Here is a 72,089-nt window from a genome sequence, read left to right on the forward strand (position 1 = left end):
TTGCTCCACTGCAATTTTCAGACTCTGAAGCCAGGAAGTGAAACCTCTACATATTCATGAGAAAGATCTGCTAAGCCAGTAACATTGCAAGAAAGCATTTATTAGTTTCCTTAATGATATTTTTCACCAATTACTTTTTTTTGTTTTTCCTTCCTGCAATTACTGCTGCCACCTTGCCCATATCACACACAACTATTTAGATATCCGAACATACCTCTGGATTTTTGCTTTTGTTATTCTGCCAAATTTAGACTATTCTAGAGTCTTGAGTTCCAGGGCTATGGATCTCATGGGGATGGCAGAGACATGGTGGGACAGCTCACCACCACAGAGCGCTGCCATGGATGGATACCAGTTCTTTAGTAAGGATGGGCTGAGAGAGAGAAGACGGAGACTTGCCCTGAGCATCGAAGAGCAGCAGAGAAAGCCACAACCTCTGCCTAGGGACAGATGATGAGGCAGCCTTGGCTGCAAAAAAAGACTTGGGGGTCCTTGTAGACAGCAAGTTTAACATGAGCCAGCAACATGCCCCTGTGACAAAGCAAGCCAGCAGAATCCTGCATCCAGGGATGCACTAGGCAAAGCATCAGGGGTGGAGGGGGGGTGAACTTTCCCCACTGCTCAGCCCTGCTGGGTCCAGTTCTGGGCTCCCCCGTGCAACACAAAGACATACCAGAGCATGCACTGCGAAGAGCCAGAAAGTTAAGCAACTGAAGTAGCTCTCATATGAGGAGACACTGAGACTGTTCAGCCTGGGGAAGAGAAAGCTCAGGAAGCATCACACCAACATGTATAAATGCCTGTTAGGGTGTGGTAAAGGAGAAAGAGCCAGATTCTTCCCAGCGGTTCCCAAAGACAGGACAAGAGGCAATGGGCACAAACTGGAATTCAGGAAATTCCATTTAAACATTAGAAGGAAAAAAAAAAAAAAAAATCGCTGTGAGGGTAATAAAACACTGGCACAGGTTGCCAATAGAAGTTGTAGAGTCTCCATCCTTGGAGATATTCAAAAGCTAGCAGGGCATAGCCCTGAACAAACTGCTTTGGGCACAGGGATTGAACAAGATTGTTTCCAGACATCCCTTCCTAACTCAACTGTTTTGAGATTCTGTGATAGTTCAGGCAGATAACCACAGAATAAAACTTGAATACTACTACTGTAAACAATCTGAGACCTAAGTAGGTATCAAATTCACCTATTTCCATGTTGCACTGCATTGTCTGCACTCATTTTGAGTGGATGTCAAACAGGAAGATAATGTCAGTGCTCTTTGAACAGTGTATGCAAGCAGCCCAGTCCTAAACATTATGTCAAGGACTTGTTACAAAATGAAAGAACATGCTGTTACTGTGCTTTTTAACATCACAGAACAGCTATTGTTCAGGAAATGGCATGGAACCTGAATGGCAGCTGCCTCCTTCTCAGTCAGCTTTCGTGAAAATTTGTTTTTAATCTCCTATTAGGTAAAAGGATTTTTAAGTTTAAATGAACATGCTTTTAAGGTCTCCTGTTTCTGATTTTTTTTTTTTGATTGCTCCAGTCTCGAGCAAGTGAAGCTCTTATAGTTGCAAACAAAACCAAAAGAGCTTAAGGAGTCTTTAGATTCAGATGCAATTGTGCCTTGATAGGGATAAACACAGGTAAATCACTGTTCTGTATCACCTGCTATTTCCCCTCCTCTTTCTTGCTACACTTTTGTTTCTATCAGACTCATATAGACATTTATTTTCAACCACATTTTTCTATAAGATGCAATATAACAGCTATACATAGCTATCTAATTTTATCTGTGATAGACGTAAATCATAGAATCATTTAGGTTGGAAAAGACCTTTACGATCATTGAGTCCAACCATAAACCTAACACTGCCAAGTCCACCACTAAACCATGTCCCTAAGCACCATGTCTACACATCTTTTAAATACCTCCAGGGATGGTGGTTGTCTCAGTTTCAATCTGTACAGGTCAGCCTTGCACCACTAATCATCTTAAAGTCAGATTACCTGTAGCAATTAGCCAGTCTTTCATCATAGTTGGAGAGAAGGGCAGTTTCATATGAAGATTTATTCCTATCCTAAAACTAGTGTCCAGAATAAGTAAAATTAATTACTTTTCAGAATGCTTTCATAAGCAATTGAGAAAAGCACATCTCAAACTAGTTTCCACATTCACCACTTCACTTTCTAGCCAGTATCAGTCAGATAAGGTGAATCCTGTCTTCACTCTCCAGTGCAAATACTTTTTAAAAGAATATCTAGATTAGAGCATTTAAAAAACAACTCAACATTTCAAATTAAATATTACTCATTATTTCAAATTTTAACCTTTCAGGTTAATCTATGCAGAAATATGAAAAGGTATATTTCAGAAATGTTGAGGTCTGCAAGTGTTAGACTATATCTGACAACCCACAGAAGTCTGGAAAACAACTTTTGGCAAAAATTTAGTGAATACAAACGCCTGGGAACAAGTGTCAGCTGAATGAGCTGCATAGGCATTTTCTCAAAGTAGTGACGACGTGGATCTTAAGCACAACATTTGATGCTCTTGAAATGGGGAGAGAAAAAAAAAAAAACAACTTGGAAAACTGAGTTAACAGAAAGGACTCAGTTCCAGCTTTATATCACATTTCCATCAGATACCATCAGGCCAACTCTCAGATAACCAGTAACTTGGAAAAGATAAGACAGTTAAAAAGGCTAGATCCTATGAAAAATCAGAATAAAGGACTGCAAAGTAGATGAGTAGAAATAGACTAAATGCATTCAAAGTGGAAAAATTTTAGTCATCTCTGTGAAAATATCTTCTAGCTATTCTTGCAAAGGACTAAAGCAAAATTGCCAGGTCAGCCAGATGAAATACTCAAGAAAGGTCCAGCAGTGAGTTATGGATAGTAATACAGATACCAAAGGAAATAACAAGATTTATATTCATTTTATGCCAATGAGCCTTAAAAGTAAGTGTTTAATTTAAATAACAAAAGACATTTCATACATTCACTTCAGTATAAGCCTGGTTTAGCTGAATGAGATCCTCAGTACTGGAGGGTAACTTTTATTATTTTGCAGAATGGCTAAATCAGAAGCGAAAAGGTTTATGAACTTTCAAGGCATTGATGCCAATTACTGCAGTACTGATAATTTATTCTGTCTCTTATATTTAATATTTATGGAATGAGTGCATGTACTTGGGCACTGCTGAAAACTGAAGCATCTTTAATGAAAGCAAACTGCATAATATCTTAATCAAGAACACTAGCCATGGAAAGATACATAAATATACAACTGTAAGTTTTCTTACTACAGGACGGTTTTATCTACAAACACTAGGTACACAAACATTCATTTAAAAACGCTACAAAACATCAGAGATATGAAGCAATATGCAGTATCTAAGAAAAAGGAGAGGATGAGTCTCAGGGCTTACCTGACTCAGGATCCCTGGACCAAACTGCAAGGAACCTGCTGCAGTAAGGAACAGAACTGAAATCTAGTAGATTCACAGGACAAATTGACAAATTTACCCATGAACATAGGTAAAGAAGCATCTAAAGGCAGACGTTTTTTCGAGTTTTGTTTTATTATAAGTTACCTATTCCCTCTTTTCTTTTTCTACAATTTTCTAAGAATAATTATTCCAGTCATTCATTCAATAGCTTTTCAAGCTGCAAAAGTTTAAACTACTAAAGGACACATAAGCACCAGCGGAGAATACCCTTTTTGGAATCCCACTGTTAATTTGTACTTGTAACTCAGCTGCTTTTTAAAATTTTCTTTTAGCAATCTACATTTTTAGCATCCTACAGGTTTTATTAGTGAAACAATTGCATATAATTTGAGAGAGAAAGAAAGCGGTTATTATATCAATTATTAGATTTTAACTCTCCTAAACATGAGGTCTTCTTTTTGGAGACAGGTTGGCTTTCATTGTTTGCTAGTGTTTTCCTTTAAAATACCTCAGCCTCACAAAGCCTGCAACATAGATCTAACCACCTTCCCTGGCTAATACAGAAAACATTAATATGGAGTTATACTAAGTCTATGGGTTAACACCGGCAGAGAAGCTAACAAAATAGGCTTATGTGACAGGATGTTAGTGATTTCATAGTATTTTGAGTCAGGATGAGCTGATTCTACTTATTATGTGCTCACATTTTATGAATTGTTGGTTGAGTACCAAATACAGCACAGATAGAAATTCATAGTCAGGCAAAATACTTGTCTCTGTCTTGCTTGTGGAGGATAACTCACCTTTAAATGTTTGTTTTCTTATCTTCTGCGAACTAAGGCAAAAAAATTTCAATCCAAGTAGACGGATTATTCAGGGTTTTAGACATGCTCTTTTAAAAAAAATCCAGTAGTCATGTCAGTAACATGCTGAAAATACACCACTTGACAGTCTTTTTTTTCCTCTTTTATTTATTCTAGATCAAACCATTTGTGATACATTCTTATCTCGTCTGCCCCTTAATGCATAGTGGTTTATTTTCTATAGAACACGGAAGTACAGTGCATTGGTGAGAATTAAGAGAGCACATTGTCATAGTTCAAATATCTGCAATGCTTGCAGACATGAAAGTTTCTTCATGTAGCCATAGAACTTCAGGATATTCCCAGAATTTAAAAAATAAATAATAACAATAAAAATATATTGTTATATATGTATATAATTATTTCTGAGCTTTTCAATGTGTTTCAATTACTTCTAAGGGGAATACGAAATTATTTTCTAAATTTATCTTGGCAAGCTAAATAAGAAAAATTGTGTAAATATTTGTCAACCCTACACAGGCGTATCCATTTATTCTAGTCTCTGTGCAGCTGGAACAGTTAAATAGATTACATATATCACCATGACAAAGATCACATATAGTAACCTGAAAATAACATCAGCTTGCATTAATCAGTCACAAGAAGGATGTTCCCACATGACTGAGTTCCCTGTGAAGCCATTAAGTTCTGTTGAAAAAAGTCAGTTCATAGAACTGGTAATTCTGAGCTAATTTACAAAAAAGTATAAAAACCAACAAACAGAAAAAACCCCAACCACCCACAAACAGAACAAGGAAGCTCATCAGTGAAGATTTCAAAAATCTTGACATTCACCAAAAAAAAAAAAAGTCAGGGCACTGCATAATACCAAGGTGTATTCACTGGCATCCTTTTGTGAATATTTTCCATAAACAGTGTAGACATCTACATTTGAACTTTTTGCATAAAGTAAAATGATTTTTCTGACATAGGTAAACATTTCTTATGAAATCTATTCAGTGAAATATAATATTTCTAGACTATGTCAAAATTCAAACAAGGGGTTCTAGTATGATTTATTACTAAACTGTGGTGTCAAAACAAGAATTTTAATATACCTTAGGAAAGTTATTTCTTTTCATGGCATAGTAGATCGATGTTTGTTATAGGAGCTATTATATTTTGTGGAGGGGATTGTAACTCATGAAAAACAAATTATACTGCCTAGAGAATAAAGCAAGCTGCATATTTTTTTTTTTTTTTTTTCACTAGAAGGACCTTCTACAGCAACTGAAGAGATTTTTGAGGCAAAACCATGAAAGTTAGTACACTTTCTCATGCAAAATCTTAATGAGTAGTAAAAATATTAAGTAATTGGAACCACTTCAATTTTTTCTGGCAATGCTTTCAGAAATTTACCTTGTCCATTAAAAGTTTTTCTACATTTCCCTTTGCGTGCCTGAATCTTAGAACCAGGCCAGCCTAAGGACCCATTCTGGAACACTGTAAGAAGCTGTTTGACATTCAGTTTCAAGTAGGCTGCCAGCAATGAACTGACACAGTAAGTCTAAGCCTTGACAACTAAACATAGAAAAGTAACACTTATGAAATATTTAATATTATCACACACCAAGTAACTGCAAGACTATATTGTCTCTCCAAAAGATGCAACATTCAGGAAAGATATTTTACAAAAAATGTGACCAACAAAACCTTTTACTTTTAAGACTAAGAAAAAAGAATTAAGTTAAAGACTTTTTCCTTGCTACCCAGAAGATAAACAAGGTGTAAAAATTATGAAAATAATATAAACTAACCCATAAATATCTGAGATCATGTTTGAATAGGCTACATGTCCAAAGTTCTTTCACAATTTCAAATATAACATGAATTCAAGTAATTGATCATTTTTCAGGGGCCTTTTCATAATCTATTTCTAAAACAGCAAACTGTATGTCTCCAGTGTAAAATATCAAGTAGTTACTTGGCTGATAAGTAGTAGTCAATTAGCAAATAGCACAGCCTACCACCTTCAGATTTCCTCCAGAAAAGACAGTCCCCTCAGAAGTTCAGATTCATACTTTGCTAAAAGATTTGAAAGAAACCATTCTGGGTTGAAATAAAAATTCCTTAGAACCAGATCTAGTAAAAAAACCACAGAGATTCCTTGCATTTGGGTCAAAGCATCCAAGCAAATGTTGCATTTCTGAACTTGCCTGTGTGACTTCCTCTTGAAACACACTAAAGAGCTGATACAATTCTTTAAGTGTTGAATGCACAAGTCTCAGAAGTTTTCATTTCCAACTGGTTTGTACACATGCATACACACCACCTACCTTCTTAATAACAAAAATCCAAATATTTGGATATTTGACAGGGAATGCTGCTTCCCTCGCAGACGGAACATTTAATAATTTCCTTCATTACCTATGAATTTTTAATGTTCTCTATGTTTGATAACAATTAGCATTATGACCTAAAGTGCACAATTAGATGTCCATCTAGTTAACTACTGTTGGCTAAACAATACACTCAAAGTAATTTCCATCCTTATGCTGATGTTTGAGGCTGAAAAATACCACTGCTATCTTCAGTTCTAATCTTATTGTACTGGGACCAAACACGTTTTTCTTATTTCTGCAACAGGTGAAGTTAGGTATGCTTCTTTTCCAGCTCCTACAGCTAGCAAGGTTTAGCTAATTCAGTACATCTAAGAGCCTACTAGACAACAAAGGGGAAATAACCTGCACTTTATCATCCTTATCTATTCCCACCCCACTCCCAATTTCTTTGCACCCTCTACTCAGCACTAACGCCCCTCAACCCAACTTCCTCAGGTGCCCTTTTCTTCACCCCATGTTCAAACATCCACTCCTTTTCCCAGTTTCACGTCCGACCTCATCCCACAGACCCAGTAAAAATTTTTCCAAAGTTTATGACTGGCCTTGCAGGCACTTGGAGCCCACCACACTACTCCAGCCCTGTGATCCATTGCTCTGAGACTTGCTGCTGATTGTCAATCCAACGCTGTCCATCACAAGAACACGAGTGTGCCTGCCAGGCCGCTCATTTGAACACCCTGCCAAGCAGGAACTGTACGTAGTTTCATACACCCGTCTATCCCACGCTGTGCAAAACCGCAGTGACATTGGCAGAGGAATTTCATGATATACGTGGTTCGAAAGCACTGCTGAACAGTTTGAATATCATTAGCAGTTTCAAGAAAAGTAATCAGTGATTTAAAGAGCAGTAAACATTCTTAATAGCCCTGTTCTGTCTCCCACCGCAATCAATGTCAACGCTTCCAGAACAAAGAGATCTGTTAAAATCATTTAAAAATACCACTGTGTCTGGGCCAACCCTGCTTCTCTTTGTGACTGCCTGGGTTGTTTGGGTTTGGGTTTTTGGGTTTTGCTGATTTTACTTTTTTTTTTTTTCCTTTTTCATTCAAAGATTTATTTTTTTTTTTTAAGAAATAAGAAAGGGAAACTGTTTTAAAAATAATTCCTTTTAGGAAAAAATCTTCCACAAAATCATAATGAAAATAATTATGCAGTTTTTGTAAGATTTTATCAGTGGCAATAAGAAACTATACTAAATCTTGTATATATAAGGTGTCACACTAACATCTTGTATGATATGACATTATCTCCTTCTCCTGGCCCATCCTTTTCTTTATTATGATGTTATAACTCTTAACACACTATAAGCCTGTTTTCCTCCTTTGTAAAAACAAACAAAAAAACCAACAGAAACCCACCAAGCACCAAAAAAACCCAAAAGAAAACTAACTTGTTTTTACCTGTGTATTTTAACATTAGAAAGGTGAGACAACAAAAGCTGCCGTAAATTAGACTAAAAGTCCAGTTAGTTCGGTATTTTCCCTCTGACAGCCTCCAAAAAGTAGATGTTTATGGTGACGAATGGGATAATGGTACTTTGAATACTCTCTCATCCTTCATCTATTTCTGAAACAAACATGATTTGTATGTGTAGTGTTCTCAGTGAATGCATTTTCCTAGCAATTATCCAGCCTCCTCTTGAAGCTCCTGCAAACTTCCCATCCACGATAAACTTTGACAAGGAATTCCACAATTGTGATCTCTTGCACAAAAAATGGCTTCATTACTTCTTTTGAGCCTATCTCCTATTACCTTAATTTGATTCCTCAAGATCTTTTTTGTACAGAAGATGATGAATAGTTTTTCCCTACCCTTTCTCTCCAGCTTAATTTTGTGTTTCTTTTCACCTTTAGTTTATTCTCCCCTCATCTAATTCTGAAAGTTATTCTTTCCACAGAGGTTGTTCCAAGGCCTTTTGTTCATCCTTGTTGTGCTTCTCTGAACCTTTTTTCCATTCCACTACATCCATTTTGAGGTGAGGGGTGGAAACAGCATTGAGGTCAAAGTAACCAAATTCTTCTCTTCCTGTTTTTTTCCTCTAACAACTCCTGCTTTCAACTCTGTTCCCCAATAACTACTGAGTTTTATGTTTATTTGTAAATGAAACTATATCACCATCCCGAGAACTTTATCTTGAGTGGTAATGGTATGCTGTGTACCCATGGATAGACATATTTTCTAAGATTTTTGTTGTTGTTGTTTGCTTTTAAATCAGTGCTGTTTTAATACACAGTCCCCACATTTCCTAAGCTTTTTTGGGTCATCTTGATTTTCTCTCATCTTTGCTACTCGTATATTTTCTTGCCTTTTCTTAGAGTGAGCTGAAAGAATATCAGTCAAGTACCATTTGGCATATAAAAGTAACATAATTAAATTATTTACTCTGTTTCTACCAAAACACTACAGACACATAAATCCAAGTTTTTACCTTTTACTATCCTCCATAAGATAAGTATCTCCTGATTTTCAATGCATCTGGAAAAAAGTACTAAGAGGTTTTTGGATGAACTGCCTGGGTTTGTGCAAGTGGCATAGTAACAAACTAAATATACATCACCCACTTGTGAAAGCAAGTTAAGAGCTCATGACGGCAGCCAGAAGCAGCAATAAAAGAATGAAATCCCATGGATAAGGAGAACTATTTCTATTTTGATGCACAAAAAGAAGTCATTCATTTGACAATTGAGTATGCTCCCATGGGCAGCAAAATACTGCAAGTGCCTCTATGACTCTGTGGGAGAGATGTAAATGCACATTGGCAAATCTGCTGAACAAGGAACACATTTCAAGTAAGACTATGCAGCATTCAATGTGCTGAAGAGAACTTCATGTGTGAAAGAGTCTGAATGAGTGGTCAAAAACCTCATCCCATCAACAGAACTGAGCCAACAAGACCAGTAGAGTAGTTCAAATTTGGTTTCTTAGACATCTTGTTGCAAAGAGACATTATCTTTGGAAATTGTTTTTGTAGACTTTTTATGCAAAACACATCAGTTCTGTCAGTGTTCAGCCAGCAGCTAGATGACCACAAGCCTTTCAAACTTCTGGCATAAATACATGTTTTCATGCAAATACAAGCTATAACTGTCAGTAACACATCCTCATGTAAGAAAAAAGTACAAGAGCTCAGCACTGTTTTCTATTCCTGTCTAGGAGTCAGAAAAATGAGAAATTGTGGCTAAAACCATTATGATGTCAAAAAGTACATGAAAATCATCACACTCTACTTGTGGAAAAAAACTGAAACCTGATAGGAGGTCTGTACTGGTTTTGGCTGGACTAGGGTTATTTTCTTCATAGTAGCTGGTATGGTGCTATGTTTTGGATTTGTGACCAAAACAGTGTTGATAACACAGGGACGTTTTGGAAAAGGCCCTTTTTATGGCAACATTTATAATAAAAAACAAGCCAAGTGCTACTAAGTGGTTTTAGCTGTCTCACTTTATATATAAATCGCTGTACTGGTTTTGGCTAGGGTAGAGTTAGTTTTCTTTGTAGTAGCTGGTATGGGGCTATGTTTTGGATTTGTGACCAAACCAGCAGGGATGTTTTAGCTGTTGCTGAGCAGTGCTTACACAGAGCCAAGGCCTTTTCTGTTTCTCATGTTGCTCTGCCAGCGAGTAGGCTGGGGGTGCACAGGAAGCTAGGAGGAGACATGGCCTGAACAGCTGACCCCAACTGACCAACGGGATGTCCCATACCATATGACATCATGCTCAGCAATAAAAGCTGAGGGAAGGAGGAGGAAGAAGGGACATTTGCAGTGATGGTGTTTGTCTTCCCAAGTCACCGTTAGGCGTGATGGAGCCCTACTTTCCTGGAGACGGCTGAACACCTGCCTGCTGATGGGAAGTGGTGAATGAATTCCTTGTTTTGCTTTGCTTGCACACAGCTTTTGGTTTACTTACTAAACTGTCTTTATGTCAACCTATGAGTTTTCTCACTTTTACCTTTCTGATTCTCTCCCCCATCCCACTGTGGAGGGAGTAAGCAAGAAGCTGTGTGGGGCTGAGCTGCCTGCTGGGGTTAAACCATGACAGAAGTCTCAAAATTTTTTCATTTACTTACATTATCTGGCATTTTAAAGTCATGGAAATATATAAATCAGCTAAGAACTCCATTTTTAAGACTCCATATAAGATTATAAATACTTTATAATATCTGTAATAAAATAGAGAATAAAACAAGTTAAAATGAAAATGAGTAAAAGCTGGAAGTGTACGAGCTCAAATTAAAATCAAACTAAAAGATTATTTTCATACCCAGTTTCAGGAAGATAGAAAACTTTCCAAAATGCTTGGATGTTTTAATTTAATGCATTTTTATCAAAACCTCCAGACTCCTATAGTTTTGCTTTGATTAAAAAAAAAAATAAAAAAAAGATACCCACACCAAGTGTTTGTAGAGTAATTTAAGTTACCATACTCATCACACTAAGTAGTTCTGGGAAAGCATCTGATTCCCTCTACACACTAGATCTCCTCATGGACTGACAGAAACAACATGCATACTGAAAGTATATCTGTCAGCAAGATAATCTTCAATACCTGTTGAGCTATGTTGGCCCTCTTCTATAACTCTTCTTTTCCGGCTAACCTCTATTATTAAACACACGTTGTAGTTGAAACAGACGAGGACAAATTCACTGTCAAGGACCCTTCAGAGCCTAGACTTATTTTCAGAAATAGAGAGTACAATTTAAACTTTTTTTTTTAAATACTTGCAACAACTACATTTCCATAATACTGAAGATATATAACCTGGATATGATTTCTAATATAACGAATATATTAAAATCATGGGGTTTTTCCCCCCCCAGATATTTTACATAAAGTGCATGTTATTGCAATATTAAAGCATCACAGTATTAAATGTCACAAACCATTATAAAGATTGGACACAATTTCAAAGTTCCCCTAGTGACTCAAATTTTTCTGCGTGCATTTTTGAGAATCATTGTGCTGTAAATATTAACAGGAAGCACCAACCCTCAAAAGCATCAAGTCTGAACAAAACCCCAGACTACTGTCCAGAAATGGTCTACACCACCAGCAGCAGCAAATTAAGGCTGACATTGTTTGTTAGCTTAGGAAAGCAGAGCAAACTCCAATTGCCATTATGCCACAATCCTCGCTCAAAAGAAATTCAGGGCAAGAACGAGATGAAAAGGAGAGGAGGGCGTACTGACCAAGATTAAATTTAGGTTCCTATGTCTCAGTTAACTCCTCTTGTTTTTTAATCATCTCTTCTGCCTTGAAGAAAGTACACACTGTTCCTTTCCACTGAGGTCAACAGTAGTTTTACATATATAGCATTTGGCCCCCAGAGATCATTACTTAATTAAGGTACAAAATAAAAGTGCTGTGATGGTGTTCGTTAATCTAAGGGATAAGAGTAGGTCAGTGTTTAAACTAACACAGCAATAACAATAGATTTTGTATTCATGTCAGTGCTGCATATTTAAACCTTAGGGAAGAACTGTCATGGTCTACTTGTCCAACTGCGAAAGTTGGCCTCCTCGAGCTATGTTTTGAATAACTGTCACAGAAGAGCAAAAGCTGCTTCTTCAGAGCCTCAAGGTCCCAGACTGTTTAGTCTATCATGATGGTAAAAACTCTGAGGAGATATTTGATGTGAAATGCATTTTTAAAGTTATGCCTACCTGATTTTGCATAAATATAATTCCATTTTTATCTTTGTGTCAGCAAAAACCATTGCTGAATCACACATTTCAAACAAAACTTCAACTATTCGGGGTGGGGGGAATCATAAAGGTATGACCCACAAAAAAAGCAATGAAGTCTTATGTTTTACATTAAAAATTAATGAGATATATAATTTAAGTTACTAAACATAACTTTATTTAAATATAATTTACCAATTTGAAAATAGTCCTTTCATATCAAGCCATTTCTAAAACATTTATCTCCTGTGATGAAAAAAAATGTTGGAAAGACCCCATTAGCTAACAAGATTTGGATCAAATACTTATTTCAAGGCCAGTGTTTTGGTCCATAGGGTAATTTGAAACATATACATATTTTATGATAAAGAGCAAAATTCACTACTCTAGACACAAAAGCCCAAGGAATTGGATTCTTTCTAGAAATACAATAAGATCTTAGACAATGAAACCCAGAAGCAAGACCTGAAGCTGTTGCTTCACGTCTTGGTGGTTTGTCTTGCAACCAGCATCAGAACTGCCTTCTGATGCATGAAGCCAGTGGTTCCTCCTTCTAGCCTACCCATGTTTCTCTTTAGACAACAAGCGGGCAGAGATGGAAGGACAACTGGTTCAAATTAAATACTTGGTGTTCATTCTAGGGCAAACCCCAAATTTGGTGGCTTTTGAAAGCTGAGAATTGAGATCAACCAGTGGCAAATACTAAAACCAGAGCATATTATACTATGAATCAATCCCTTTCTGCTTCTCAAACAGCATTTGAGTCCTCTTTCTCTTAATAAGCTGTTGACATGTACTAATAACGTTCAGGCTGTGATTCTCTCAAACATATTGGTTTTTAAGGGTCCCGCTTAGCTGTTCTGGAAGAAGTACACTCCATTCACTCCATTTCTTATTTATAAGAGAATATGCATTTACATCAAAGTCTTTTATGCTCATTACAATGTCTCTTTGGTCAGGGCAATATAGCATCACTGAAATTTTTAAAAACGTATGAGTTCAAGTGAGATATGCAGTAAAGTGAGGGAAGACAGCACCCACTTTTGCAGAAACTTTGCCCACTTGTGAGGAAACCTCACAAAGATTCATCTTTTCACATATCACATTTGCATAGAGATATCTAGAGTGCTTTCCCCTTGATCACATTTGCATAGAGATATCTGGAGTGCTTTCCCCTTGGAAACATTAATTGCTGTCACCTGGAACATTTTTGCTACTGCTTGAAACGGTGTTCTGCAAAACAAATGTATTTTTCTGTCCCAAAATATTCCATCAGTGCTGTACAATTTCTATTTAGCTTAAAGTGTCATCTTAAGTTTATAACTTGGATATTTTAAAAGAAAGTTATTTGCCTTTGTCATGAGAACTCGCATAACAGGGGTATCTATATATAATTTTGGAAAAGGTTTTTGAAATTAACATTTCTGTTATTTCCAACATAAAAACATTTAAAACATGACTGTTCACAAAAAAGTTCATTTAAAGAACAGATTAAGCTATTGGCTTAATCTGTTCGGCTAGCTATTTTTTCTCTGCTGTGGCTAATGATTAATAACCACCAATTTATTCCCTGCAGTAAAACTGTTTTCTTATTACCTGAGTATTTTCTGCTCATCTGAGTTATTCCAGTCCCTGATTGCAAGCCTGTCAAAGTAGTAATGCATGGAATAGCCTGGCTGAGATTATGTCACCTGAGAGTGGCCCTGCTGCATCCACCGATTTTAGTTTCTCTTTTCTTTGGTGACTCTGTTTCCAATAGCATCTGCTGACATTTTGCCTGTAAATGTCTTCAGGCCTGGAACTATCCAGCAACATGCTGTCATATCTAAGCCTAAGTATGCACGTAACCATAGACTATCTCAAGTTGGAAGGGACCCATAAGGATCATTGAGTCCAACTCCCTGCTCCTTGCAGAACTACCTAGAACTAAACCATATGACTAAGATCATCGCCCAGATACTCCCTGAACTCTGACAGGGTTGGTGCTGTGACCACTTCCCTGGGGAGCCTGCACCAGTGACTGACCACCCTCTCAGTGACAAACCTTTTCCTAATGTCCAATCTGAATTTCCCCTGACCAGCTTGCTTTTATTTAAAAACAAACAAAACAACAAAAAAACCTCCACAAACCAAAACCAAACAAAAAAAACCCAACAAAAAAAACCCCAAACCCCAAACTATTTCACTTATATTTGGCTACTACAAATAAGATGCACACAGAGATAGACCTAGACATACACACATAAGTTGACGAATAATGACTGACACTATACATACCACACATACACACATGCTCAGTTACAAATTCTGTTTAGTTATACACACTTTCCAGAATATAAAGATCCTTTACCAACATATTACAACAAATTGTTTGCAAACTGACTTTTCCCTCCTAAAGCTGCCTCAACATTTAAGCTTTTGTAAGTATGGAGGCCTGCTTTGCCTAAACCAAGTAGTACAAAAAGCTATTATTATACTCAACATACAGGAGACCAAAACCTCTTGGTCCACATGCCCTCCTGGTTTTCAAAGGGCCAATTGCCTGCCACTGCTAAGCGTGCTTGAAGACATATCTTACTCAGACATAGGACCGATGGTCTAAAATGGTAGAGCCCTGGTAAAATACTGTGCTTCATTTTCCAAAAATATAGCTAGATGCTGTGCTCTAATCTCAACAGGGTACTACTCATTTACACAGTGAAATGCCTAGAAGCTGACTAATCATGTTACAAATTCTGATCCCATCAGGATGTATATATAAACACACATTTCTTTCAAGGCAACAGTGCCATGTCATGTGGAAGCCACTGCAATCACCTGCAGCACACGATTACAACTAAAACCAGATTTGCTGGAAGCTGTGAGCAGCCACAGCTGGAAGCAATTGTGAGCAACTTCTCACAGTTAGAACTTGCCTTCCTTCCCACTCCTTGTTCAAGGATAGCCATATAAAACAAAACAAGGTAGAAGGAAAAACAAACATTTTACTTCTAGCACCATGCTGATCATTACCATACATCTCAGTGGAAAAACAGTAATATTCTGAGCAAAGCCTTCAACATTTAAATAAACAAACAAAATTACCAAGCATATAACCTTCAGTACTCTGGTTTCTCTAGACAGCTATTGAGATATTTTCATAGACACAGTCATTGACCAAGGTGTGAAGCCCACCTGTTCCAACAGTACTGGAAATGGCTAGGGCAAGTTAGGAAGGGCTGTGCTAGCCTGAGCAGTAACTGGCCTGCCAATGTGTACGACTTCACTGTATAACCAGGTAAAGCTTGAAAGTATACCAGGTGTAAATAACATGGCTCAGAAGGTAGGATAAACACATGAACAAAAATATAACTAAAAAATAAACAAACTCTGGAAAAAAAATCATGAAGCAATGAGCTACCAAGCAAACAAAACAAAGGAAACTGTCAAAGACTGGTGGACCACCCAAAATCATTATTTGCCATTTGCAAATCTGAATTGAGTCTGTCCTTAATCAATAAATCACTGAGCAAGTAGAAAGCCTAGAGAAATGAAAGTGGCAGATTCTGGGGCAGAGAATAGCTCAATAGCTAGGAAAAGCCAGAAATGAGAGATAAAAAGAGTTAAAACAGAAAAAGCAGCAAACTTGCTGCACTTAACTACAGATCTTTTACTGTGGGAAGAGCTTTGGAACTTACTACTTGCATCTGTATGCTGGTTTTGGCTGGGACAGAGTTAATTTTCTTCATAGCAGCTACTACAGGGCTATGTTCTGGATTTGTGCTGAAAACAGTGTTGATAACACAGGGATGTTTTCGTTACTGCTGAGCAGTGCTTACACAGAGCCAAGGCCTTTTCTGCTTCTCACCCCACCCCACCAGCGAGGAGGCTGGGGGTGCACAAGAAGTTGGGAGGGGACACAGCTGGAACAGCTGACCCCAACCAACCCAAGTGATATCCCAGACCATATGACATCGTGCTCAGCATATAAGGTTGGGGGAAGAAGAAGGAAGGGGGGACGTTCGGGGTGATGGCCTTTGTCTTCCCAAGTCACCGTTACGTGTAATGGAGCCCTGCTTTTCTGGAGATGGCTGAACACCTGCCTGCCCATGGGAAGTGGTGAATGTATTCCTTGTTTTGCTTTGCTTGCGTGCACGGCTTTTGCTTTCCCTATTAAACTGTCTTTTTCTCAGCTCCCGAGTTTTCTCACTTTTACCCTTCTGATTCTCTCCCCCATCCCGCCATGAGGGAGGTGAGTGAGCGGCTGTGTGGGGCTTAGTTGCCAGCTGGGGTTAAACCACAACAATCTACAACATAGCAAAAGACAGAAAAGCCAGCAGACATGAAGCTTCTGTTAGCCCAAACCTAGACTCTGTAGACTATTTCACTGGTATTTAACTGATTCCTTTCACTGGGTGATCTGAAAATATAAGATATGAAAGATTGCAGGTAAAATGGACAACTCTTTCAGAGCACTTACAGAATCATTCAGGAAACAAACTGAAACAATCTCAAGAAGTTTATAACTTGGAACTCATTTTGCATTAAGAAAAAAACCACTTTTGAAGCAGTTTTCTTTTGGATACTTCTCCAAGTCTTTATAAACTATTTTTCATTCAATAAAAAAAAAAATCCCCAAAACAAAACTTAATATGATTATTTGTGGACCACCTTTAGTCTGAGCTTTTTGCAGTACGCACTACATAAAGTAGAACCAGCTACAAGAATCTTGCTATCTATATTAGGCAACATACCTGGACACAAAATACAATTTTTTTTTGAGGAATATGAAAAAGTAGTATATTGTTTATATAATATATACTAAAAAATCTGATACTGATTTAGGCAAGGATCCTTTTAAACAAAACTGATCTTGAACAGCTGATTTGATAATGCTAATGGTGTATGGCACCCCCCCCCCCCCCCCCCCCTTTTGGAGATAAAAAAAAGTCTAGAATGGCAAAGAAGAAAAAGCCTAAATGACTTTTTTTTAATATACAATTCTTTCAGTCTCAAATATCTTTTTACTTCAAATTTCTTTCCATAGTGTAACAATTTAACATGAAACTGAAACAGCTGCTGAATACAAGAAGAATATCTTCTCTCAAAACCAGGAGAATCCTTGTTTCAGAACTCAAATTTTGACATCAGAAAGGCAGAGAAAATGACTACGAAACTTCATTCAGCCAGTACCATCGTATCCTGGATGTTAAATTAAGTTCTGTGCAACAGATTTCCAGTTTTTATAAAAATGAATACATGTAGGTACTTCTGTGCCTTTCCCCATGCCTGGCTGGATGTGAGCAGCTTCTAGATGGAAGGTACTCAATTGCATTGGCGTGGTACCAAGGCACCAAGTTTCCTTTCCCGATGGGCAGAATACATCACCACATTCAATATCTCACTAATGTCATTATGTGACTTCAAACTGGCTTGTGTGTAATTGGCTTGGAGCATCTGCAAAGCACATTAACACTTCTTTTCAACCTACTGAATAATAGGGTGGGAGAAGTTTTGGGGGGTTTTTTTGTGGGGTTGTTTTTTTTTTTTGGTTTTGTGGGGTTTTTTTAAGTGTTTGTACTGTTCTTCATACTTCTTGCACATACCCTTAGAGTGCTCATGAGTCAGATTTTCATCAAGAGCAAAATTTACTTTCCTCCTGTTTGAGTGGGGGCTCACAGTGGTATAACTAGTTGTTAAGACTGACACTGTATGCATAACAACATGATTTCCCCCCCAGCTCCCCAAGCGTAGTTTCAAAATCAAAACCTTCCATCCCCTGCCCCCTTCCTCGCCTCCCCCAAAAGTTATCCTTATTGGAAAACAGCTATATTCCCCATCCCCATTGTCATTATTTTCTATGTCAACATCTATCAACACCTACCAATATCTCTTTCCTAGCCTGAAGAGGTTAAATAAATGTGTCTTAGCATCTTCTTAATCCACTGTTTGTTCATGTCTCAGAAATGAATACTAAATTTTATTTTATTATTTGAAAGCAATATAAATTTAAGTGATATAATGTAAATGGACAGTTTGGTGCAAAAGAATATTCCTTTAAAAAAAAAGCAGCAGTGCAATGTGTGGCCTACAGGCAGTTAATATCCACTTACAGGAGTGAGAGACCAACAAAAAGGATTTCACCCTTTGTTGTAAGTTTCCACTTATTGTTAGTGAAAATACATTCTTTCATTATGAAGTCTGATGCTATAAATATAGGGAAAAGTAAAAACACTTTAGAAACCAATAAAATAAAGTCAGATTATTGACAAAAGGAGAGTAGTAGGGTTAGATGGAATTTATTAAGCTTTAATAGACTTCTGTATAGGTTTCACAAGGCTACAATATTCACTGAGACTCAAGGAAAATAAATTATTTCTATATAGCTACAAAAAATATTATTCACTACAAAAATAGAAAAGAGTGGAAAAAATTATTAGGAATTTGGTTTCTTACCAACACTCACTAACAGCAAGTACACAAAGAAACATCAGTATGAAAGATCATGATTGAAGAAATGTAATCATACCTTGCTGAGCTATTTAAGAATGATATGTCAAGCCATCAGTTCCGACAACTAAGCCTGAAAAACAGCAAAAAACCCCAATACAAAACCAACAACAGATACAACCTGTTGCTCTACAATCCTCTTGGTCTGGAAGGATGACAGCCAAAAAAACCCCAAAAATGTTCAACTGTCAAAGCATGAAAATACAGATGAATACATCGAAGGCTCAACAGTATATGAAAATTAGAAGTCTGTTTACTCCAACAAATGGATCACTTCAGGTGAAGCCAGGAAATTCTAAAGCACTTTTTTTTTTTTTTCTCCTCTCTCCATATGTTGCTCCTATAGAAGGGAACAAGTATCTCATCTAACCACTTTGTAAGCAGCCAGAAAGAAAAAACAAACAAACCCAAACCAAACCAAAAATCAGGCTCCAGAAAGTAGACAATTTATCAAATTTCTTAGAATTATTATGTTACTATTACCAAAATGAAACAAACAAAAAAATCTACACCTGAAGAGTAGAGGCTATTTTTCTCTGTTATCACTAATACTTAAGTCCATTCGAATGCAATTTAATCACACTCTGCAAGGTTTTGCTCAGTGTTTATTACAGTATTATAATAGTCTTATAAGTACTACCCACATGCATAGCTGTTCTTTAGACTGCATATAATGTTTAAACACAGTGTATGTTTAAACAGAGCCAACATCTTTGAATTTGTATAGATTGATAAATGAATTAGTAGAATGGCAATGAGTAGTAGGACTATTTCCAGAACTCTATTCTGGAAGCCAAATTTTTAATTTTTTTCTCCTAAAACTTTTATTCTTTCTCTCCTAAAACTGCCGTCACTCACCAAAAAGTCTCTGATCTACCTCATCATTGTGAGGACATGTCATAGTTTAACCCCAGCCAGCAATTAAGCACCACACAGTTGCTCACTTACTGCCCCCACCCCCTGTGGGATGAGGGAGAGAATCAGGGAAAAAAAAAAACCTCATGGGTTAGAGATAAAGACAGTTTCATAGGACAGAAAAGGAAGTGAAAATAATAATAGAATATACAAAACAAGTGATGCACAATACAATTGCTCAACCACCTGCTGACCAATGCCCACCCAATCCCCAAGCCATGCTGTCCCCTGGCCAACTCCCCCCAGTTTATATACTGGGCATGACATCATATAGTATGAAATGCCCCTTTGGCTCATTTGGGTCAGCTGTCCTGGCTGTGTCCCCTCCAAACTTCTTGCGCACTCCCAGGCTCCACTGGCAGGGCAGTATAAGAAGCTGAAAAGTCCTTGACTTACAAACACTACCTAGCAATAACTAAAACATCAGTGTGTTATCAACATTATTCTCATCCTAAATCCAAACCAGCACTATACCAGCTACTAAGAAAATTAACTTTATTCCAGCTGAAACCAGGACAACATGATGGAAGGAAACAAATAATAAAAACTTCAGAAAACTCATTTTTTGCAAGAACCTATTAGCTATATTTGCTACAAGGAAAGATAGCTCAGCATGGATTTCTTTATTACTTAAGTGCTAGGATACTAATTACCCAAGATTCAGTCTCTAATAAAATATTCATGCTGTTTTGCATGGGTGGGAAAATATGCACAATAGGTACAACAGAAAGTTGTCTGTGAACATTATTCAAACTCAGTTTAGTGCAGAAGTGGTCTTCAAAAGATTCATTGATCCTGAAAATTAGTGAACAGTGGAGGATGTGAAATATTAACAAATAAAAAAAAGCTTTTTCTATAATGTTGAAGAAACATGGATCTCGATAAATATTTATGATGTATATGCAAATTTTCTAAACAGAAAAGTTCAGATAGTTTGCAGCTGAGTGAAACAGGAATTATTTTAATTTAGATAATCTCAATGTTGTTTATATAATCTAGTGTCTAAGTCATGGACAGTTTCATTTAAGTGCAATTATGTCAATAATTTAAAATTAAGACCTAGCAAGTACAACGGAGATTACAAGAAAACACGAGGACATCTCTCTAGCATACGCTTATTCCCATAGTACTTCTCTATGACATTGACTGTTAGGAGATCAAATTGTGATCTCAATTTTGCATTAAAAAGTGCCTTATTTTCTCCAAGTTTAGAACATAAACATGATTTATTTTATTTTAGCCTCTACTTTACAATCTTCTAACCAGGAAAGAAGACAAAACCAACATGGCTACATCCAGAATAATTTTTTGGAAGTACACGGTTTAAATCAAAGTATAGTCTGGAGAAGATGACAACAAGGCAGAAGTGGTGTTGGAGTGAGACTTAAGCAGTGGGCTGGCACAGGTCTGGGTTATAGCCCAAAAAAGATTCAAGGTATGTCTTGTTCTCACACACGTAGGCCTGGGAACTTAGGTGCCCTGTTGTGTCACCTGATTTAGAAAGTTCACGTTACTTACATTACAGGTTGCACCATAAATAGTGCAAACAGATAAACTAGTGATGAGCGTGCAATCAGTCATTTGCCAAGCCTACAAGATGAATAATACCTTTGCCATTGCACAGAACCCACAACTACCAGGGCTTAGCACCATGACTATACCTGGCAAAGGATAGTTTACTCTTGATCTTTTTCATACGTTTCCAACTAATGCTGTTGGAGGAATAAAATTGAACAGTCACAAAAAATAATTGCTGACATTAAGCTGCCTAAGTCAGGAGTATCAACTAATGGACCCCATGGTGAATACCCATGGTTTTTACTACACTGAATGGTACAGAGGCCATATGGTCCCTTTGGACATACTTGCAGCCAAAACCAGGTTGGTGCCCAAAAAAGAAAAAAGTAACATGAAAGGTCGTATTGAATAAAAACACATTTGTGTCATATACTGTCAAAATCATAGCCCAGACGCAGGAAATGTCAAGTCAAATCAAGTCACAAGATGCCTCTATTGCAAGGTCCTGTGTCCAATTGTACTTCATGTCAGACATTTCAGAAGATTTTCAAGTAGTTGTCTACAAAGACTTGCATAATATTATATACTCTCTACAAGGGACACAAAACTATCTTGGCACCACTAGCTGCTTTCTATGTCCTATACTCAACATGAGACTTCCAAGCTTATTACAAAATCAACAGTTGATAATAGCACAGCTTAAAGTTTTTTTTCTGAAGACCAGGAATCTCTGTTCTTTCTAAACTTTCCCTTTCTCCTGAATTGCTTTCAACTATGCTCTTCTGTGCTGGAAGACACCTATTTCAATTGAATCCCCTTAACTGAGCAGAAAATCATGTTAAGTGTCTGCTGTTACTGAACTTTATGTACTGGATCCATCTCATCCAAATTTAATTATTTAAAAATGGAGTGCCCACTTGTAAGTTAGTCAAATAGTGGAAAAAGACTGGAATTTCTCAGTTCCTTGATTTTTCACAGCCTGATGTTCTTTATGGTAAATTAACCTTATGAAAGTGCTTCTCCCTTCCACAACCACAGTTTAAACCACAAGATCTGATAAAATGCTTAACTTTTTTTGATGGTTGATGTCAGTGAGGATAATTTTTATGCACGCTACTTATAGCAACTCTTCACACCAATATTTTATTCAGAGTGAAAAAGTGAAATTTTGAAGATGACATCGATGTTTGGAGCAACAACAGATGTGTGGAAATAATTCTAAGAAAATAAGTGTAATTAAGTGTAGTAATTTTCCTAGTAAATCACTTAAAATGAGGATTTTTGTTCAGCAGAGAAAAATCTAAGTAAGCATGCAATGGAAAAAATCTCTTAAATGAATTTATTTACCCATTTAGATTTGGTGTTTGCCACTAGCACATGATGGTTTATTAAGAAACATCATCTTTTTACTAAGCTTATTTTAGTGTTGAATACTGGATGTACAGCACGTACATAATGTCCAGCAATCTTGTTTTAAAAGGTGATTATAGGAAACTGGCCCCAAGATAGACTACTTACAGATGAGAACACCACAGGCACTCCTGGACAGTCTATACTTATTGTCAAGGTCACACTGACCTCACTGCCTCAGAGCAATACCTTTCCATATAGTTTTGTGATGGGTTACCACCGTGTTGCTCTATAAGGGCATGAAACTGGAGAAAAGCAGTGGTGACTGCAGCTTTAGTGACTATACCTACAGATTTCAGGGATACCTCTCTATTTCTTTTCTAACAATAATCTGTCTTTTAGTTACGCTTATCTTTTACACCTAAGATGAAGGGATGCTTTCTAAATAAGTAAAGGCTGTTGCCTGTACAGTGAAGTGAGGTTATACATTTCTGGCATGGCACATAACAAATGATTGGGAAAACAGAGTCACTCCTAGAAACATATTTAAAGTTAACAGTGCAGCTTGTCTTGGTATTCTGTTTGCCATTAAAAGATGCAGCCTCCCTTTCTACAGGAGATGTGTAAGGCTTCATCATTAATACTGGACTTGTCATTTCAATGTTAAGCATAGAATACTTCAGAGTAGTTGCTTGTTAGGTGGACAGACCTAACTCATACTCACCACTGCTAATAAGTCTGTGTGGGATGAGGTCACGGTCTCTGCATATCTGACACGACATGAAAACATTTTTGTTCCCCTGTGCAGTCAAAAGACACAGCATCTATTCTCATCCTACGATAACCTAGCAACAGCAGTGTGTGCCTGCACGACCAAAACGTGCAATTAGTTCCCACTTCACAAGGTTTGCAGCTCAGCAGCTCCACTACCTGCAGCTTATTTCAAATGCCACAGCATGCTTTCCAAGCTATTTGAGCAATTGATTTGCTATGCAGACCTACGCGCTTTTTTTTTAAATATAAAGCGCTTCAATAAGGTTAATCAGCTATCACTGTATGAATAGTTATTATAGGTAAATTAGATACCTTTTTTAATAGATAGGCTGAGTATTTTTTTTTTTTTTAAGAGTCTTCACTGTCTCAGGTTGTTAGGTATTTTTAGGTCCTAATTTAAGTGCACAATCACGCCTACCCTCAAAGGTAAAATTGCTGATCATCCATACTGTTTGCAAGTTTGCACAACTATCAGGACATGATAGGGCAAAGGGCAAACAAGCCACTGAGTGGCAAAACAAACTGGCCAAACTTATCTTCCAGAAAGTATAAAACCAGCCTTTTTACATCACCAGCCATCCATAGCCGGGATGCTCCCCAGATTCTATCTGCCAAATGTAGCCCTATACATCCTTGAGGTGAGCCAGTCTTCAGCTGTATCTCCAGTTTCACACTATTCCTGGCCAGATTACTCATGTGCCCTAATAGAGGGCAAAGACAACTGTTGAACTCCTCATGACCCACAGGAAACCAGGAAGGACTTTTAGCATGATAAATGGGCCCCAGCAGAAGACGACTATGCAAAGATGAAGTGTTTCTCAATTTTGAGCACAAGAGGAAAGCTAAAGATTCAGGATAGGTTCAACTCTGAGAGGAAGAAGGCTATACTAAGGTATTGAGAACAACTAACAGCAAAGACAGAAACAAAAAAACATTGTGTCCTTTATCTCTACTTATTCTAATGCAACAAGATAAATGGGTAAACATTTTTCTGTACTCAAGAAGGTACTTATATGTTCCAATAGAGTTTTTGAAACAATAAAATTCATGTGCAGAGTAAAGAAACACAATACCAGATTGTGAACAATTAGTCATGAGCAAGAGAGACAAACGTTTTTACATTCAAATTATTATTTAGAAATAGCAAACCATTTTAACTGGCATAGCCTATTACATTATGCAGATGTTTTCAAGCTGTGTTAAAACAAAGATATGGATGACAAGCCAGTGATTCCTATAGTAAGTGAAGTGAAGGCCACTTGACCTATGTCTGGAGTCCAAAGGAAATATACAATATCAACATGTGGAATTTAACTATACAGGAAGCCACACAGATTTGATTTGATCTTGAAATGGCCCAGACACTGTTTGGGTTTGCTGCTTCATCTATGAAAATGCTGAAATGTTCTTATTTTGCTGTGTTTGCACACAAGGCTACTTTACAATTAACACAAGATTTATGTAAAAGCTGTATCCTGTTATTGATTTTAATGAGTCATATCTGCAAAAACAATATAGACAGCTTTCTGCATTTTAAGACCACATACAGATTATTGCTTTGTTTGTGGTTTGGGGGATGTTGGTTTTATTTGGTTTTGTTCTTTACAGAAGTGTCCATACCAGAATTCCTTATGCTTTCTTGTACTTTATCCACAGAAAGAAAACAAACATATCTAAAACAGACAAGGGAAATATTCCCAGAGTTTTTTCTTCAGTCATCCATCTATGGTTCCAGAGGAAATACTGACTGATCTTCATACTCTAGAAAACTGCAGTGCTGGCTAAGGAGCTGTGCGTTCCACAAGCCTCTCCAGATGATTTTAACATAGCTGTGTTGTCTTCACTGCATGCAAGTCCCTCCATGATGATGTCCATCTGGGGACAGTTGCCATTTTATATTTTATTAAAGCCTAAAAAGTCACCTTTATTCATTTTTAATTACTATCATCATTTTGATGTGGCTACTCTGGTGCAGTAGTAACTTTCATGGAACTACTCTTTTTCCTTATCTCTTTGCATAAGTTGTCAGAACAGCGACAGAATCGTCCTCTTCTCTTGTGCTGGGACTAATCAGGAATAAGTAGCTGTAACCACTAGTCCACAAAACCTGTTGTCAACACGTGCCCCTTAAATCACAGCCCATCCACCACTACCAAGTCCACAAAGCTGGCTGCTTGCAGAAATGAGCAGGTGCTCAAGTCTCCTGACTGACACTGGTATGATTGGGCTCATAGCCACCTATGGCTGCCAATATTTGCCTACAACTTTTTCCCAAATAAAATAAAAGTAGCAAGTCTTCTTAAAAGTTCTTCAAATGCTTGCTTTTATACTTGAACTAAGAGTTTTCAAGATTTTTTTTTTTCCAAAGTCTTTGGAAAAAAGGTCCTTTACAGGACCCCACCTACAAAAGAGGAAAAAAAAAAAAAATCAGCAAGACATCCATTTTGAAAACTTTCTGCAGGTGCAAAAGATTTTTTTGAACAACACTATATGACCCCCTACATCAAAAAAAACACCAGACTGGTGACTATAGTACTGGCCTGGCACAAGGAGATTGGGATCCGGATTCTGGCCCGGCATAAGCAGGGCAGAACTTGTGTGAGCTCTGTTACATCTCCAACAAGCACCCTGATTTTCAGGCTGCTGTCTGCTCTGATGTGGTTATCTAGCCCATTTATATAAATCAACTTCTCACCGGTTTGGTAGGAAACAGCTTCAGGCATAGCTGGTTTTCATCCCTTTGCCAGATAAAATAAGTTCTAAAGTGCAAAAAGCCTTTGCAGGAAGAAAAAATTTCCAAGTTTTAAACTGCAAAGTAAACTGTCACCTTAAGTTTATGAAAATTACATTATATTCTAATTATGATCCCTTTTAGATTTATAACATTCTAAACAATTACTGGATATTAGTATTTCCAACCACAACTGCCAAATTTCAGAAGTAGGGAGCTATAACCTCATATCAGCAGTGTTTAACCTCTCTTCTCTGTTGTATTTTTTCCAAATGCAGCTCCTTTTATTCTCAAAGAAGCATAAAAAGTGATTTTCTCTTTGCTCATTCTCACCTTTCGCCCTTCACACCTCTTGCACCATACTATTATTATTTTTTTTCCCTATAAGAAAGTTTGGCCCCAAAAAAACCCAAGGCATACCAAAGGAAAGCTTAATCTTGAGGCCTGTTTATAGACCATAGAGGGAGAAAATGAGAAACAGTGCAACTAAATCAGACTACTTTGAAAGACAGAAGCATCATTTACATACACAGTGAGGAAAAGGAAAGTGAGGTTACAGGTAATAAATATCCCAGTTTCACTCTCTTGGTTCAGACAGCTGTGTTTTTCTCAGAAATACAGAATTTTAAAAGGCAGTTAGCCTTCTTTAGATGTTATGGGTTGGGTTTTTTCCCCTCATTTTTATTTCTCTTCTCTCTTTAGAGTAAAAGGAAATGTACATCTTACAATTTAAAGTTGTAATACTCAGCTTTGGTTTTCCTACTATAAATTGGAAATTGGTATACCTGTTGAATTTCAAAGAATATAAGAATTTAGTATTAAAGCATGTTTTTGATGCTATTTTGATTCCTAATTACATAACAGAGACCAATGTTAATTTGAATAGCAAGATGGTTTAGATCCTGTTGCTCATTTTCAACTTGCTATGGAATCACTTTTGAACTTATGACCTTTACGTGTCCAGTCATCTTGTCCCTTTTTATTTGTACACCACAACCGTGTCCTTGGTCTTGTCTAGTCAACCTTCCAAGTCTCACAGTCACATCCCCTTTCACATTCACCTTGGAAGGGTATGACTTTTGACCTTTTCTTCAAACCTTTTTTCCTGACTACCTTAAAATCTTTTAATTAACCCAGTTTTCTTGCACAGCTAACAGTGAATGCCTCCTGTGCAAGTCTGCCATTTTAAATAAACTTGCCTTTAAGCTTGACTTTGATCCCTCACTTATGAGTTTCTTAATTTGGACAGTCCCTGCAGTGGGAGTTCAGAGAGCATTTAGCCCATACTTAAAGTAACTAGTTTGATTATTTATGTTTTGGTAAAAGAATTACTATTATTCCTACTCATTTTTATCTTTTAGAGATCTCCATATGCTGCCAACTCAGAAGTAAAAAAAAAAAAAACCCTAATCCCAATGTTCACCTATTCAAAAGGATTCTGACTAAAAAAATCAAATAAAATAATATCCTTCTAGTGTGGAAGGCCTTGAACCACATGTCTATTCACTAGAGCCAAATAATCCCAATCCTGTTCCTTCCTTCACATCAGTCTTCCTCCAGTGTAATTACTTTGGAATATTTACACATTTTATGCTGGACTCTATAATTGATTTTTATTGAGGTGCCTTAATTTAAGAATTCAAAGATTCTTAAATAGACAATTGGTATATATTTAACATTTGTTATCAGCTTTTCTAATAAATTCACAGTAGAGATTAATTTTTGGTACACTGATGTTTTCTTGACAATAACTGCTAAACATTTAATGCTGTTCCTCACCTTTCTCCAGCCATATAAAAATATATTCTAGATAACACAGCTATGATACTAAACATTGCAAAACATTTTTAGTTATGTTCTACTAGGGACTTATTACTTATCAGCCGCATTATTACAGCATCAATTTTAACTGAACTGACACTTTGTCACTAGAGTAACTGATGACAGTAACTGAAAACGGTAGTGATAGGGTTGGTCACGTTCTTATCACAACTCAAGCTTAATAGAAAATTGACTATTGAACTAGTATTTTGTTGTCCAAGGAAAATACAATACACTCGACAGCAACAGAAGTGACTGAAGATAGTTTAAACAATCTGTTTTAAGATAGGAAGGCTATGCTCAACAGTATACGCCTTGCATACATACTGTATGGAGGCACATGGCATCAACTTGTTTAGAATTAATAAAATCACATTAAGTTACTTCCTCTCTCTATAGGCTTCTCAGATTAGGATTTCATTTGAAGAGCAGCTAATACCACCCCCATTTTTCTCAAGTCTACATTACAGGTAGTAATTATTACCTGATTACAGGTAGAACTGAGTTTACAGTCATGGTGAGTTTAAGATTAAAGTACGGTTAGTTCAAATTATGACATTTCAAAGAAATAAAATGTGCAAACAGCCTGAGAGAACTCTAGTGGCAGCTTTTCAATATAGTTGGCCTTGGAAACCAGATGTAGGGTTTTGGAAGCAGAGAAGGTCTAAAATAGCATGCATCCAGTTTCAGAACTTCTGAAGATAAGTAAATAAAGCTAACTCAAGCTGTGTGTTACTATGGGTTTGGGGACTGGAACATAACCTGCACACTCCATGATAACTCCTGGCACAAGTGCAGAAATGACACACATGCATACCATCCTACAAGTACTTTTATGGTTGGAAAACAAGACAAATCAGACACTGGAGGGTTGAGCAGAACAGACACTAAACACACTGGAAATCAACAGCACTGTTAACCCTCTACTTCAGTACAGTTGCTCCAAATACCCTTCTGATTTTGAAGATAAAAGACAGTCATACTTTGTTTGGGCTATTAACGCAGCTAAGGGTGCTCATGCCACCTGGAACTACATGGGTTCTCTTTTCCAGAGGAGTACCAGGTATTTGCTAGAAGGCAATAGTCTTAATTAGTTGACAAGCTATGTTTCATTTCACATTTTATAACCTATAACAAGCTTTACTTCTTACATACATGCAATTCCCGCCCCAACCCCAATAATATAAATAGAAGCAAGCCAAAGCTACATGCAAAAGGGAAAGAATGAGGGACTAGTTATCAAAAGTGTGAGGCTTCCAACCTCATGTGATCCAAGAGAAACTCTTCTGCACTCAGATAACATAGGTAAAAGGTCCATTCAGTCCCAACATTTGACTAAAGATTACATTGCAGAAAAGGGAAAAATAGTCTCAGAAGAATTTGTCATTTCAAATGGCAGAGAATTCTTCCTAACACATTTAGTTGTGGGTCTATTCAGAGGTATCTGGTGCCAACATTTCAGTGGAATTTCCTTTATGAAAGGAAAAAAAAAGCCAACAAAAAACAAACAAGACAAAACAAAACCAACCCCAAAATCCCAAAACCCCAGCTCAATATCTGCCCTTTGAGGCATTAAAGAACATTCATAGCCAAAGCTACCTCTTTTCACATTTTTTTTTTTTAATGTCCCTTGTTGCACCCAGAGAGTAAGTGCATACTCAATCAGAAGAAGCCCTGAAGCACAGGATTAATTAAATCTACATGCCCAGAGTAAACATGCAGTGATCAAGAATCGTTTCACTCCCATAATGGGAATACCAGAAAGCCTTCATGCTGTATGCTCCAATTTATAGCTCTAGTATTACCATTAAAACATATTATGCAGTCTCTTTCCAGATTTTATCAGTCTTGAAATATTACTCACTGATTCAGAGAAAAAAAATCTGTATTACCTTCATGGTTAGGCACCTTCTTCTAAAGGTCTTGGTGAAGAAACTATTTAATCCTGTGTTACAATATAGGATTAAACAGTGATATAGAATATAATTTTGAAAATAATTATTTTCAAGGACAGGGGAGAAGAAAAGATATTTGCATGTGGATGAAAAAAGAAATCACACTACTTAAACTGAATAGTATAAGCAAACTAAACTTAAAATCTCTTACTATACCTCAATCTTTTCACCTTGTCATCCTTCTATATACTTCACTTTGTTTAATGTTTGGTTTTTTTAAACTCTGAAATTCTCCTCAATTATGTTAAAGAGGGGATAAGGTTACAGAGCAGGCCTAATGAATCAAGAAAGATCATTTAAAACATTGAAGTTTGACCTGTAACCATGGCGTCCCTGAAGTAGTCCAATTATTATTACTTAGCATGTACAGCAGAGTTTTTAAAAAATGAGTAAGGTCAAAGTCAGGTTTCATGAAAGCCTCAGCTGCAGCTGAAATCTAAAGTGCCTCACCAAAAATGATTAAAGTTGCCTAAAAAGCATCCTTTTCCACAGAGAACAGTTATGAAAGAGAAAACACAGTATTATTATGGGGGAACTTGCATTTTTTTCCCTCACCCAGAAGCCAACCACAAACACCTGACCTTAAATGCAGTTACACTAAAGTTGCATTTACACACATAGAATTTAAGGAAAAGTCTATCATTGTCCTAGAAGCTAGATTGCAAAAACAGGTGCATTTCAACTCTTATAAATAAATCAATATGCAAAGGCTACTGTCTCCTGCTGTACATATAGCTCTGTCATATACATTATATGCACACTCATTTTTCTGGCATTAAGTTTGACAAGACAAATATAGCTGTAGTTGACTTGATGGTTTTTCTTAACAGGAGCTTCAGTTACATTTACAAGCCTGTAGTCATTCTCCTGGAACACAAACCAAGACAAAAACTAATAGATAGGTAACTACCTGTGTAACTTATTGTCACAGGGACAACAACCGTGTAGATTAAAGGCTGAGATATAAAACATTTTGCTCATGTCATATAGATAAGAGGTATTTTCCCCTCACTTTTTTTTGGCAGAAAATTATGATTCTGATCACGGGAGAGCAGATGGAGCAGCAAAAAGTGCACCAAGTATTTTGATAAGATATACGCTCTTGTAAAATAGATTTTTGTGTCAGTGGGTCATTTATGCCTTCTCCATAGGTCACAGCTCTGTATCTATTCCTTTTTTCCAGCCAACCAGCTAGTCTGCAGAGACAAATGTAAGGCCAGGGTGAGTGATGAAATTGGCCAGAGATACAACTATAATAGTGATTTCAGAGCAGCTATATCCAGAGGACATCACTGTAGCTCATACTGAGCTCAGATGAGTCCCACACAGGGGAGTGCACGCAGCTAACATCTACCAATTCCAATCTTTAACACGCCTACCTAGTGAAAACCTTATTTCTTTAAGAAGTCATTTTAGAGTTTGGTAGCTGCTATGGTTTTAGTATTGAGCAACTCTGTTAACCACGTTCAGTGATATTAGCATAATTACTAGCTATAGTAATTATAGCTAGCAATAGCTATAGCCCCTTTCCTGCTAACAGCTGCAGATAGAAATACTTTAAGGTATTTGAACAGCATACTCAAACCCAGCTGGGTCAAGTTATTCACACTGGTCAGTAATGTTAGGACCAAGATGCATGTTTCTCCAAGATTATAGTCCATGCATCTGAGAATGAGGGATACAGGAATTTTACAATTTAAACATCACATCATAGAAATTTAATAATTGCCTAAAGCACTCTATTTTTCTACTGTAATAAAAATTCACTATTTGAGTCCCAGTTGCAAAATTTTAAATAGTAAAATAAATGTTCTCCATTACCTGCTTTTTTATTAAAATTATCATTTTATTGAATGAGATCATTTGTGACAAATATCTGAGGAAAGAAAACATTTATGTTTTACCTACTACTAAATTTTCTACGAAACTCTAACCTATAAAACGTGAGCTGTCATTGCTGTGCAGGGGCTAGCTGGCAACAGTGAAGAGAACCGTTCCAAGGTCACAGACTATCTAAAGGTCTATCTATAATGCCCAATCTGTTAATGTATTCATTAAAAAAAAAAAAAAAAAAATCACATCTTCACGCTAGGAAGGCACTTTGACCCAGAGGACAAGAAATGAGAATAAAAGCTAACACACCTTTGTTTGTATCACTACCTTGTGAGCTGCAGTGAATTTTCCCCCTGAAGATCAGTTCCTCTACACAGACAGACCAATAGTATTAATTTTACTTTATACAGTTCCCAATATCAACTGAAATCACCTGAAGTGAACAAACATCCTCAGAAAGCACAATGACCATTATCTTCACTTGTTAGCATCAGAGAAAGCAATAGTTGAAAGCAGGCCACAAAGGAACACTCTGCACAGTTCATGATTTACTATCAGTTAATTATAAATCTCTTATAAATATCTTCTTCCCCAAGAAAGGAAGAGTCATTAGGTCCTCTGTATCATCTCAACCATTTGCAGTCTATTATCGTGTTAAAAATAAATTGAAAAAGATAAAAACTTCCAAGTAAACCACAGAATTTTAAGCCTGTGAACTTAAAGGGAAATTCAGTTATCACAAAAGACGTTATTTTTTCCCATAAAAAATTATTCTGATTCTAGAGTTGTGTTATCTCAGACGATGAAAACCACAGGAGAGCAATCTCTCTGACAGTACAAGAAATAATTCTTACATTCTATTCTTATAGTTTATTCTTCATTGTACTATTTATATTCTGGACACTGGTTTTGTGTTAGAGAACAACATAACTGATTTTTTTTTTTTCCTTCCAGACTTCCTCACAGTTCTCATAGTCTTTTAGCTGGTCTAATACTTGAATTTGTTATGATCATAACTAAGAATGAACAAGGATGATGGCAGTTTATTAATAGAGTACTTTGTGCAAAAAATTTAGCCCTTTTTAATGATTGTTTCAAATTCAACATTTTCATTTCATACATTGTTATTAGCAAAAACATGAATTCTGTCTTTGCATAAGGCATCATCAGAAGAGGGTTTTTATTTGTTTTTAAATCACACCCATTTTTACATTTGAGTTGGGTGTGTATTTATAACATATACCAGAGATCATAATGCCACACAGATTTTGTAGGGGAGTCTTTATTAAACCAAGTTACCACCCATGACTAATCTTGATGGAATATTTTCTAGACAACTACAGCTTAGAAATATATATGTACGCACATATACATGCACACACACATACTCATACAAAAATAGTTTAAGAATAAACAGTGTGTGTACTTAATCTGACAATGCCTGTAACTTCAAAAACCAGGTTTCATATGTGAAGCCCTAAGTCCATAGGCTGCAACTAGTCTAGAATGATACAGCATAAGTACCAGTCATTCACATTTGGTTATTTACATAATTTTTAAATATTTCATCAACTCATACAATTGATACAGATTTTTCTTTGAAGAACTGGAAGTGCTTACTTCTTATCTCTCAAATGAAGATAGGGGTTTTCTGCAGTAATATCCATGAAATACTATTAACACATTTTTATAAAAGCTTTTGACGTCCTCAATTACAGAACAAAAGCAACAGAGTTTAACTGAAAAACATTATTCATCTAACAAACATCCTTCCAACCCTGTGAAAGATTTAAGATATGCAAACACAGTGAAAAGGAACATTTGTGTACTTTCCCAAACCAGACTTTGAATGGAGAATAAGTCTCTATTTGATACTAGAAGGCCATTGCTACTCAAACCTCCCCTGCCATTTTCCACTAACGTAACCAACAGCTTTCTATTTTATTTCATATAATTATTACAAAATGCTTATAGATGAAAGAAACAAAGGAATAATCCAGTACTGTACGTTGAACAAAACACATAAGTGACAAAAATCCCCCCCAAGCTTTTAATAGATTTACTTGCCTAATACATAAACATATAAGAAAGAAATAGGGATTTTATGCTTCAGTTTTACTTTAAGATAAAATTAATCTTGCAATTTCTATAACAAACATTTTCAAGGAATGAAAAATAAACATCTGTTTTTCTTGCAAAATAAGTCTTAAGAATTGTATAATTTTCTTTTTTCGTGAGTTCAAAGAACTGGCTAAATCATAATTAAAAGCTTTTGTCAGCTTAATGAAATAGAAAGTAAATAGAGCAGATGGTACAGATTAACTTTGACTTGTCAAGTAAGGTGGAGAAATAAACAGGATTTATTTTGGAATCTGGATCTGTGAAAATAGTTTTCCATAAGAGGCAGTCTGTATGTTGTATGTGGCATATGCAGACAAGAACTGACTTCTTTCCAGCATGTGCTTTTGTACACACACACTTACAGTCCTCACTGCAACTCTTCTGTGATACCAGAGAAGCAAAGTCAAATTCTGGAAAAACCCGAGACATTATCTACAACTGAACTATAGAGGATTTAACCAAATAGGTTCAGTTGTCATTGTTGACTTGACTGTCAAATAAGAGGAGGCTTATTTGGTGAAGTAAGCCAACTTTGCCAAAGGCAAGAGCAAAGAATGGACATCAGATAGTGGTTCATTATTTTTAAATAACATTGTCCTTATAAGGTTAGATTCTAAATAACATTGTTATTTTATAAACTGTTTAATCAAAAGCAAATATTACCCTATCTTCTGATATAGAATCCAGTCCAAATGTTACATGTGCTTCCAAAAAGAGATTAAACAGAAAATACAAATTTGGTCTCTGAGCAGTTTCTTTTTATTTAATTACACACTAGACAAAGGAAAAAGATGGATTAGAAATTACAAGCCATATGTACCAGTACTCCTCACCAAATTAACTTCAACCACATTAAGCCCAAATTATATATTCTAATTTAGCCCTTTGAAGCTTGAACAAAAGTGGTATGGAATCAAGGTTTTACCAAACTAAGTTAGGTAATACAGTAGCATGTAGCTATATACATCTTAAATACTTCTAAAACCTGTTAGATAAGTATTTGAGGTATTGCCTACAAGGACAAAGTATAGCAATTTCGCTACAGAATTGCAGATAGGAAATAAGCAATTGTAAAAATAAAATCTTTATAGGGTTTCAATTTACTAATTTTTCCCACATATTGGGAATTAGTGTAACTGAAGTTAAGAGTTATTCTACCTGAAATAGCACTTCAAGAACCTGGAGCTGATGCTACTTTTCTGTACAGGCTATTTAGCTACTACAAGTGCTTAGAAACTTTAAGAAGATGAGAATAGAGAGCTCACACTATTCTGGATAATAATTATTTTTTAAACAGAACACAAGTTGATTTATTTCTGTCCAGCTCTCATTCGTTGTCCGTCATGAATCTTAGCACTGTTTGGTATCCTCTCCAGCTGTGAAAGAAGAAATGAAGAGACAACAGCTCCGCGTTATTCAGAATTTTTCTGAACAGTGGCTTTTCTCCTGACAGGATATTTGATCTTGCTTCTAATCTCTTTGATATTCTGACAGACAGTAAATGGGTATTCTATTTACAGAAAAGTGATGCAGAACTAAACACTAGGAAAACAAATACATGTATTGGGCACACTTTTGTTTCTGATATCAGAAACATGACGTTTTTTTCCAAAACATTAAAGTTTACTTTGAGAACAATTTTTTTTAAAAAATTGTATATATACATATGGACTGCTTTGTTAAAAAATGAGCTTTAAGAAACAAGATGACTTTCTTCTTCAAATGACACCTCCAGGAGCTTTTTAGGAGATTCAGATTTTACATGGTAGTCAGACTTTCAAACACTAGGCTGTGAAGTTGACACTGTTTTAAAGCCTGGAAAGAATATTATCTTCTAACAGCAACACCCAGAGCCTGGTTTATGTGTGTTGGAGTCACTAAGTCTAGAAGGAACTATCAGGTTGTGTTTCCCAAATAGACTTTGTTTCAGAGACTTCAGCACTAGGAGTGATGAGAAAGAGCAAGAGTGGGTTAATTGAAACAAAGAAAAGAAAGAGTGTTTGCAAGTTCGGAGAAACATTTTTTAAACTAAACATTGGTTTGAAAGATCAAGGATAGCTACATTTTCACAATGGAACTTTCAAAAAAGAAAACTCATAGTTTAAACTAGCAGGCAACGGGCATATATTTTACCAATAAATTCTTGTTTCATCAATCCCAGCTAAGGAGAAAACAAACAGGTCTGTGTTCCTCACTGAAGAAATTAAGTTCCAAAAAACCTCAGTAGAAGTTACTCCAGGAACATTGTTTGTCCTCAAAATCCACTTGTGATTCAGTAATGGGTGGAAAAACATCTTCTAAGGTTGATGTAGTGTGGTGGGTTGACCCTGGCGGGATGCCAGGTGCCCACCAAAACTCCTCTGTCACTCCCCTCCTCAGCTGGACAAGGGAGAGAACACATAACAAAAGGCTCATGGGTCAAGATAAGGAGAGGGAGGGATCACTCACCAGTTACTATCATGGGCAAAACAGACTCTACTTTGGGAAAAATTAATTTATTACCAATCAAATCAGAGTAGGGTAATGAGAAAAAAAACCAAATCTTCAAACACCTTTCCCCCACTCCTCCCTTCTTCCCAGGCACAGCTTCACTCCTGGATTCTCTACCTCCTCCCCTCCCATTGGTGCAGGGGGACAGGGATGGAGGTTGCGGTCAGTTCATCACATGTTATCTTTGCTGTTCCTTCCTCCTCAGGGGCAGGACTCCTCACACTCTTCCCCTGCTCCAGCATGGGGTCCCTCCCATGGGAGACAGTCCTCCATGAACTGCTCCAACGTGAGTCCTTCCCATGGGCTGCAGTTCTTCACGAACTGCTCTAGCGTGGGTCCCTTCCACGGGCTGCAGGCCTTCAGGCACAGACTGCTCCAGCGTGGGTCCCCACGGGGTCACAAGTCCTGCCAGAAAACCTGCTCCATGGGCTCCTCTTTCCACAGATCCGCAGGTCCTGCCAGGAGCTTGCTCCAGCATGGGGTTCCCATGGGGTCACAGCCTCCTTCAGGCACCCACCTGCTCTGGCGTGGGGTCCTCCATGGGCTGCATGTGGATATCTGCTCCACCGTGGACCTCCATGGGCTGCAGGGGGACAGCCTGCCTCACCATGGTCTTCCCCACAGGCTGCAGGGGAATCTCTGCTCTGGCACCTGGAGCACCTCTTCTCCCTCCTTCTTCACTGACCTTGGTGTCTACAGGGCTATTTCTCTCACATCTTCTCACTCTTCTCTCTGGCTGCAATTGCACAGGGTGTTTTCCCCCTTCTTAAATCTGTTATCCCAGAGGCACTAGTACCGTCACTGATGGGCTCGGCCTTGGCCAGCAGCAGGTCCATCTTGGAGCCAGCTGGCATTGGCTCTATCAGAAATGGGAGAAGCTTCTAGCAGCTTCTCACAGAAGCCACTCCTGTACCCCTTCTGCTACCAAAACCCTGCCATGCAAATCAAATACGTGTAGATTTTGGTTTACCCATACAATATGAAAAAGCCACTTAAGCTGCATTGTTCTGTACAATTCTGGTGCTTCTACTCTGTACTGACAAATGCTTAGAAGTTTTTATGGTGAAATAGAAGAAAAAAAATTAAGAAATTCTGACTCAAGTCAGACACATCATTTCTGAAAGCAACATCCAAAGAGACCTTATTAACTTCTACAAAGTGGACTGTTGAAGCTATTCAAGTACAGGACAGTTGTATAGATAAGTCACTCAGATAATTTTTACAGTGAAATTTTAGCTTTCTGTAAGATTCCATTTACACACCTGCACCACAAATGTGAACATATTATTCAGTCTGTTGTCAGAACAAACTGACTACAGTTCAATCAGAACTCATAAGAAGTTAAACCTTCATTCTAAACAAAGTGACAGAATAATTCTTACTTCCTCTTTATTTTGTTGTGGGTTTATTGTTAGATAGGAAGAACTCTCACAGACTTGGTGGTTTGCTTAAATAAAAAGTTAGTGAAGAATGATGGTTTTGCTTTTAATGAAAATAAGATTACAGAGTAGAAACTTTCATAGTCTGTTTTTCATATCATAGGAAAACAAATACTTTCCTTATTTTATGAGATCTGTCCCTCATGATCCAATATCTGAGTTATATTAAATAATATTCCAGTGTTTATTGCTAGGAACTAATCATATAATTAGGTAGAATCAATACTTAAGCACAAAAAATTTTTTAAATTAAATACAAGCATTCCCTAAGTTAAGGGCTTACAGGGCACATTTGTTTTTATGATGATAAAGAATGTTTCATTACATGTAAAGCAGCAGCTTAATAAAGGTTAAAAAAGTCCCTGCAGCAAAAACCACACAGGAACTTAAAAAAAAAAAGCAAGATAGATCCCTTGGACCAAATCACAGATGGAGCAAGAGAGGTCTTGATGTGCATAAAATGATACGAAGAGCTGAGTGTTTTGAGAGATAGCAAGTTTTAATAAAAAAGAAAAAGCTCTAGAATCTGAACATCAAGATTCCCCGTGCAATAATAATTTCCTATAGTTTCTGTAGGTAGATTTTGAAACATCAATGGACTGACAAGGTCTTTTACCACAGACTACGTCTATGGTAAAACAGACTTTGTCTATGTTTGACTCTTCCAAACTGGTTGTTTTTCACAAAATGTTTCCACTAGCATAGCACATTGGACAGACATCAGAATGCCCACATTGTACATCATTCCCACTGAGGTCAGAAACATTCTATTGTGTTTAAAAGGTATGAAGGTGCTTACAGGCTTTGTTGAATGGAGGCATTAAATGGAGGCTCAAGAAAGTAGCAACAGCCATTGCTAGCTAACACCAGCAGCATCTTTTTAAACCTGGGGGTCTCCATTGGTTTAAATGGAGATATGGAGAGAACTTTTGATTCCTCTGTTCCAGGAGGAAGCTACTGCAAACAAGGACTAAATGTAGATATTTTATAAAATGAAAACTGCCTTCGCTGCCTCCTTAGTAACAATAAAAAAATTTTAACTCAAAGTTTCATTTCACCCTCCTGACCTATTGAGTAGAAATGGTTTTACTGTTTTTTTAAATTAAAAAAAAAAATCATAGGGAATTATGTAAAGTAATTCTTTGCATTAAAAAAAAATCTAAAAAACTTTAGAAGTCAGTATTTGTCTACAGATGTAGCTCAGCCAACCAGTGTATATTTTGAAATAATCACTGAGCTGTGAAATTAACAATTGAACCAATAAATTGGACTTTTTATCTTCTTAGCTTCAAGAATATTTCTTATAAAGCTTTATCTGTAGGACAATCCAAAGTAGCAGGGTGCTACAATGCGGAAAAGGAGACCAAAGTTCCTTTGACAACATTCAAAAGCAGTGATTACCAAAGAAAAATAATGTTAGATTTCCTTTAATTTAGCAGCAGTTGGCTCCTTTAGAATCTCTGAGTGCAAGTTTAAAAAGAAAAGCCTTTCTAGCAACAGTAGAGCTTCAGCTAATAATGCTTTATAAACTTAAAGTATTTATCTGGGCTACATAAAAGGAGGAGAAAAAGAAAAGCGTGAAAAAATCTTTAACAATTCTTTTGTATGTTTTTAGGAAAGAATAAACTGATTACTGCTGTTATAGCCATATACCTATTTCGGTTAGGGGATCAACCTTTTTAGTACAATGGTAAGTATGTTCACAGCAGACACTTTCATTAAAAAAACAAACAAAAAACCAAAACCAAAACCCACAACTTATAACATAGCTGTTGTCCCTTACTGGCAACATCTGCAAAAGTGAACCGTTATATTCCCACAACTCTGCTTGACTGTAGACTTTAATGTGACTAAAACTATATCTTTAGACTTTGTCCAAATATTGGGACTGCTTTTCTAACAGGTCAGGAAAAGGCCATTGGTGACTAGCTGAAAACTGACCAGAAAGGCACCAGCACCACCAGATAAAAAATCTCTCAGTTCCTGTGTAAAATGCCACCTTATCGATTTTGTACCATAGAAAAGCATACTGCATAGCCCCACTCACATTTGGGTCATTTAGCTTTCTGTGAATGGTACCTGATGCATCAGGAGCTGCAGGGCAGGGAAAAGCAATTCTCTCCTTCAAACACAGGAATATTTATTGAACTTTTGTCACTGTAAGGCATCTTTCATCCAGCTACACTAGAAATTACAAAAACATGGTTCAAAACACACCAGAGCTTGCCTTGACTATTTGTTAGACTGCATCTGTCCTGCTTATATCTACAATGTCATTAGTACTGCCAATTAACTCCTTGCCAGTGGTCCTGATCATGATGCAAGAAAGCTCTTCTCTTTCATTTCCCTATGAGGAAAACAGAAGCCAAACTGATTTCCCTCTAACTGCTACTGTAGTAGAGCTCCCTTAGTTAATGGCTAAAATCTCAAACTTTTTATTGTGTAAATTGGCAGTAAAAATTGGCAGTTCTTACCCTGTAAAGGCTAACCTAGATGAGACAGAGCTATTTTAATCTGACCTCTTCCGAACATACGCGAGAGATCTCATTATCAGACCTCAAGTTAGGACTACCAGTAACAGTGTCACCTCACCTTGACCAAGATCTTTGTGGGATTGTCAGAGCAAGATCCTGATGGTGCTTGGCTGATCTATTTCATCAAATGACTCAGTGGCAGATATGTTAGGTAATAGTATGTTCCTTTAATAGCTGCTGCCATATGAAGGAGGAAACTGCTGCCAAAAGAAGAGGAAACTCTTCTTTTATCACACCAGCCTATTTTAAGGCATTATTTCCACTTGAAGTGATATTGAGAAAGGCTATACTTGCTTAAGGTAATACAAATGTATTATCTCACGGTACCACGAAGATAAATGTATGGCACCTTTCAGAGCAATACTTCTTTGCAACCAGACCATACAAACAAGAGCTGCAAGCCATTTGCTTTGAAAAGCCCAGGAGCTGCTGCAGTCTAGGAGAAATAGGGTGTGGAAAGTCAAAGAGCAAAATAAGTTGGGTTTGAGGGGAGAAGAAACAGGAGGGCAGAGGGAAGAAAGGTGTAAAAGGTCAAACTCAGAATACCTGACAGCCTGATAATTAGGACAACTCCTTGTGTAACTATATAAAGTTGGCTTATTCACAGCAAGTATTTAAATCTCTAGGCCATTTCAACTTAGACCCAAGAGACTAGTATTTGAAACACATCCTGAACACATAACTACTATGGTTGAGTTTAGTAAAGAAAGAGATGTTGGCCAGTTTATTTTTGATCTTCATATGATACAGTTCTGGGGAAAGAAATAGTTTTGTTTTCTAAAAAAACCCAACCAACCAACCAAACAAAAAAAACAAAAAACAAAAACAAAACAAAAAAACCAAACCAAAACAAAAAAACACCACACACAAAACAACTGGTAAAAGCTTTTTCCAGATGGCTAAAGTTTTTGTTTGTTTTAGGTTCAACGTCTAAAGAATCAATTATACAGCATATTTCTGTCACACTAAACTTCCTAAATTAATTGAGTTGACTGTGACTTTAGTTGAGCGATATGTCATGGAAAAGGAGTATCTAATCTACAAGTCTTATTGCGCTCCAAAAGTTAAACCACTCAGTGAAAGACCTTAACACACAGGGGTATTTCTAAAAGAAAAAAAAAATTAAAAAAGAAGATCAAGACCTAGGAAACAGAATAATATTGGTTTAACAGTGCAGTGTCTTACTTACCCTCCAGCCCCTCAGAAATACATTCTCAGGGGAAATAAGGCAAGAAGTAGTCTTGACTCACAGGTCTCAACAAGAACTCTAACATGTACTCGAGTCATTTTGTACTGCTGTAAGACCTCTTCTACTCTAGACTCTTTAATCCATGGTCAGCTCTGAAATGCAGCTTTCAACATAGTCTGAGTAAATTAAAAGAAAATACCTCAGAAGTAACAGAATGGTATCATACCTGATGCAAATATCAGCCCTTTTCACTGCAAGCCAACAATACTAGAAATATGTCCAAAGCATATGTAAATATAGAATATCACATCATAGTATCATACAAAGCATACAAACTTTCCAAGTTTTTTTTCTCCTTCCATTTTTACCTTTTGTAACTTCATAGGTAGTGCTTACAAACGGATAGGGAAACTAATGTCTATTGAGTACATTAAATAAATTAAATACTGGGGGGGCGGAATGTTAGTTTTGTGTTAGTAAAAGCTCAATTCTTTTTTTTTTTTTAAGATTATCCACAAAGTGTTCTGCTTTTAATTTGGTTTGCAGATGAAATCAGTTTGGTTCTGCTGCAGAACAGGAACTCCAGAATCTTAGCTATGAGTATTTGGGTATGGCTTATTTATTTGTAACTGTAGTTAAATCACAAATCCTCAATAAAAGAAAAAAAATTCTTAGGTCATGTCCAGTGGTGGTGTTTTGTTTATATAAACTGGAATTTCATTCTCATAGTATCCAAGAATTCAAATATTAGAGCAAAAGTCAACTGGAAAGTTCTCACCCAAGATGTCATAAAAATGCCAGCTCATTGAAATAAGAAAATTCAACTTTAACAAACTTCTGATTAAACAGACAGGTTTCCATTACAAGCTGCCTAATGGTTTCTTGTCCAAGAACCCAGGAAAGCCCCAGCAAATCAAAGCAACAGAAGTTCACCACTGCCCACTGGTGGAAAGCAGGGAATCTTTTCCAGCTCATGTACTTAATTTTAAAATAAGTAATAGAGATGAGGAAGTGCAAGCATAGGACTTCTGCAGAGAATATATGCTGTTACTTGCAGCAGCATTCAACTAGCCAAAGCAAGACTAGAAATTTGCATTAAAACATACTACATTGTTCACACCAAAAATTCAAATATGTTAATTTAGCACTTCAGGTGCTCACCTAACCTCTGTTGGAAGGAAGCAAGTCTCTCTTGGACACAAATATCAAGATATTGGAAATGGAGGCTGGGGTAACAGCTACCCTACTCAAGTCATATTTGTTTTCATATACTATGGATCCAGCTTAAGACTGCATTTGAACAGAGGTTAGACAAAACCTATAGGACTCCTGAGGTACAACCAAGTAGATTATCAGAGACGACAATAAAGTTTTAAATTTGACCCAGCAATATAAATTCACTTCTAAAGTACTTAAAGATGACCAAAAAACAGTTGAAGTGTAATAAAGCAGTTGTTCCAACTTGAACACTAATTTATAAAAAAAACAAAAAAAAAGTAGAAATACCACACCAAAACCAAAAGCCACAGGAAAAAAAATACATGGTCAACTACAGATGGCAGACATCCACAATCTGTATTTCATGTGATCTTGGCAAGTTCTCTGTTCTTCCACTTAAATGTCACAAACAAGCTATAAGAGCAAAAGAACATTTCTAAACTCATATAAAAGAAAATCCTCCAAGAACATTAAAGAGCAGGTGTTGGTTTTGACATCTTAAGGACCTTCCAACAAGTCTCTTCATTATGCTTTAAGAAGGAATAATTTCTTACAAAGTTATTAAGCTACTTTCTTTCTAAATGCAATTAGACATTAGACCAGAATGTGTTGTATACAAGGATGATTTTCATTTTTTCATTATGTTCTTCACTAAAATAATCTTTGAGATCAAAATCTAGTTAAATAAGTAACCTTTTACATTGCTAATGATTTTTACATTTTTTTTTGTCCTATTCAATAAATTGAGATTCTATTTGAGTGGACTCAAGCGAAAAAGCAGCCACCTAATTCAATATTACTGTTGTACCATTTTTGTTGACTAGCCTCATGCTACAGAAAGCTTAAAAAAGTCAATAAATTATTCCCTGTTTTCTAACAATTTCTAGGGACACTAATGAAAGTCATTCAGTGAAAGTGTCAGATATATTGGATTAATCCATCTATGAAGCATTAGTCTGTAGTCACAGAACTTAACTTACGAAGTTTAATTCTTACACATTAATATCAATATTACATCTAAAAATGTGTAAGGCACCAATTAAAGCAACATAGAGATAGAGGCGATGACTTACTGAAATTAGCGTCTCTCTCCAACTAGGGCTATGTTGCCAACACCATATTCAGAACACTAGAGAGCTGAAGCAAAACATTTGAGAACACTTACTGTGATGGGTGTTTGAGCGAAAAAAACATAAGCATTGCTTGGAGTAGGTTAGTAAAGTAAGCAACATTTTAATGGCTGTATGACAGGAAACTGGGCACAAAGCAAATGCGTGTGAGCAGAATTCATTTTGTTTGCCATTATTCCACTTGTTCACAGGCACATCTGAGACAAGTCACAAACAGCTTGGCTTCTTGTGTTTTTCAGCACCCCAGGGCTTCCCCTCCTGCTGCTGTTACCCCTGCAGCATCCTCTGGCAACACCCTCTGGGTGCTCCTCCTGCCCTTAACTGCCAGCACCCACGTCTCTCTACAATAATTTCAATATTTTGCATTCCCACTCAAGTTCCTTCTAGGTTACTCTCCCCTCTCCTAACCTCTTTCAGCTGCTTTTTGCTGATGTTTTCTGGCTTTCTTAGCTTCATAATAACCTGAGGCCCACAGCTGCTCCTCATTAACATTCCTCAAATCCTCATACTCCTTCCCTTTCCATTTCATGTCATCATCATCCCCATCATTTTCAGAAAGTGGAAAAAACAGCCATGTTATTCATTGTGCCAGCAGCTTCTTTGAGAGATACAGAGGGAGGTGAGATTTCACTTCACTATCCCTGAATTGATCTCTGAGATCTGCAGAAAGACACTGAGAACACATTTGTTAGTAACCTATAGATTCACCTTACCCAAATAGAAACCTCTTCGCTTTGCCACACTCTTCTTAGGACTCACTGTCTCATAGTGCCTCTTCTGTGTAGAATAAAAGGGTACCACCAAGTCTGCCAAATTATTCACCATTTTTACTGATGTTTTCCCAAATTCCTTGTATTCCCACACCAATAGAGTTGGTCATTTTGTATTAATAATACAAAAGAGACAAATATCAGAACTTCACCAAGTTGCAAACTAACTTGAAGCTTTGTATGAAAATTCCTTACTTTTTTCTTACACAGAAAATCTATTAGTTTCTGAACCAGTTTTCAACAGCAGGTACAGTCCAGAAGTAAGCCTGAAAAGGGATTTTCTTGGAAGTGACAATCACAAGATAACAAGAGACACTTTAATCCAACAGTACCTCATCTCTAATACAAAGAACAAATACTGCTGACTTCCATATAGATCTCATACCCTTTCTTGTTTAACTATCAAATTATGAGTCACACAAAGTCTTTAAACATTCAGTTAGCCATAGCAAATGCCTGAGAAGAGGCTTATCGTCACTGCAAAAAAGCTTCCAGCTGACTAACAGAAGAAAATATATAAAAAAAATATACAGCAAGTCTAAGGGGGCAATATAAGGCTGTGAACTTATTCCAGAGACGCACAGCGTTATTAAAAAAAATAAAATAGAACTTTTGAGTTATGTTCTTTGAGAAGTTATTCCAGAATAAGATTTGTTTATTCCTACTGTTTTATTCCTATTTTCCAGAAAAAAAGAACAAGGGCATAGTGCTCTTTCTTAGAGGCTCTGGTGTAGGCAAGTCCTTAATCTTGAGGGGAAAAAATAAAGAGAACTACCCAAAAGATCAGGCATAACCAGGTGTTATACTGCATAAGACTAAGTTGCACATAAATATTAGCTACAATTAAAATTTGTGGTTTTTAAAGTTTAGTAAGAATTAGATTTTTGTTTATTCAATACAATTATTTCCCAACCCCACAAATTTAAATTTCTATAAATCACTGTTTTAGAAATGCAGTAGCACACTTCAAAAAACAAATTTTTTTTCTGAATCATATAGGAAATAGTTTATGACAGCATAAGAAACAGAAATAGATTTAAAAAGTCAGTAGAGAAAAAAGATCAGAACACTTTTCTGGTTCTGAAGTCTAGTAATTTAAGTTTAATGTGAAGGAGAAAAACACCTACAAGTAGTCATATCTGACAAGTTTAATTTTTTTTTTTAATAGCATTCATTCTCTCCTTCATATTTTTAGTTCTACCTTCCAAAATGTATCTTTCTCATCTTATGTAGCATAGGTCACTGACTTCTCATTAAATTGTAACTTTGAGTACCTTGTCACTGTAGACTAAATGCTGTGTTTTCAGCTCATTTAAGGCTTTTTCAGTAATTAGTGCACCATGTCTGGTGCAGACCAAGGAAGACATCTGAAAACTCTCCTACTGTTTCTTAGATACTGTGACACAAAAAAAACTGGACAACTTTTTACCAATTTCTTTTGTTGTCACACAGTTATTCCTAAAGCATTTTAAGAAGGATAATGAAGCTTAAGTATTGCTTGGGTGTATTGAAAACCTCCCTTCAAGTTGTACTTTTAAAATATTATTCATCTAATCAACATTGATTTCCCACCTATACTTCCTGACCTACCTTCCCCAGGACATTTTTTTTTTCCTTCACATGAGACTTGAAAGCAAAAATACATTCCATTGTTAATTTGGAAGAGCCTATTCCAAAGGAACTACAGCAACAGAAGATCCCTCCACACATGCACTATGTCCGTGCTTTCCTCCATGATCGAGAACTTGTCTTACAGTACGTCTTCTGGCACAAGACCACAGACTTGACAATATAATACTTTCTAGCCTCACGAAACATGACTGAACAAGAAAACTCTGAAGTATAGGACAGTTCTAAAGACAACCTACTCCCTGTTTGTATTAAATGGACTGTGGGTTTTTTGTTTGGATGGTTTTGGGTTTTTCTTTAAAAAGGTCATTTTACAAAACTGAGTTCAAACACTAAGTCAGATTATACAGACTAGTTATTTCAATTATTTTATGCCTAATATAAAATACTTTTTGTAGTCCCAGTTAGTTTCTTCCCCCCCCCCCCCCCCCCCCCCCCCCACTATTGTTTACAGTACAAAGCAACATGTGGGATGGAGGAAAGCAGCTTTTTGTAATGGTATATCACTAAGCCCATGTTTGCATTGTTTTTCAACAGGACCTCTTGCACAAAACATGTCTTTGTGCTGCAGATATTTCTTCCCTAGTAATAGTTGAAGACAAGTACTGGTCTGTCAGGAAGCATTGGAAAGCCACTTTCCTGCAGGGGCCAAAATGCCACCATAACACATAGAATTAAACATCTGAAGCAAGAAGCCTGCATTTGTATTGAAGTGCTTCAACCTGGATCTCCAAAGAAAAAAGAAAACAACAAAATCCACAAACAAAAAACAACTCTGCCAACATACATCTTCTGAACCTATGGCTCTGGAACCTGAGTGCAGAGCTAGAAATTTACAAAATGTAGTCCATACTACAGCAAGTCATTCAAGTATTAACTATTACTATGCCAAAGTTTTAATTAAAACCATTTCCTAAATTTACTGAGAGGAAGAAACAGGAAGCAATCCCAACTCTTATATTGTGTCTGTTATGGTTTGAGTCAACATCACAAGCACAGCTGGAGAGAGAAGCTGGCTTTGTTCTAGCTATATCTTTAACAAACTGTGACTGGAAAAGTGATGGCATCATTTGGTTTCAAGATTCTCCCCACCTGTTTGTGCAATTATCTTCTAGAAGCCTAAGGCACCAAAGAAAACAAAATATTCCAGAATATAAAGGTATATTCAGTTAACGATGGTACATGAACTTTTTTTATAAGCACAAACCTGTTATTGTTGCAGAAGTGTGACTTGTCTTTTCCTAGAGATCTCATATACTTATCTCCGTTTCAAGAGTATTTTTCTGAAAACTACCTCAATAAACCACATATTCCATGGCTTAAGCTAGGCTAACTTGATGAACCCACAGCTCTACTTTGTGTTGTGCCCAGGAGCATAGTTGAAATCTCCACTCACTTTGTTGTTGTGAATTATAAACAGTCATAGTTTTACTCTTTGAATATTGTGGTGAAAACATGAGGCTCCCCTAGTAATTTGTGAAAGAGCACAAGAATTTTTTTAAATTCCATTTTAAAATTTCTATTAACAGGGACCTGGTCTAAAGGTTTATAAATATTAGTGATTAATTTTGCAACACAATGCTTATAGTAGTTTTCCTCAATTCCACCAATTTGGAGAGATTCTTTCTCTCCTACCTTATAGCAATGGGATCTATACACTGAAAATAACAATCCTCACTACAGCAAATTAGCAATACCTCTTTCTAATGATAGCTGGCAACTTTATCATTAAGAGATTAAGGTACACTCAATTTAGCTTCCAGGTTTCAGCTCAGTTAAACCACTGCAGAGGAACAAGGACATCTTTTGAATTTTCTCAGCTTCAGATATTATTCAGATATTCAAGCATCACCCACTAAATATATTTTGTATCAGAGGCTAGCACAATATTGTACAGAAAGTTGAATCTACATTAAACTCTTAGAATAGATTCTAACTTGGAAAGTGCCCATGTAAACAAACAAAAAATCTGAGTAGTATTACCCTCTGTACTACAGATCAGATATTCTAGTACAGATTTTAAGAATCACAACAAAGATGTGTTTAGATGGCTGATTCTACTGCATGCACTGTGTTACTGTGGGCTGACAGCCGATTTTACAAGTCTCCAATAGCTGACTGGGAGACATGAACACACCAATTCATATTACCTCTTTCCAAATGTGCTGAGAGATAAGCATACCCAGAGAGCATCCCTAAGGATGAAGTCAGTCATATTTGGACTCTATGATCTTAAAGGTCTTTTCCAACCTAAACAATTCTATGATTCCGTATTTACCAGAAAAAGGGAAACTGAGAAAAAAGGTGGTAAAGAATAAGTTATGTATATGATAAAGTACCACTTAGTTTTTCATACATCCTCTATATTTTCACACTCCCAACCTGCTAGATTAACATACACTGTGCAGACAGTAAAATAAAAAATTTCCACTACTTGCTGCATAACTACCAATTTTTTTTTGCTGCTTCTCTCCAGCAAAAAAGTATCACATTATGAAATCAGGGAGAAGGATCATAAGATGAAATTTTTACTTTAGTAACCCTTTACTTCTCATATGATATACACAAAAACTATCACAGTCCCATCAGCTCTGCACAATTCCATCTCCCTTTCTTGCTAGTATACCTTAATATTGTAGTCCATAAGTTAGCATGTGAATTATTTATCCCCTCAGTAACATATCAGGTGTTACCTACATCATGTTATAGATTTTTTAGCTACTAGATTACCATACAATTAGAGTAATATAGTAATTATGACTTGACATTTTTAGCTGGGTTTTGTGCTTTTTCCACTAGGAAGTGTTCCAGAACTAGAGATAACTGATTTTCATTGAACTTGTATACATATTATTTCAACAGAAACAATGTTTTGATTTCCAAACTATGCTCACTACTCCTTGATTTACATTTGTTTAAAAAAAAAAAAAAGTGACAGCTATTCAGGTTTGAATTTTGAGATCTAGCTGACTGTGGCTAGACCACCTTAGATGTAAAGCAGTTCTCTTTCCCTTGAGAACATAATTTGTCAATGCTAATGACTAAGGCAGTACTGTGAACTAGCAATGAAGTGTAGCACTTCTGCTAAAATAATTTGCGAAAAGAGGACAAAACGAGTCTCATATTTCACTATGACAATATTTGCATTTGCAAACTTCAATTTGGTGGCGTTAAAATTCATGTTTGAATATCACAGGAACTAAGAATAATTACACATTTACTTTCCTGAATATAAGATTGCACTAGGCAATGAAATTCATGAAGTATTCGTCCTTACATCATCTTAGGCAAAGTCTAGTTTTATACAAGTCTTGTATCAAAAGAGATTTCTCTATTCAACTTTCTTTTCCAGATTTTTGCTTAACTAGAAGGTGACACTGGAAAAAATAGTTACTAAATAAAGACAAACCAAAATAACCTAGGAGAAAAGAAGGAAGAGATCTCAAATGTGTCTCAAACATGGCAACTAAATGAAAGTAGGATTTCACCTTGGCAAAAGGAGCATATTAGAGTGAGTTCATTTTCCCCATAGCAGCCCTCATAGTGCTGCGCTCTGTATTGGTAGCTAGAAAGGTGTTGATAACACACCAGTGTGTTGGCTACTGCTGAGCAGTGCTCGCCCAGTATCCAGGCTGTCTCTCCAACATTTCCCCCTCACCGGCAGGCTGGGGGTAAGCAAGATCTTGGGAGGGGAAATAGCCAGGACAGCTGACCCAAACTGACGAAAGGGATATTCCATACCATATGACATCAGCTTAGCTCTAAAAGCTAAGAGAAAGAAGGAGGGGGGGACATTTGTTATTAAGACGTTTGTCTCCTAGAACAACCGCTGCACATACTGAAGCCCCACTTCCTGGGAAGTGACTGGACTTCGCCTCCTGATGGGAAGTAGAGAATAAATCTTTTGTTTTCCTTTGCTTCCACATACGGCCTTTGCTTTAAACTGCATTTATCTTAACCCATGAGGTTTTTCCATCTTATATTCACCCCACCCCATCCTGCTGAGGAGAGGAGTGATAGAGCAGGTTGGTGGGCACCTGGTATCCAGTCAAGGTCAACCCACCACATGCCTGTTTAATAAATTGAGACTCATCTTTGAGAATAAAAGGGCCAGCAGTTTGGCTTTATGAGATGGATGTATTGATGAGTGTACACGCCTTTTCTACTCAGTATTTCTGTGTACACTTCACATTTATTTTGATGTGTCGGTGCATTATTATCAAAGTGTTGCAGAAAACAAAAAGTCATTGTTTAATTTCATATCTTTGTAAACAGTCATACCACATTTTTCCTATCAGAGGACAGTCTGATAGCACTCTTGCCCATTTGCTAGAGTAAACACTTTATATTTGAAATTTCTGAAAGTATACTGTAAACACTATTTACAAATACATAATAGGATTTGAGGACATGCTACCAAAACAATGTAGTATAATATAGCACATCAATAATACCTGTGTGAACAAAATTCTACAAAATTTATGTTCCCAAGTACTTCACAGGGACAAGGAGAAAAAGACTTTGCTTTTAGTTTTGCACTGTGAAACCCAGTTTCCCAAGCCACACTAGCTAACAGCAAGGCAAGGAAGAATTTATGCTGGGCCATCCTTGCTCCAGGCATGTTCCAGATGGTGCAAGCAACACTTTATCTTGCCCTAAGTCTACTGCTCCTTCTCCCCTTCAAAATCCCAAAGATAAATCAGACTTAGGAAGTGAGATACTGAAATCCTTACCCTTAAATGATGCTTTTAATTTTTGTTTGAGATGTGTAGTCAGAATTTATGCAACGGAAGATCAGTTTAGAAGTGAAACATCCAAAAAGTGTTAGTGCTCATGATGTGCATTTTAAACACAGAGTGTTAATGTTCCCTTTGTGACACATAGCACTGAATACCTTAAAGCTTTTACCTTGTTTTTGCTGATACTTCATACTGATATTTTCTATCATGTTCTACTGAAAGAGATTATGCCCACTGAATCTTCAAATAGGTGAAAAGGAAAAAAAAATAAAAAAATAAAAAAAAAATGGGTGACCACCCAGAGAATAAAATAGCTGAAGTGAGCCAGCTGAAAGGTCACGGTGGAGCAGGAAGTACACTCTTCTCTTCCTGAGCTGTCAAACATGTATGGTTGCAAAGTTTGTATCCAATCTCCTTCTGGGGTCTATTCAGCTATTTATTCAGTCCTGATATCACATCCAGCACAGATGTGTAAAGTTAACAATGCAAAATTAAAAAAAAAAATCTTTTAAGGCATTCTTCTATTTACAGGTTTATAGACCTGAAGATCATTGTCTAAGAAGGTTGGGAGAAAAGCAAAGTAAATTAAATCTCCACAGAAAGAGGAGAGTGGAAACATTCATCTTAAGAGGTCAGACAGTCCAAAGTCCTTTAGAAAAATCTTAGCTAGTGCACACTGACACTAACCTTGTGAGCTCACCTTCAGTTCATAAGATTCTGAGCCCAAGTAATTGGAAGTCAGATCAAGTTTCCAAGTACACACACGGAGGTATTTAAAAATAACAAGAAAAAAAAAACAATCCAGGGAGTTCAGTTAACCTAGACACAAACTTTTGTTCTTAGTATTCACTGTAAACAAAGGTTAAAGTTTTAACCATGTAGCACTACGTGCAAGCATTGGAGGACCCAGCCACTAACATCGCATCACCCCACGCGTGCTGCCAGGATACGGAGCCTCTCATAAGTGTTATTTCAGGTTATTAATATTGCTGTCATATCTGGTCATCCCATTCCTAAAACATTCCCTCTGGCAGTGATTTTATACAAGCAAAGAAAGGGATACTCCCTAGTCAAAACAGAGCAGTTGGATTGAGAAATGACATGGTAAAAGGAAACACAAAAACCCTACACCCAAGACAACGCACATCAGTCTGCCACACAAGTTGCCAAAGCTTCAGTGGGGAAGAAACTTCAGAAAAGCTTACAAGGAATTCCTGCCAGGTGGAAGGATTGGCAAGAGCAAAAAAAACCCTCCTGTTTACATATATAGGTTCCTGTCCTTCTCCTATTGCAAATATATTTATTTTTATATATGTAACATGCATACACACAGTTTACATCAGATATTAAATACACTTTTGTTCTGCATTATGAGTGCAAGATTTTTCTTGGAGAAAACTTCATGAATTTTACGCTAGGAAATTAAACCTAATTTCTTCCAAACACCACCCCCCAGAAAAAACCAACTTTACAAGATAAATAAGAATTCAGCTCTAAACGTTAAATTGTCCGTGCTGAAACTTACTCCACAAGTCAGAACAGAAACATATTTTATTTTTGTTGTGTTGTATTTCTCATTAACACTAAGTTCCATGAAGGTGGTCTACTTGTAGCTATCTTGCAAAAAACAAATGTAAAAATCAGAGCAGACCATGTCACATGAAAAAAGTATATTAGTCTGTCACATTAATTTTAATTTTTTTAGTTACTACATTAGGGTATGCATTTTCCAAATAATTATATTTGCATATACTTGCAGCATAACAAACTATAATAAAGCAAATCAATCCCTCTTCTGCTTCTCTTTCCTCCTACTAGCTTCTGAAATAACAGCTAAAACTCAGTATTAGGTAGTATGTGCAAGATTTATATTTTCTTCTAGTTTTACCATTTCAACACTGTGTATTTCTTGATCCATATTTGGTTATTGTCATGGTTTAACCCCAGCCAGCAACTAAGCACCATGCAGCCACTCACTCACTTCCGCCCCCACCCAGTGGGATGGGGGAGAAAATCGGGAAAAGTAGTAAAACTTGTGGGTTGAGATAAGAATGTTTTAATGGAATATAAAAAGAAGAAACTAATAATGATAACACTAATAAAATGACAACAGTAATAACAAAAGAATTGGAATATACAAATGATGCACAGTGCAATCGCTCACCACCTGCCAATTGATGCCCAGTTAGTCCCCGAGTGGCAATCCCCCCGGCCCCCCTCCTCCCAGTTTATATACTGGGCATGACATCTCATGGTATGGAATACTCCTTTGGCCAGTTTGGGTCAGCTGCCCTGGCTGTGTTCCATCCCAAGTTCTTGTGCCCCTCCAGCTTTCTTGTTGGCTGGGCATGAGAAGCTGAAAAATCCTCGATTTTAGACTAAACATTACTTAGCAACAACTGAAAACATCAGTGCGTTATCAACATTCTTCTCATACCTAACTCAAAAACACAGCACTGTACCAGCTACCAGGAAGACAATTAACACTATCCCAGCTGAAACCAGGACAGTTATATTTAACAGAACCCACACTAGTTTTGAATTCTTCTGGTTTTGACACAACACGTTATTTGATATGCTGCAATTTGACATGTTACATTGTTACATTTCAGCTTTTCCATGAAAGGCTCTGACAACTAACACCATAGCTCATAATGTAAGTCTCTACTAGATGCAAATGCTTTAGGTAAATTGATGCTGGAAATACAAACCTTTCCCAATATTTGTATCTTCACTTTTAAAGTATATTTTTTAAAAGACTGTGCTAGCAGCTTTGTAATCCAATACATTTTTCTTGCTTAGGAGCTAACACAGACGTATTCTTTTAAGACATAGGAGCTCTGTAATTAAGTTGCATCAGTATTTTTCAGCATAACTCTATAATACCTACTGCCAGCTGAAAATATTTTTCATTAGGATAACACACATATTGTATTGCCATAGAATGGTAAAACTTTTATTTTACTTGAGCAAGCTCTATTAAACAGCAACAACAAAAAAACCCACAAGAACCAAATCACCCAAAAACCCCACCACAAAAGAAAGAAAATAACAAAAAGCCCCACAAATACACCTTGACTGGTATAACAGCTGTTATCCTTCTTATACACCAAACTGCAGATACTAAAATCTAGCTCTGTTTTCCCTTAAGTAACATACTCTTTCAACTTGTCTAATGCAACTGAACCCATAAATCTTTTCAATTTATGTAACATATGAATTCTTGAAATTATAGTTGAGATGAGTAATCTCAAATCAAATCCCACTCTGCCATATGTTGGTGCTCATTCAAAGCCAGTGATGTGCCACAAGTGCCTGCCAACAGGTGTTTTTCCTCCACAATGATTGTTAAGTTACAGGTAGAAATTAAATAAAAGATTTGGCCTGAGAGACCTTTAGTAACAGTTATGTAAACACACAGAAGTAAAAGAAATAATCTCACAAACAGAAAAGCTAACACCTTGTCCAAAGACTGGCATCTCCACAGAAGAAAAATAAAACAAAACCAAACCCACACCAAAAAAGCCTTAAAGGAGAGAGCTAGGGATGAATACACTTGGTGTGGAGTTGAGAGGAGGTTAAAGAGAGAGAGGCCAAATGTCAGTGGCAAGTCAGGAGAAAATAGGAGCTTACATGTGTCACCAGGGAAGATGTTTTCCTCTGCTCTTCCAAGAGGTGCAGGAGTCAGTTACTGATTGGTCTTTCAAAAGTTTTTCTGACCTTTCCTCAGTGTAGAAAAATATCAATCTATCTCCTTTTACTGCTACTAACCCCTAGCACTAGGAATATAATCAAATTCAAACACACATATCAGGCTGAATGGCCATCAAACAGACAGAAAGTAGCAGCAGACAACTAGTAGACAAAAAATAGAACATGCTTCATACTAGAAAGCAATGTTTAGGGCAGCAAAAATGCCTGTGTTTGTTCATGGGACCACCTATGTTTTGAACACAAGGGAGAAGAGAAAGATTATTAGAATTTGGGAAGATGGATAAGAAACATGGTCAGAAATAGATGTGTGAGGATGTAAGGAAGGAGTAAAATGAGATTCATCTTACTAAGCTGTGAAACAGCTTAACAAAAGGAAGTTAGTCTTATCACTTTATTCTTTTTTCCCCCTGACATTTGTTCTGCCAAAAAAAAAGGTTATGCAGGTAGGTGTATTGCCTTATTAAATACTTTTCTGCACCTTCAGTCTGGAAAAAAAACCCCAGATTTAGGCCATCACTGTGGTTAACCTTCCTGTGTTCTGGTATTTTTTGAAGGGGAAGCTTGTTTTCCATTGCACATGCAAGCTCATAAAAAATTTCCATTTGTATTTTCTCTTCATTGCCCAATATGCAACATATTTATCATTTTCAGAGTAAGTTTATTTCATGCAAGAGTAAGACAGGAGAGGTTGGGAGGAAGAAAAGTGCCAGCAGATTCCTCTACCTCCTACAATAGTAATCTTCCAGTTTATAGCTGTCACCTATGTGTCACCAACCAGAATAGGCAGAATTAAGACATTCTAACTTCATGTACATTAAAAATCTAATGTTTCCCTTACTCCTGTCATACTCACTTCTGTTAGTGTTATGCAAAATTAAGCGACTGATATCAACAAAGGTTGAAGCAAACAAATAGTTAAGAATAGGACAGAACTATAACTGGTTTTCTATATCCCAAGTGACTTTTGTAACCACTGGGACAAAGGCTTGAGTGGAGAAAACTCCTCTCATTAAAAGACAAACAAAACCCAAAACCAAACCAACACACCAAAAAAACCCCAACCAAACAAAAAAGCCCACAACACCCCACACACCAAGAATCAGGGCTGCATCTCAGAGAGATTAAGCGTTTCTGTGTATTTGCAGAAGACTATTGAATAATTTCAGTGATATATGTCAACAGAACCAAGTGAATTTTGTAGGTCACAAGCTTGATCTGAAGAGGAACTTCAGACCCTAAATCCTTTCTGGATCTGACCTGTTATACTCCCAACATGCTGAAAGCAGCCATCCTCCCTCAGACCTCATCCCCAGCAGAATATTGGAGTATTTAACAATAAGCTCTCTAATTATGCTTATTATATTTGTTGAAAACCAGCAGAAGGGCTTATAAAAACAGTTTCACCATTGTCATTCACAAACACAGCAATGACTTCACAAACAACACAGATTATCACATTCATTTCAATTATGTATAAGATATCACTCAGGAGACCAGTGAATAAACCTGAATCATTCTGAATTACTGTAGTACAAGTGGCAATAAAATAAGATAGATTCTGCAACTGTGTTGTAAAAGGCTGCTATATTTTATATAATACTGCAAGTCAAAGCTCTGAAGTGATTGTGTTGAATTTATCTATGCTTATAAAAATCTTAAATGTTTTCAACTCATTGTAAACTACACACAGTTTGGATATATCTGTGTTACATAAAATTCAGTTTGTGACTTTTAGTAACAAAACAAAAATTGACTAATGATTTATCAATGTTTACAGCACTAGGTGAGATTATCTGAAAAACAGGGAAAGATTTTAATTATCAAGGATATACTAAGAACACAGGAAGAATATCAAGTTTGAATTAAAATAAATTCCACGTATCTGTTCCTATGATTTTTTTATAACAAGATACCTGCACCCTGAAAATATTCTAGCAAAGCATTTCCATAAACTCCATCTTCTCCTCTCCATCTTGTCCTTTTCTCAACAGTTCCTCAGGGTTTAGGGTCAGAATCTTGCATGGGAGAAAGAAGAGATGTCACCTCTCCCCTTCCTCAAGGGAAACATCTGTGAACCAGGTACGTAAGTCAAAGCATCTGATTTACTGCTGTTCTAGATGTTCCAACCTTCAACTCCCAGTGGTGTCTAGAAAGCCAGATACTCACCTATCAACTTTATCACAAATTCTTACAGTTGTAATCAGCACTAAACAGCAGCTTGAGTTATTTTTCTTCAACTACTTGGGGAAAAAAAAAATTCCTTGTTTGTTTCCAGCTTTATTTTGAGCTATTTTTGAGACATAATTGCCAGGTATTACCATTGGTAGAAATATTACCTTGGAGATTATTTCCTCCATGCTTATAAAGTCTACACACAGAAATTGTTTTTCCTAATGTAAGACCACTCATGAGCAATCTGCCTTTAAAGGCTCACACTTCCAACTGATAGCTTCTCAAACGGTTCACTAGTCACTGAGCACTCAGAAGACTAGGACAGAACTGATTGTGTGAACATAAAAAAAATATTTAAACATCAATTTACTATAGATTTTATTATGAAAAATAATACGTTTTAAAGTTTCAGAACTAAGTGTCAACTGATTTATCATCAGCTATTAAGATGCGATTAAGCCGTGACTCATTGCAACAATAAGTGTGTCTGACCCATGCTCGTATTTCTTGTTGAGCCTGTCTTTTGGCTAGTAGGCTAAACCTGAAAGTAATCAATTGTTTTCTGTATCTTGTACATTTGTGCACTCCACTGCAACATCGAGGATACAGGATCAAAATCTGGCCAACTAAAAATTCACCTAATCCAACATTTATTCAAAACTGTATTACATGATACTTGAAATGCAGTAAAAGCAAATCTAAGCCAAACTACTGGCCAGAAGGTTTAGTTCTTCCTCACATATAAAACACTTCCTTCACAAATTCTGCATAAAAACATCTCTCACAAAAATAAGTTTAAGAACCCAATTACTTGCAGAATACTACTGCTCAGCACAGAGCTTTACAGTGCGGTAAGACTGCCTACATGACGGTAAGATTCAGGGCTCAAAACCAGAAATAGCTTGAGGCAATACATCTTTGTCTTAAGATTGTATCATACTGAAACTTTGTCAGGAGCAAGATAAAGCTCAAGAAGAACTCTCCACAAAGCGTAGACAGAGGTTACATGAGGTTTCCCAAAGTATCACAGATTAAGGAAAAAAAAAAAATTAAATCTGTTTTTCTTGTGCAAAACACAGGTGATTTAGTAGATTCTGCATGTGGCCAGGAGTTAGCTATGTGACATTTTATGAAGATAGACAGTCATCTTCATTTATTCTGTTGGACTATATACCACAGAGGTATTGCAAACGGTTACACATGAAGTTTGTAGCAGCTTTGCAAAAACATTCTGGATTTTGACTGATAGTAAGGGATATATTTCAATAGCTAGTTGTATACCACTTAGAATGGAAGTTACTTCTGGTTTTGTAACTCTAGAGCTACAGCAGAGTTGAAGACAGACCTGGTGGCAAACATTTCCATTTTTAATCTGCCCTGGAGCAAGCTACAAAACTCCCCATTCTCCCCTAGTAAGAGATTCGACCTAGCCTTGTAACAAATCCAGTTGGAGGCAACACAGACAGAACATGACGTTGTCAGACTGACATACAAGCTGCATTTAATAACCCATACTACAGTGAAGTTCACCGGGCTGTTGCTAGCCACTTCAGATTATTTTGACAAATTTGGATAAATGTAAATACAAATAAATTCATAGTTCCCCCCTTTAATATAAGGTATAACTTGTTTATTCCATAAATAGTTCCAGGGCTAGTAATCAACAATAGGCAATGTGTATTCTAGCCAGAAAGTTGTTACCATAAGGAGTTACTGGTACCCTGAAACCATGTAACAGTGGAAAACAAAAAAAATCTGCCAGTTTTTATAGTATTTACAGTTGTTAAAGAGCATACCTGAAGGCTCTGTTGGGATAAAATATTTATTAATAAATGTTTGTCTGCTCTATTACTATGCAACAGAAGAAAATATAATAGATGTCTAATTGTATTTCTAAATTTTATTTTCCTGATGAAGTACAAGACTTGCTATTGCAATAAATACCATTGACTTGGGAGGAAAAAAAAGCGCACTTGTCAAAAGGTCAGGTAGTAGTTGGCAAGAAAACAGTTCTCTCGACCTTACTAATGTTGAACATGGTAGCCACAAGAGTGAGTCTTGTATGAGCACTGCTGCAAGCAATGACAGCATGAAGGGCTTCAGCATGAATAAAGTTGCCTGTACATATCCACTGGCAAAAACTTTGCTTAAAGGAATGAGTATCCCTGAATTTGCTTATTAATTTGTTTAGAAATATATTCTAGATCAAAATAGATATGATTTTCAACTCTTTTCACAGTTCCCTTCATTCCGTTAAAACACCATGAAAGCTTATATGTTCCATAAGCTTTTCTATCTGCAAGATCATTTTATGATTTGTTTCTTGCCTGCTTCCACAATACCTTGTGCTTGGGCTCTCTTTCGATCATCTCACTGACACTGCTGTAATGCCATCCTCCTCTAGATCTGCACCCATGGGGACAGCACACAAATCATCACCTCACAAACAAAATAAATCACAAGTAAAATCTCTATTTAAAATGAATGTTCTTCAAAAGAAACAAGAAGTATTAAAATGATCTTCTAAAAAGAATTTTTTTAAAATAAAGACATTTTATTCTGAGTGGAAGATAATTACTAGTATCCTGGCAACAAGCATTTAATTGTAGGGCTGACAGAATTCCATATCAAATTAGTGGTATAAACAAACATCTCATCTAAACTAAGATACTCTTATCACATATTCAATTGTGTGGGATTTGGGGGGTTGTGGGTGGGGTAGTTTTTTTGGTTTTTTTTAAAGAGTGTACGAGTGCATGCAAACATGCGTGCTCCCTTCTTCTGTGTAAGTACCAGTCCTACCAGCATCCCAACTACTTGATTACAATAACGAGTCCTCCCTTGGCTGACAAAAAAAAAAAACCAAACCATTTCCCAAAGTATGTACTCATGTTACTCTGCAAGTGCAAATATTTCTATTGCCTTCAGCAACACTGATACAGTTATTTTGTAATGTCTGGATTCATTTTTGGAAACTTGTCTTGGTAAAGCACTATCATGCAGAATCACATCTAACCAGGATTATCTCAGGAAGAAAAGATAACATACAGAAGAACTCAGTATAGTAAGTTTACATGCCCATCATAGCATTTATATGAAAGTGCAAATAGAGTAGAATCTATAGGAAAGCCTGGAAGGAGGAGTAATTTAAGAAAAGCAGTACACACAACTTTCTCCTATTTCAAAGCTTCCTTTAAAGAAAATATTTTTATTCTAGCAAGACAACACAGGACCATAAAAAGACAGTGAAAATTAAGTTGCCTTTACTCTATCAGCTTAAACGGGAAGAAAAGAAAGTAAGTTTCTCCCCTTGTCATTTTATGCATTCCTATTATTCCTATCACTTCTGTTTGACACAAGGATTTCCACCAGTATAAGAACAAACTGTAGAAGTGTATTCGCTATTACACAGCCACTTAGCTCTTCACAAATCCAGCAAAGACACTTAAACACATGCAGGCCGTTATAAATGATATATTTATAGAAAGAACAGTTTGGAAGTTTCTAAATATCAGTGTTTGAAACCAAGTCCAAGAGTGTTCCATGTCATGTCACTTGCAGGTGCACTTGCTGCTCTAAATCTGTCAGATACCAACATGACATATTAATATCCCAGAACAGCAATAAGCTTATAGGATTTTAAGATCATCTAAACCTTACCTCTGTCTCTACCTGCTTCCAGAGCATATAAACCAGGTTTTGATTCCAAAATTAACAGTCTACTTTTTTTGTGTGTGAACTCCTGTAGCCAAGTTAGATATTAAAATCCTCAGTTGGAATAACTTTTTTTTCCAGGTTTCCAGCATCAATTTTGTAGCCTTGCCTACCAAAAGCCAATGTTCAGGTATGCCTGTTAGCTCAGTTCTGGATAGGTTGTCTGAATTGCGTTTATCAAGCAGTAGAGATGCCCACAACATTGACAAATAAGGCTATCAAAGACCACCTATGCATTTGCAAATTAACATGCAATTCAAGAATTACTCTAATGTAGAACGCTCAGAATAAAGTGAATATTCGCTGAGGAACATTAACTGAGGGTCACAGTCAATACAAAAGGACTTTCTAGAGATCCCTTATAGAGTAATGAAAATGTAATCCAAAAGGACAGTTGCATAAAAGCTTAACAACTCAGAAAGTTCTTAATATACTTGAACTGGGTAAGTTATTTGTCACTGTGCACTTAATGGTCCTCAAGAGCCTGGAATAGTTTAACAGCAGCAATACAAAAGATTTCAGCTAGCTAGGAGTAACTGTTGCAAAGCCAAATCACTATTGACGCAAGATATTTCACTGGTGCCACCACAGAAGGAGATCAGTTTTCAAACAAGGAGCAGAGCTTGCATGGTGGTTAAGCTCCATCAGAGTGATCACTGATTGTGTTGAACTCCTGCAACTCTAAAGAATTTCAGGTGTTCTGGAATCATGTTACTTTTGTGACTAACAAGCCATCTGGCACAACACAGGTATGATATTTTGCATCAGTATGAAAATTTTCTAAAGTGCATTCCCAGTTCTTACCTCCCCTCCTCCCCAGTCTTTTCATTGTACAAAGCAGACTTGTGGTACTTAAGCCATGATCTTGTAACTGGTATTAGGACTCACTCACAGGTACACTGCTTAAAAGGTCTGAAGTACATTATACCCAAATTAAACTGGGAAAAAATAAATAGTCCCTGACAAAGTGAATTTACTAGACTATTTTCTCCAGCTAAGCCGACACAAATCCTGCTGACATATTGAGAAGGCAGCAAAACAGAAGTTTGGAATATTAGTTTAATTAATACCAGCCTCCTGTGTTTAATGTTTCTGCGAGGATAAAGGGGTTTTTGCATCTTTCCTTTCATACGCACATGTAAACTTAATCACAATAATCTTATTTGTATTTTTGACAAATGAGTAAATTCAGATGCCCATTTCCCTTTAGAGGGTTAGAAATCCAAACAAGGATTGTTAGAATTGAATTCAATACTTTATCTGTATGTCATCTTCTGCACGAAACAACAACGAATATACTAGAGAATACCTGGAGAAATTCAAGTGGCATGAGTGTGCATATACTAAGCATCCCTCAGTTAAACAGTACTCTGACTGTTCTAACCTTTTTTACTTTTCTTCTTTCAGCAGCTCAACAGTAATAAATTGTATGATTGTAAAACTGCCTATACTTATTACTATGGCTTAGCTCATGCTTGGTTGTTTTGGCTTGAGCTTTGGATCTGAAAGGAATCAGAGCAATAGAGCAAGAGTGCTACAAGACAGACAGCTGGTGGAGACACATCTGTCTTTCAAAGTATCATTTATAGGAATAATTTTTTTTGACAAGCATGCCAATCTCAGTAGAATCACCAGGATATTTTGTAATGTTTAATAAGCTCATGCCTCAAGTTCTGTGGCTTTTTGCCACTATTTTGGTTAAGGAGCTGTGCTGTGCTCACAATAGCATTATTAGTTAAGAATTAAATGGAACTACAAACAACAGCTTCCTTCTCAGCACTGGAAGTTCCTGGTGAATATAAAAGTATTTGGTTTAAATTGCATGCCCTACCACTTGATTCCTCTTATATGAAGTACTTGCTCCCTGACCACATATAACCCTCAACATTGATGCTCAGATATTTCATTCCTCATCTCGCTGCAGGAACAGAGCATGCTGCCATTGCTCCAGTCTGGTGCTTTTTGCTATTCACCTCCTCTTCTAGATACAATATCAAAAGAGGTAATAGAGGGCCGTGAGGCCAGACAGCTCCTCTGGCTCTATAGGTTGCTGTTATTCTTCCTCCCTGAAGTTTGTTGTTGGTTTTGTGGGCCTTAAGTTTTAAATAGTTAGGTCAGTATTCAAGACAGTTCTGGGAAGACAGAAGGTGTCTCCATAAAGAGGAATTACTCCCCCCTCCAATCCTGACCTAATGCAGCTAATGCATGTGCCATTCCCTCCTCTTCCCTTTCCCAGGCTGAGGGGACATGTCACCACCACTTTGGAGTTAGAGCAGGCCATGCTGAGGAGGAGGACATCTCATGTTCCTCTTCCAATACTGCAGCTACAACAGAGAGAAGCTTTGCTAAAATTAGGACAGAATATCAAAGATATCCTCTCTCCAAGGGAGATAGGCACAGGAAGCAACATCCATAGCACTGACTCCCTTAGGGAAAGGGAAAAAATGATCTATCCTATGGTCAGAAATTGCCACATATTTAGACTACATTCCCTAATATGGATCAACAGGTAATCCTCGGGCATCTTCCCCACAATCCCAATCCACCTCTCATATCATGTATTTTTGTTTTTCAGTCTTTTTGAAAAAAGTAGTTTCAGCTCCTTAGTGCCCTGCCTTTTCCTCACAAGCTTCAACTAACAGGGAAAAAGTGAGGAAGAAAGTCTGATGAAGAGTTCAGTTCAGTAAGTTGGCCATTACAAGCTTCTCCCTTTACATCTGTTTTGTAAAACAGAGCAATTTAACACCTCACAAAATATTTCTGATAAATTACTATTAATGCATGTTTTCTAACAATTAATATTTACAAAGGTCAGGTCCAGCAAGCAAGATATCATAGCTCTGATCCAGCACCATTTAAAATATTCACATATTAAGCAACTGTATGGGGGAAAAAAAATTATTAAATTAGTGTTTGTACCCGTTTAAATAAGGATAAAAATCTGTTTGCCATTGTGTTGTTCACATAGCTCTGCGTGTGGCCAAGAGGGAGTGCTGGTCATTACAGTTCAAGTCTAAGTATCATGACAAGCTATAGATTGCGTACTAGTAGGCAGTATAATCTATGAAGCAGCCTGTGGCTGAAAAAAACTATGTTAAGTTGCCTCACTTCAGCAAAAGGCAACCTTAGGTTAAGGTCATTTGCAAACCTCGGTAAAAAGCTTCATATACAAAGACTGCCTGTGGGTTTAAAAAAAAAAAAAAAAATCCCCAAACCATACAAGTACCATAAGTTCTACATAACAGGCCTACTAAAAATAAGTAGTTTCCCTTTATCAACTCTCACAGGTTAAGGCCTGATTTCAGGTTAGGACTGGTTGCATTTGTTACTTCCAAAAATGGCAATAGTTGCAGCGTAGCACGTACTAGGCTGAACAGGGAGCAAGTTCTGTTGCCAAAGCAAATGGGGAAGAAAAAAACCCAAACCCCCTCCACACACACTTCTTCCCTTGTTTACTATGGGCTATGAAATTCCCTCTTCCTTCTTCTGTGCCTTCTCCTCATTTGCTCTCTGTGACTGTGAACCAACCTTAAGAAGATTCAAATGTGTGAGGATTTTTTTTTTAATTAAGCCTTGCCTCCTAGTTACCAAGCAGCAATGCAAACTTCCACAAAAAAAAAAATATTGCAGCAAAACTTTTTTCAGTCCTACTACCAAAAAAAAAACCACCCCTAAACAAGAAAATCCATGCATCTTTCAGTAAGGTTTTAAAATGTTCTTACACTAATCTCATTACTATCCTTTCAATTAAAACACTCTGTTCATTTGTTAGAGTATGATCTCCCAGGGAAAAAAAGCTTTAAAGAACCATAAAAACAAAAGGAAAACAAAAACATGATCCCAAGGAGCATTTCTACTGCCTGTGAAAGATGCTCCAAAATGATCTGTCTGGTCATGAAATGAAAACTCTTTGAAATTCATTAAGTGAGACACTATCAGCCCAATCCAGCAATTCTGACTCAGGCAAAACTGTCACTGACGTCAGTGAAAGCTTTGCCTTTATGAAAAAGTGAGAACAGATTTCGAGACTGGAACCTAGTTGTGTTTCATTTCATTACCATCTTACTTCACTAGCAAAAAACCCATTAAAATCAGAATGATATTCTAGTCTAAAAGAAAAACTGCACATCCATACAACACAAAACAAGCATGGTATGAATTGCAGTGAAATTTTACTGTGGCCTTTATTTTAACTTTCCTTTAGATGTCAGGACAGTGCAGAAATCAACATATATTTTCTTTATGAGTGTTGGCTTCTCTCAAAGTTATTTATGAAAACAGATCTCCTACTAGAAGTGCTGTAGGGTAGACAGAAGGTTGTAGGGAAAACACCAACACACTGAACAGACTGAAGAAAAATAAGCAAGAACAAAGCATAAAGCAAAACAGTGTAGGAATATTGAAGCATTTAACATTTTCTTAAGTTCTTACAAACGCAGAAGCAGCCATCCCATTTACATTCAGGGAAAGCAAAAAAAGTAGACTAGCTATTGTATCAAAAGGACTTTCTTCCAGAACTTGCTAATATTTGGGATTAGAGACCTTCCGCTTTCTCTTGCCTTTCAAGAGTTCCAGTCTTGCATCTGAGTCTAACTAGCAGCTAAGCCTGATTATTTTAACATTAACAACTCTACAGAGATGCAATAGCACACTCTGATACATTGGCAGACCTTTTTATTAAAAGGAAGATTTTGCAAAACTGATTTGTCAAAGGTAGGCATCAATAGCTTCATTTTTAAAACTTGAGTGCAAGTTTCTGCAAGATATTTATCTTCAAGAAACTGCTGGAAGTTTCAGTTTCTATCTTAAAACTTGAATCCTCTCTCAATTTTCATTCAACAAAGCCCTCTTCTTAAGAGCAAATAATACAAACATTTTAATGTTACTGTTCAGAAGTAGACCAGATTCCAGTCTAGAATTCTAAGTGCCCCAAATTTGAGACTTCTCATCACCTCATCAGAAGTTACATCTGCAGTTCATAGAATACCTCAAGCTGGAAGGGACCCATAAGGATCATCAAGTCAACTCTCTCTTCCTCCCAGTTGGTCATATTTAGGTAGTAATATAACCATATAAAGAAAAAATGGGATAATTGACACTGGTTTAAGGCTTCACTAGCCCTTCTTATGAAATGGATCAAGCACATTTAAGTTTTCTACAACTGTGGATATACCAACTTCAAGGAAGCATTCTACCTCAGAGTTAAATATATGGGTACACACAAGGTAGTTGACATGCTCCTACACTGTCTATTCAATGTCTGGGTCACTTAGTCAACTGGATCCATGCAGTCAATTATACCCAGAGCCTGGCATGTAGACTATTGCCACATAGAAACCTTGACTGTTTAATGGAAAAAGTAGTCAAATTATTCTTCCACCTCAAACATTCCTCAGACAGGAACTTTCACAGATATTCTCCCATGCTGCTTTTTAACATTTATCTTACTATTATTGAATCATATTAGCAAATATTTGAAGAAAATTCACATTCTTAGCTTCTTTTCTTAATTGAATTGTTCACAGATCAGCATAACGTTCATTAAGTATCTCTGTATTATCACACACCAACAGAGTAAGTTCAAGAATGACTGTGGCTGTATTTCAGACCTCCTAGGTCCAAAGGCAATCACAGTATTTGCCCCAGTTTTTGTTTAGTTTGCCTTCAATGGCAATCCCATAGTCATGGAACTACAAGTGTTGAAAAAAACATCTGTACCACAAATGAACTTGTAACCAGGGTGGGAAGTCATGAGGAGCAAATCCTACACACATACCCCACCCCAACAGCTTCACCAGATGTACACTTTAGAAATCAAAAGTGACAACTCTGTCAGAACTCAAACTATCATGGTTTTCTATAATCATATTTCTAAACTAAGGCTTCATTTACTGTCCTAATTTAGAGTACCATAAAGCTATCAGAATTCTGGATAGGTTCTATAACACACTTAAACATGAATATTTATTTTCTTGTGACCTCTCTGTGGTAAGTTCACTACCCACTAGTATTACATTCCAGAAAAAAAAAAAAAAAAAAAAAAAAGAAAAGTCTTGTATGAATGTTCAGAGATGGAAAACATTCCCAGGAATGCCTTGTAATGTGTGTCAGTTTTATTGTCATTAACATTTGTACTGGAAAAGCAGAGAAAAATAACTGGGACTGATAAAGGAAACACTCCTAATGGATTTTCCAATGTATACCTGATATTCATGGACAATTAAGACTGAAGTTTCTACTTAGATATGCATGGTGTTATGATGCATACCTACACTTAAAAGCCTGTAAAACCTGACACAGCAGTTGAGTGATTACCATTATTTACAATAATCCTTAAGCATCTATTGCACAAAAGGATACACATGCCGTCCCACAGTTCATTTTACTACATGCCCTGCTACAACCGTTCTACCTTCAAAACATCATCTGCCTGAGTGCATTACAGGCACTCATCCTCAGGACTTGAACTCAACACTATCTTTATTACACTTAATCAGCAGTCTGTCTGCTTCCACAGGATGTCAGGCATTCACAGTTGAGGATTTTACCTTATACCCTGGAGTCACACATTTTTGTAACATGTAAATATGGTCATGAACTCAAGATTTCTGCTCTAAAATTAAAGTTACTATGCTCAGATCTTCAAGGTCTGGCCAAGTATTGGAGAAACTATATTGGCATTGGATTGACACCTGAGAAAATCCTGTATTGTTCACTGTATTAAAAGAGAAGGTTACACAAGAAGATTGAACATTGTTTGCAGCAGCAATAGCCATTACAGCTTACTATTATATGGAATATCTCAGTATCACAAGTTTAAGATTCATGCTACTGTATACCAGTCTTACTTTCCTGAATGTGCAAGAAAGATTACAATGTGAATACAACAGAATATGAAGTGCAACTTTAAAAGAATTTATAAAGGAAATATTTGTATGTGCATCTTAGATACTCTATATCCAAAGTCAGTCTTCCAGTGGGATTCCTTAAAAGAACAGAAAAAAGAGTGAAAAAAATAAAAAGTTTGAGGGCATGGAATCAAGTTTAAAGGTTACCAAGTAACTTTTTGCTAAAGAAGTTTGTTTGGAAAGCTGCTCATTGCAACAGAAAACTTAATGAATTTAAAGAATGTATTCACTTGTTAACTTGAAAACAAATTTTATATATTTGAATTATCTCTTGGAGGCAGTTCTCCTCTTTGGCAGGCTTCTAAGTAAATATTTCAGTACTTAGTACTGTTTGATGTTCAACTTTTTTTTTATTTCTTAGATGTATCTGTTTTCACCATGTATTTTTCAGTATCTGCTGGAGGAGAGGAAGGAATAGAGCTTAAGAAGAACTTGATATTTTCAGCAGTTATTTGATCACGTATAAGTGGATTACATTAAGTTTTAGTACAAGACGACATCAAATAGCAAATTAAAAAAATTTTTAGTGAATATCTTACAAGTTGAACTCAGTCTTTCGTGTATTAAAAGGTAAATTGAGGCAGTTTACACCTTGAGAGACGCAGTTTCCCCTCTTTTGTTTCATTGCTCAGATATCCTATAAAGGGGGTACTATCCCAGGCAATTCTTCTACAATATACTGTAAAGCAGAGCCAGGTTAAGGAAACAGCAAAAGAATAAACAAAAAATCCTCTTTGAATTGATACAAGTCAGAAGTTGTTACTGGGCAGCTAGAACTTTTAATAAAATGCTTTTCTATGCAACTCACAGAAGTCATCTCCCCAACTGTGTGCCTGCCAATACCTGTTCTACCAAGGAACACCAAACAGGCATTTGTTTGCTACCTTGTTTGCCCACAGAAGTGGTGAAGTCTCCATCCTTGGAGATATTCAAAAGCCATCTGGATATGGTCTTAGGCAAACTACTCTATATACACGACCCTGCTTGAGCAGAGGGGGTGGACCTGACAACTTCCAGAGGTCCTTTCTGGGATTCCAAGATTCAATGATAAGTTTTAAACGTGAACAAATAACACTCCAGTATCTGGATTTTGGATTCTTTTCCCTATTGAAATAAACCACTGGGAATCAACTTATTAGTATTTCTAGCTTGTTGTGTACTGTTTTCCAATAGTTTGTTTTATATACATATTTATCTCTACGCAATGACCCCTGATCCTAAGTCTTTAAAGCACCTACCTCAAAACATGAGCAAAGAAAAATTACTCATGTGAAATCAATGAAACCAATTTTAGGAAAAAAAAAAAGATTTTCTGAAAGTATTTTGATTTGTTTTCCGGGGGGGGGGGGGGGGGGGGGGAGAAGGGCACCACATGATCAAAAAATCCCCCAAAACCCTTCTGCTGTCCAAAAAAATACCAACCCCAAAACCCACACCCCAGTTACATCTACCTTTGATATAATAGTGGCTCCTTAAAACAATCACTGTGTGTATATGCAGTTATATTTCAATTCTTTTTCTCCATTGCTTTTTCACACTAACCAGATGAACTTGTTTGGGGTTTGTTCTCCCTATCACAAAGTACACTTATTTAGGTTTTGTCCGGCAGAGGATCCATTCAATCCACCCTAAGCTGTAATGCAACCATATCTGTGTGACCAACATGTTAGCATTAATTCTTAAAGCAGTGGTTAGCCAGTTTCTATTTTTCCTGTTTAGCTGAATAAAAGCCTGTCTTTTTGTATTAACAAGTGCAAAGAGATTTCTTCTTATGGGAAGTGTAAACATAGGAAATCAAAGGGCATTGTTACAAACCAGCCCAGTACTTCACCGCACAGTCATTAAACTGTTACAAGTAGATCCACTTCCAATAATGCTGAATCCCACCAAATTATTTTCATTATACTTCACAGCCCTAGGAATTAGTTGTTTTGCCTGCATAAGACTGCAGTCCAGCTCTTCTACTCTAGAAGCAGGAAAGCAGAGATCTCAGCTACCCAGCTGAGAATTTGCTTGGTTTCTGTTACAGACTTAGAACTGGGAGCTGCAGTAACACCTGCAGCAGGTAAGGATCTGCCAGTCTTGGTCATTTTGCAAGTCTGAAACTATTTGCCTGTTGGTGGTAAGCTGTGACATGCTGGTACAAAGCTTCTGTTTCTACTCAGACAGCATAGATGCTGTTTAGCCAACACCCTTGACTGGGCATCCTGCTGAACACATTGGAGAAATCATTTCAAATAACACCCTATCCTTTCAAAGGGATTTTACAAATTCATAGCACATTAACAGCTTTCCCTGTTACATACTACTTGGAAATTGGCAGTTAGGCAACACAGTGTCAGTAATCTCAAATGCAACACCATATGTCAGAACTCTGTTAGAATTAGCAATAACAGATAAACACTTACAATCTCCAACACGCACAAGCTCCTGAGTGCATGGGGAGTCAGTACACGTGAATTTTTACAGGCTTTGAAGAAGTCTCTCCAAGGCCTTGGTGAAATATTGCATTAACACTCATTTACAATATCCAGAAAAAAAAAAAAAAAGAAGAAATACAGTGAAGGCATTTAGGGTTTTGCTTGCATTTCCCTCCCTCTACCTCTCAGCTGAAAACCCAATGTAATTGTACTGGGAATTCTTTTCACAGATCTCATAAGCCATTAAAAATTGCAGCATTGTTTCCTCTTTGGGCAAGGAAGTTTTGTGAATCTGGTAGATCTTTGTATACAATGAAAAATCTCATTTGTGAGAGGGTAACATCAAAGAAAAGAAGAACTCAGTCCATCAAAGAGCAGTTTTCCAAGATTAAATAAATAAAGCACATTCAGCAGCTTTCAGTTACTGTAACTTTTCCATTAGACTTTTAGCTAGCATCCAGTAGGCAATAGGAAGAGCTAATAGGGGACTAGTCTACATTTATGCAAAGCCGATTCATGTCTCTTCCTTCTTAACAATTAGAAATATCTACAAATACTTATAAGTTTCCTCAACAGACTATCTTCATGTTTAACTGTCCTGGTTTTGCCTTTTTCCTTCCAACTCTCTCCCCCACCCCACTGGGGTGGGGAGGGAAGTAAGTGAGCAGCTGCATGGTGCTTAGCTGCTGGCTGGGGTTAAACCACAACATTAACAGAAATATATATATATTCACACACACACACACACAAACCCAGAAGAGGAAGCTGAAAAGACTAGTCCTTACTTCTTCAGCTTCTGTTTTCCACTGGAGAAAAAGTAACAGCTTCAGTGAGAAAAACTACAGAAAAAGCACATTATTTTCCTGGTCAGTTCACTTTGGCAAATGCAGGGACACTTGCTTCATGCCTATTTAGTGTCCTCAGTAGTTTGGTGCAAGAACAACACAGCATAAATTAATTTTCATGAAGTAAGAGATGCAAAAAAACCTGGAAAATAATCTGGTACTGAAGGCTAAACTACAACTCCCTCATTGTTAATTATTTTCTCATTTCACAGGCTGCTTTGGAAGGCCACTCTCAGACTTCACCTGGATTGGCTTCATTTCAAGTAAAGTTTTTTGGGTCTCAGTTATTTTTATGAGCTGGCAAGGAGGTTTAGTCAACGTTGCCCTGGCAGAATGGCCCCATCTTAGAGCTAGTCAGCTAAGGGAAATAGTACAAGCTTTTCCATAAACAAATAGACCCTACACACAATGGGCAGTTTGTAGTTTATTTCACTGTCTGGAAAGTGACTGATCTCAGATAAGGCATTTCAATCACTACTTGTCATAAATTAGGGTTGACTTTGACAAGTTGCCAGTATAAAAAAAATACAAACCCAAACATATTTCAAAACTACTCTCTTAAGACAAGGAAAAACTCCTCTATGCTCAGCCGCACAGCAGTAAAAACCCTTCAGAAGTCACAGACAAGAAGCATCAACACCTGAAAATGGTTGTCATGAGCCCGAGTAAAACACAAATCTTGTAAAGGCTACTTATTCCATAGGAATCATAGAACAGCCCAAGTTGGAAAGGACCTTGATAGATCATCTGGTCCAACCTTTCATGGGAAAGGAAGCCTAGATGAGATTATCTAGCACCTGTCCAATTACATCTTGAAAATCTTCAGCGATGAGGACTATCATATCTCCAGGGAGGTTGCTCCCAGTATCCTAGTATTTTATACTAGGATACTCACAGCATTTTGAAATACCTCCCATTTGCCTTCTTTCAATAAATAGGTTAAAAAAACCAAAACAAACCAAAACATTCATACAGTTTGACACATTTACATACAACAGCTGTATCTTAAAAACATTTTTTAATCCTATGCTGATAAAAGTAAACTGGGGGACACTGAACCATCTTCCTTGCTGCATTCTCACTTCTATTGAGACATGCTCCTTGCAAATAACTTATTTTCAGAGAAAATGTTTCAAAGAACTGATTTTTGCCTTTCTTGTGGCTGGAAAAATCTGGTTCACTGTAATGCCAGGCTCCAAATGTCTCATGGTTTCCAAGGGAAGTTTATTTCCCACCCACCGACTTTGAAAGATGTCTGCACTGTATTTTACTTCAGGATGTCATTTGCATGTGCATCCTTCCCATAAAGGATATTATGACTAACTATTGCCAAG

Source organism: Aquila chrysaetos, chromosome 1 (genome assembly GCF_900496995.4).
Source record: "Aquila chrysaetos chrysaetos chromosome 1, bAquChr1.4, whole genome shotgun sequence".
NCBI classification, from domain to species: Eukaryota; Metazoa; Chordata; class Aves; order Accipitriformes; family Accipitridae; genus Aquila; species Aquila chrysaetos.